At 34.1% G+C, this 72,089-nt stretch overlaps 1 pseudogene; it reads right to left on the reverse strand.

Annotated features, from left to right (window-relative positions):
- Positions 1-30,894: 30,894 nt before the first annotated feature.
- LOC130854889 (40S ribosomal protein S3a-like) lies at positions 30,895-31,240 on the reverse strand (annotated as a pseudogene).
- Between the last annotated feature and the right edge of the window lie 40,849 nt (positions 31,241-72,089).

Here is a 72,089-nt window from a genome sequence, read left to right on the forward strand (position 1 = left end):
AATGTTTTCTCCTAATTTGTGGCCTGAAGTTTCACTTTCTTTACAGTGGCTTTCAATGAGCAGAAATTTCTGATTTGGATGAAGTACAGTTCATCTTTTTTTTTTCCTTTTTTGCTTCATGATTTCTTTGTCCTATCTGAATATCATGGTCAATCATAACAATTATTTTCTACCAAATGCTTTCTGTGGTTGTCTATTTAACAAATTTTACAATTTTTGCTTTTATAAGCAGGTCTGTGATCCATATTGAGTTAAATTATTTTGTACCACATGAGGTAAGAGTCAAGATTCACTTTTTAAAATATATAAAGAAATATCCAGTTGCTTCTGTACCTGTCGCTGAAAAGACTATCTTTTCTTTTGTAACTGCCTTGCCATCTTTGCCAAAAATTGATTGGCACCAACATGCCTCAATTATTATAATAGTATAGGAAATTTTGAAACCAGCTAATTTACGATATATAACTCTGGCCTTTTTTTTTAATGATAGATTTTAACAATAAATTTTAAGACGTCATTGTTACATTTATTTTAGAATCAGCTTATCAATTTCTACAAAGAAAAAAAATCTGCTGAGATATTGACTTAGATTGTGTTGAATCTATAGATCAATTTGGATCAAATTTCCATGTTAGAAATATTGTCATCCAACACAGGAACATGGTAAAAATATCCATTTATTTAGTCCTTTAATTACTCTGAATAGTGTTTAAAGTTTCTGTTGTGAAATTATTAAACATTTTATTTAACATATCCAAAAATTCTTCATTTTTGAGGCATTTGATAATTTTATTGTTCATTTTTTTAAATTGTCTATTGCTAATACATATGTACAAATGATTTTTTTCAATCAACTCTGTTCTAGTCTTATAAAAGTCAGTTATTAGTTCTAGCATCTTTTATTATTCTTTAGAATTTCTAAATATACAATTATGTCTTCAGCAAATAAAGGCAGTTTAAATCTCTTTTCAAGCTGTATGCCTAGATTTCTTTTTCTTGATTTATTTCATTAGCAAAATGTTCATTTCAATATTGAATGGAAATAATGAGTGAAAATCTTTGCCTTTTCCTAATAATAGAGAAGAATTCAGTTAGTTCCTCCTTGGATATTCTACTTCTCTCTTTTTTTATATTTGTTTTCATTTAAATATTTGTACAAAAATATAACAGCTCTTCTAAAATTTTTGCTACTTCCATCATCTTTGACATTTTTGGGTCTATTTCTATCAATTTAAAAAAAAATGCCTGGTTTTGAGTCACATTTTCCTGCTTTTAATATATTTAGGATTTTTGATTGGGTGCTGAACTTTGTGAAAACTGCATTATTTAGTGTATTTTTTTTTAAATGTCTTTCTATAAAGAACATTAAGTGCTGTTTTGTCAGGCAGTTTAGTTTGATTTTTTTTCAGGTATACATTTTTTTTTCTTTTTTCTTCTGGTATTATTGATACAGAACTGACATGCAGCACTGTATTATGAGCATAATATTTGACTTACATACATCATGAAATGATTATTACAATAAATTTAGTGGGACTCCATCATCTCATATAGATACAAAATTAAATAAATACAAAAAATGTTTTTTCTTTGTGATGAGAACTCAGGATTTACTGTCTTAACAACTTTCATATATAATGTACATCTATGTTAATTATATTTATCATGCTGTAAATTCCATCCTTAGTACTTACTTCTTATAATTGGAAGTTTGTACCTTTTGAATGCCTTCATCCAATTCCCCCTCCCCCACCATCTGCCTCTGGTAATCACAAATCTAATCTCCTTTTATATGAGTTTGTTTGTTTTTGAAGTATAAATGACCTACGACACTATATTAGTTCCTGTTACACAGCATAGTGATTCAATATTTCTATACATTTCAAAATGATCACCAAGATAAGTTTGGTTAAGATATATCACCATACAAAGATATTACATAGCATACACAATGTACATAATAGCTATATATAGAGAGAGAGCGTAAGTTCAAACACATTCAGGTCTAATTTTTAAAGCACTTCTAGGGAGGGTCTGAAGTAGACCCCACCATGAGCTATTTTACTCTGCTAAAGTGTGACCCACTTGGAGCCCCTTCTAAATTCCAGGTTATCAATGAGGATTCTCTACTCTGGCTGACTGGAACTCAAACAGCTCCTCAACACTGTGAGCTCTGAGAATATTGAAGTCACAACCCTCTCGTAGATTTTTGCTAGCTTTCTACACTTGGACTTTATGTATGTGAGAACTCATTCAAGAAGTACTCAAGAAGGTGCCTCCTCTTGTTGCTTGGAGTATAACTTTCTTCATTCTGCATAACTTTCTTCATTCTGCCCTATAAATGCTGCTGCCTCGACTCCCCCAAACTTCAATCATCACCTCCTCATTTCAGTGAGACCACAGGATTCTGTTTGTGTTCCTTCTTCATGTACATAAGGTCCGAAAATTGCCTCCAGCAGAAAAGTGAGGGAATCATAGGCTTACCTCATCTGTTTTCCCTCTCTCGGGGATTACAGTCCTATACTGCCTATTTGTGAATGTCTGAAAATGGTTTTTCATATATTTTTTCCTAATTGTTTTCACTGTTACAATTGAGGTTATATCTAATCTTTATTAACCTGTCATAACTGGAAACAAAATTCAACAGTTTGCCTTTTTCAATAAACTTTTTAAAAATACATTTTAGAATAATTTTCGACTTGTAGAAGAGTAGCAAGACTATGACAGAGAACTTACACATATTCCACATTGAGTTTTCCCTACTATTATTATTATTGTACATTTATCACAACTAATGAACAGATCTTACTATATTCTTATTAATTCAAGGCCACACTTTATTAAGATTTCATTAGTTTTTCCTAACATCCTTTTTCTACCCCAGGACCCATCTGTAATACCACATTACATTTATTCGTCATGTCTTGTTAGGTTCCTAGATTGTAACAGTTTCTCAGCCTTTTCCTGCTTTTGATGACCTCAACAATATGCTTTTAATTTGTTTCCTGCTTTCCTTAAACTTTGTTAAAAACTTTTGTATATTAATCAAATAAACATTGTAATATGTCATCTTACCTACCAAAGTAATGAAGTAATTAAAAATTATAACATTTAATTTTGATAACTCCCATTATAATTGCTCTGTTCTTTAGAGTAGTTTATATTCGTTCTTACATGCTTCAAGCATACCTGAATTTCTTTATTGCATTATTTTTATTTTTACATCTTATTTCATAAGTATTTTCTGGGGAAAAAAGTATGGCTTGTTATTCAAATCTCAAAAAGAAGTGGCGGTTATCATGGATGGAGAAAACAGGCAAAGTGGTAGAATGTGCTGCACTCAGTTAATCGCAAGAGTGAAAATAATCAAGCTTCAAGGAATCTGATCAGGGGACTTCCCTGATGGTCCAGTGATTAAGATTCCGACTTCCACTGCAGGGGCACAGGGTTCGATCCCTGCTGGGTCTGGAATAAGATTCTGCATGCTGCGCAGTGAGGTCACAAAAAAAAAGAAAGAAAAAAGAAGAATCTGATCAGGAAGAGTTAAAAGTCCTATTGCCTGTCCCATTGCACAAGGTCCAGTCCAAACAGCCCAGAAGTAAACTCCATGTCTGAGAGCAATGGCACTTTAATAACAAAATCCCCAACTGTGATGGTTAATTTTATGTGTCTATTTGGCTAAGCTATGATGCCCAGTTGTTTGCTCAAACACTAGTCTAGATGTTGTTGTGAAGGTATTTTTTAAGATGTCATTAACATTTAGAATTGGTGGATGAGACTCATCCAATCATTTGAAGGTCGTACAAGCAAAGGCTGATGTCTTCCAAGAAAGAAATTCTGTTTCCACACTGTCTTCAGATTCAAAACTACTGCCCCAACTCTTGCTGGAATTCTCAACCAGCTGGCCTGTCCTGAAGATTTTGGATTTGCAAGGCCCCACAATCATGTGGGCCAATTCCTTAAAATAAATCTCTCCTCTATCTCTTGTGTGCATGCGCGCGCGCTCTCTCTCTCTCTCTCTCTCTATATATATATATATAAACATTAGCTAAACGATCCTTGAACAATACTGGCCTGAATTGCACAGATCCAGTTATAGGTGGATTTTTTTTTTTAATAGTAAATATGACAGTACTACACAATCCCTGGTTACTTGAATCCACAGATATGGAGAGACCATGGATATGGAAGGTCAACTATAAATTATACACAACTTTTTGACTGCATGGGAGGTCAGTGCCTTTAACCCCTATATTATTCAAGGGTGAAGTGCACCTAAAAAATTTCTGATTTTTTCTGTTTTCTGAAGAACGCTGACTATTACACAATCTAATGAATTACTATTGGGACTACTAAGGTACTCATAATTCTTTTGTGGATTAAACATTTGGAGAGCATAAAGAAAGAACAATTCCACTTTGTAAAACTAGGATAAGAATATAACCTTGATTAAAGAACCCACAAACTAGTGTATATTAAGAGAAAATAACTGCAAATACATTTTTCATATTAATATAAACCATAAGTCCTAGGTGTAAAATACTAAAATTAATATTGAGGTGCAGTTACAGAATAATACACAATGATTAGTACATAATTACCCCACAAATATTAGGCTGTCTCAATGAAATAAATCTATTAATAATCTTTTCAAACTAACAGGACAAAAACAAATAATACATAGAGTGGAAAACTTGAAAAATGATATAATAGATATAAAAAGCAATCAAATTTGAAATTCATACCTGATTTTTTTTTAAGCTCTTTATTGGAATATAATTGCTTTACACTTCTGTACCAGCTTTTGAGGTACACCAAAGTGAATCAGCACTATTTACACATGTATCCCCATAACCCCTCCCTCCCACAAGTCGCTCCCACCCTCCCTAACCTGGCCCTCTAAAGGCATCACCCATCAACGAGTTGATCTCCCTTTGTTATACAGCAACTTCCCATTAGCTATCTATTTTACAGTTGGTAGTGTATATGTCTATGCTACTCTCTCACTCCGTCCCATCTTCCTCTTCGCCCCCTGCCCCCCCAATCCTGTGTCCTCCAGTTCATTTTCTGTATCTGCATTCTTATTCTTGCCCTGTCACTGGGTTCATCAGTAACATTTTTTTTTTTTTAAGATTCCATATAGATGAGTTAGCATACAGTATTTGTTTTTCTCTTTCTGGCTTACTTCACTCTGTATGACAGAGTCTAGGTCTATCCACCTCATTATGTATAGCTCCATTTCATTCCTTTTTATGGCTGAGTAATAGTCCATTGTATATATGTGCCACATCTTCTTTATCCATTCATCTGTTGATGGGCATTTAGGTTGTTTCCACATCTAGTGCTGCAATGAACATTATGGTCCATGTTTCTTTTTGGATTATGGTTTTCTCTGGGTATATGCACAGTAGTGGGATTGCTGGATCATATGGTAGTTCTAGTTGTAGTTTCTTAAGGAACCTCCAAACTGTTTTCCATAGTGGCTGTACCAACTTATATTCCCACCAACAGTGCAGTGCAGGAGCATTCCCTTTTCTCCATACACTATCCAACATTTACTGTTTCTAGATGTTTTGATGATGGCCATTCTGACAAGTGTGAGGTAATACCTCATTGTGGCTTTGACTTGCATTTCTCTGATGATTAATGATGTTGAGCATCTTCTCATGTGTTTGTTGGCCATCTGTAGGTCTTCATTGGAGACATGTCTATTTAGGTCTTCCACCCATTTGTGGATTGGGTTATTTGTTTTTTGGTATTAAGCTGCAAGAGCTACTTGTATATTTTGGAGATTAATCCTTTGTCCATTGCTTCATTGGCAAGTATTTTCTCCCATTCTGAGGGTTGTCTTCTTGTCTTGTTTACGGTTTCTTTCTCTGTACAAAAGCTTTTAAGTTTCATGAGGTCCCATTTGTTTATTCTTGATTTTATTTCCATGATTCTAGGAGGTGGGTCAAAAAGGATCTTGCTTTGATAAATGTCATAGAGTGTTCTGCCTGTGCATTCCTCTAGGGGTTTTATAGTGTCTGGCCTTACATTTAGGTCTTTAATACACTTTGAGTTTATTTTTGTATATGGTGTTAGGAAGTGTTCTAATTTCATTCTTCTACATGTTGCTGTCCAATTTACCCAGCACCACTTATTGAAGAGGCCATCTTTTTTTCCACTGTATATTCTTGCCTCCTTTGTCAAAGATAAGGTGCCCATATTTGCTTGGGTTTACCTCTGGGTTCTCTATTCTGTTCTATTGATCTATATTTCTGTTTTTGTGCCAGTACCATACTGTTTTGATCACTGTAGCCTTGTAGTATAATTTGAAGTCAGGAAGCCTGATCCCACTAACTCCATCTTTCCTTCACAAGATTGCTTTGGCTATTTGGGGTCTTTTGTGTTTCTGTACAATTAGTAAGATTTCTTGTTCTAGTTCTGTGAAAAATGCTGCTGGTAATTTGAAAGGGATTGCTTTGAATCTGTAAAGTGTTTTGGGTATTAGTCATTTTCACAATGTTGATTCTTCCAGTCAAAGAACATGGTAAGTCCCTCCATCTGTTTGTATTGTCTTTGATTTCTTACATCAGTGTCTTATAGTTTTCTGCATACAGGTCTTTTGCCAACTTAAGCAGGTATTTTATTCTTTATGTTGCAATAGTAAATGGGAGAGTTTTCTTAATTTCTCTTTCTGCTTTTTCGTTGTTAGTATATAGGAATGAAAGAAATTTCTGCACATTAATTGGGTATCCTGCTACTTTACTAAATTCATCAATTAGTGTTAGCAGTTTTCTGGTAGAGTTTTTTGGGTTTTCTATGTATAATATCATGTCATCTGCAAAGAGTGACAATTTTACTTCTTTTCCAATTTGGATTCCTTTTATTTCATTTTCTTCTCTGATTGCTGTGGCTAAAACTTCCAAAACTATGTTGAATAATAATGGTGAGAGTGGGCACCCTTGGCTTGTTCCTGTTCTTAGGGGGGATACTTTCAGTTTTTCACCATTTAGAATGATGTTGGCTTTTGGTTTGTCATATATGGCTTTTATTATGCTGAGGTAATTTCCTTCTATGCGCATTTTCTGGAGAGCTTTTATCATAAATGGATGTTGAATTTTGTCAAAGGTGTTTTTTGTATCTATTGAGATTATCATATGGTTTTTATCCTTCAATTTGTTATATGATGTATCATATTGATTGATTTGCGTATATTGAAGAACCCTTGCATTCCAGGGATAAACCCCACTTGATCATGGTGTATGATCTTTTTTTTTTTTTTTTTTTTTTTTGAAATTTAACGTTATTTTTTTTTTTGGGGGGGTACACCAGGTTCAATCAACTGTTTTTATACACATATCCCCGTATTCCCTCCCTTCCTTGACGCACCCCCTTGAGTCCCCCCCACCCTCCCTGCCCCAGTCCTCTAAGGCATCTTCCATCCTCGAGTTGGACTCCCTTTGTTATACAACAACTTCCCACTGACTATTTTACAGTTGGTAGTATATATATGTCTGTGCTACTCTCTCGCTTCGTCTCAGTTTCCCCTTCACCCCCCGCCCCCTCCCATACCTCGAGTTCTCCAGTCCATTCCCTGTATCTGCTTCCCTGTTCTTGTCACTGAGTTCATCAGTACCATTTTTAGATTCCGTATATGTGAGTTAGCATGCAATATTTGTCTTTCTCTTTCTGACTTACTTCACTCTGTATGACAGATTGTAGTTCTATCCACCTCATTACATATAGCTCCATCTCATCCCTTTTTATAGCTGAGTAATATTCCATTGTATATATATGCCACATCTTCTGTATCCATTCATTTGTTGATGGGCATTTAGGTTGCTTCCATGTCCTGGCTATTGTAAAGAGTGCTGCAATAAACATTATGGTACAAGTTTCTTTTGGGATTATGGTTTTCTTTGGGTATATGCCCAGGAGTGGGATGACTGGATCATATGGTAGTTCTATTTGTAGTTTTTTAAGGAACCTCCAAATTGTTTTCCATAGTGGCTGTACCAACTTACAGTCCCACCAACAGTGCAGGAGAGTTCCCTTTTCTCCACACCCTCTCCAACATTTGTTGTTTCCAGACTTTGTGATGATGGCCATTCTGATGGGTGTGAGGTGATACCTCATTGTGGCTTTGACTTGCATTTCTCTGATGATGAGTGATGTTGAGCATCTTTTCATGTGTTTGTTGGCCATCTGTATGTCTTCTTTGGAGAAATGTCTGTTTAGGTCTTCTGCCCATTTGTGGATTGGGTTATTTGCTTTTTTGGTATTAAGCTTCATGAGCTGCTTGTATATTTTGGAGGTTAATCCTTTGTCCGTTGTTTCATAGGCAATTATTTTTTCCCATTCTGAGGGTTGCCTTTTAGGCTTGTTTATGGTGTCTTTTGCTGTGCAAAAGCTTTTAAGTTTCATGAGGTCCCATTCGTTTATTCTTGATTTTATTTCCATGATTCTAGGAGGTGGGTCAAAAAGGATGTTGCTTTGATGTATGTCAAAGAGTGTTCTGCCTATGTTTTCCTCTAGGAGTTTTATAGTGTCTGGCCTTACATGTAGGTCTTTAATCCATTTGGAGTTTATTTTTGTGTATGGTGTTAGGAAGTGTTCTAATTTCATTCTTTTACATGTTGCTGTCCAATTTTCCCAGCACCACTTATTGAAGAGGCTGTCTTTTTTCCATTGTATACTCATGCCTCCTTTGTCAAAGATAAGGTGCCCACATGTGTTTGGGCTTACTTCTGAGTTCTCTATTCTATTCCATTGATCATCCTTTCTATTTTTGTGCCAGTACCATACTGTCTTGATCACTATGGCCTTGTAGTATAGTTTGAAGTCAGGAAGCCTGATTCCACCAACTCCATTTTTCCTTCTCAAGATTGCTTTGGCTATTCGGGGTCTTTTGCGTTTCCATACAAATCATAAGATTTCTTGCTCTAGTTCTGTGAAAAATGCCATTGGTAATTTGATCGGGATTGCATTGAATCTGTAAATTGCTTTGGGTAGTACAGTCATTTTCACGATGTTGATTCTTCCAATCCAGGAACATGGTATGTCCCTCCATCTGTTTGTGTCGTCTTTGATTTCTTTCATCAATGTCTTAAAGTTTTCTGTATACAGATCTTTTGCCTCCTTAGGCAGGTTTATTCCTAGGTATTTTATTCTTTTGGTTGCAATGGTGAATGGGAGAGTTTCCTTAATTTCTCTTTCTGCTCTTCCATTGTTAGTGTATAGGAATGCAAGAGATTTCTGTGCATTAATTTTGTATCCTGCTACTTGACTAAACTCATCAATGAGTGTTAGCAGTTTTCTGGTAGAGTCTTTAGGGTTTTCTATATATAATATCATGTCATCTGCAAAAAGTGACAATTTTACTTCTTCTTTTCCAATTTGGATTCCTTTGATTTCTTTTTCTTCTCTGATTGCTGTGGCTAACACTTCCAAAACTATGTTGAATAACAGTGGTGAGAGTGGACACCCTTGTCTTATTCCTGTTCTTAGAGGGAATTCTTCCAGTTTTTCTCCATTGAGAATAATGTTGGCTTTTGGTTTTTCATATATGGCTTTTATTATGTTGAGGTGATTTCCTTCTATGCCCATTTTCTGGAGAGCTTTTATCATAAATGGATGTTGAACTTTGTCAAAAGCGTTTTCTGCATCTATTGAAATGATCATATGGTTTTTATCCTTCAATTTGTTGATATGATGTAGCACGTTGATTGACTTGCGTATATTGAAGAATCCTTGCATCCCAGGGATAAACCCCACTTGATCATGGTGTATGATTTTTTTAATGTGCTGTTGGATTCTGTTAGCTAGTATTTTGTTGAGGATTTTTGCATCTATATTCATCAGTGCTACTGGCCTGTAATTTTCCCTTTTTGTGACATCTTTGCCTGCTTTTGGAATCATGGTGAAGGTGGCCTCGGAGAATGAGTTTGGAAGTGTTCCTCCTTCTGCTATAATTTGGAAGAGTTTGAGAAGGATAGGTGATAGCTCTTCTCTAAATGTTTGATAGAATTCCCCTGTGAAGCCATCTGGCCCTGGACTTTTGTTTGTTGGGAGATTTTTAATCACAGTCTCAATTTCAGTGTTTGTGATTGGTCTGTTCATAGTTTCTATTTCTTCCTGGTTCAGTCTTAGAAGATTGTACTTTTCTAAGAATTTATCCATTTCTTCCAGGTTATCCAATTTATTGACATATAGTTCCTCGCAGTAGTCTCTCATGATCTTTTGTATTTTTGCAGTGTCAGTTGTTACTTCTCCTTTTTCATTTCTAATCCTGATGATTTGCATCTTCTCCTTTTTCGTTCCTGACGAGTCTGGCTAATGGTTTATCAATTTTGTTTATCTTCTCAAAGAACCAGCTTTTAGTTTCACTGATCTTTGCTATTGTTTCCTTCCTTTCTTTTTCATTTATTTCTGATCTGATCTTTATCATTTCTTTCCTTCTGCTCACTTTGGGGTTTCTTTCTTCTTCTTTCTCTAATTGTGTTAGGTGTAAGGTTAGGTTGTTTATTCGAGATTTTTCTTGCTCTTGAGGTAGGACTGTATTGCTATAAACTTCCCTCTTAGAACTGCTTTTGCTGTGTCCCATAGGTTTTGGGTTGTTGTGTTTTCATTGTCATTTGTTTCTAGATATTTTTTATTTCCTCTTTGATTTCCTAAGTGATTTCTTGGTTGTTTAATAGCGTATTGTTTAGCCCCCATTTGGTTGTATTTTTTACAGTTTTTTTCCTGTAATTGATATCTAGTCTCATGGTATTGTGGCCAGAGAAGAAGCTTGATATGATTTCAATTTTCTTGAATTTACTGAGGCTTGATTTATGCCCCAAGATGTGATCTATCCTGGAGAATGTTCCATGTGCGCTTGAGAAGAAAGTGTATTCTCTCGTTTTTGGATGGAATGTCCTATAAATATCAATTAGGTTGAGATGGTCTGATGTGTCATTTAAAGCTTGTTTGGCTTTACTGATTTTATGTTTGTATGGTCCATCCATTGATGTAAGTGGGGTTTGAAGTCTCCTACTATTATTGTGTTACTGTTGATTTCCCCTTTTATGGCTGTTAGCATTTGCCTTATGTATTGAGGTGCTCCTATGTTGGGGGCATAGATATTTACAATTGTTATATCTTCTTCTTGGATTGATCCCTTGATCATTATGTAGTGTCCTTCCTTGTGTCTTGTAATAGTCTTTACTTTGAAGTCTAATTTGTCTGATATGAGTATTGCTACTCCAGCTTTCTTTTGACTTCCATTTGCATGGAATATCTTTTTCCATCCCTTCACTTTCAGTCTATATGTGTCCCTTGGTCTGAAGTGGTTTCTTGTAGGCAGCATATAGAAGGGTCTTATTTTTGTATCCATTCAGCCAGTCTGTGTCTTTTGGTTGAAGCATTTAATCCATTTACATTTAAGGTGATTATTGACATGTGTGTTCCCATTACCATTTTAATGGTTTTGGGTTTGCTTTTGTAGGTCTTTCCCTTCTCTTGTGTTTCCTACTTAGAAAAGTTCCTTAAGCAGTTGTTGTAAGGCTGGTTTGGTGGTGCTGAATTCTCTTCACTTTTGCTTGTCTGGAAAGCTTTTGATTTCTCTGTCGAATCTGAATAAGATTCTTGCTGGGTAGAGTATTCTTGGCTGTAGGGTTTTCTCTTTCAGGACTTTCAGTATATCCTGCCATTCCCTTCTGGCCTGCAGAATTTCTGCTGAAAGATCAGCTGTTATCCTTATGGGTTTTGCCTTATATGTTATTTGTCGCTTTTCTCTTGCTGCTTTTAATATTTGTTCTTTGTGTTTAATTGTCATTAGTTTGATTAATATGTGCCTCCGTGTATTTCTCCTTGGGTTTATTCTGTATGGGATTCTCTGCACTCCTTGGACTTGATTAATTATTTCCTTCCCCATGTTGGGGACGTTTTCCACTATAACCTCTGCATATACTTTCTCAGACCCTTTCTCTTTTTCTTCTTCTTCTGCGATGCCTTTGATTCGAATGTTGGTGCACTTAATGTTGTCACCAAGGTCTCTGAGACTGTCTTCCATTCTTTTTATTCTTTTTTCTCTTTCCTGCTCTGTGGCAGTTATTTCCCCCATTCTATCTTCCAGCTCACTTATTTGTTCTTCTGCCTCAGTTATTCTGCTGTTTATATCATCTAGAGTATTTTTAATTTTGGTTATTTGGTTGTCCATTACTGTTTGTTTGCTCTTTAGCTCTTCTGAGTCCTTGTTAACTGTTTCTTGTATTTTCTCCATTTTTTTGTCAAGATCTTGGATCATCTTTACTATCATTACTCTGAATTCTTTTTCAGGCAATTGTCCTATTTCCTCTTCATTTACTTTGTCTTGTGGGGTTTTTTCCTGCTCCTTTCCTGCATGGTGTTTCTTTCTTTGCTCATTTTGTCTAATTTATAGGATTTGCTGTCTCCTTTCCCAATGCTGCCTAGTAGTCATTCCTCTTGTTTCTGCTCTCTGCCCCCTGTGGTGGGGTTTATCCAGTGTCTTGAGGAGGCTTCCTGGTGGGGGATCTGGTGTCTGCTTTCTGGTGTGTGGCCCTGTGTCTTTTCTCTCTGATGAGCAGGGCCATGTCAGGTTGTGTGTTTTAGGGTATCTGTGAGGTTAATATGGCTTTAGGTAGGCTGTGTGCTGATGGGTGGGTTTGTGTTGCTGTCTTGCTTGTAGTTTGGTGTGAGGTGTCCAGTAATGGCAGTTGCAGACAGTCGGACATAGCCGAGTCTTAGACTCTGATACAGGGCTCCGTGAGAGTTCTCTGCAGTTAATCTTTCCTGTGTCTGAGGACTCCCTAGTAGTCCAGCATCCTGGCTTCAATGCTCCCTCCCCATAGCCTCCTACTTGACTTCTGATGGAGTAGTCCAGACTTCAGAGGTTGCTTGTCCTGGCAATAAAGGGGTATAAAGAAGACTGTCCAGGCACCAGACTAATGGCAGAGGGTTGAGTCAAACAAATACCAGTTACGTCGGGATCTTTGCAGCCTTTTCTGGTGTCCGAGGTCATCTGCTGGTGTTCAGCTGGTTCTCTGTGGGAATTATTGCATTTTTTGCTGTATTCCTGATGCATCTGTGGAGAGGGATGCATTCCATGTCCTTCTACTTCGCCACTATTTCTTCTTCTCTTTTTTAAGAAATTTTATTGAGATACAGTTAACATGCAATAAACTGCATATATTTAAGTGTACAATTTGGTATCCCAATCTCCCAACTTACTCCCCCCCAACCCTCCCCACTTTCCCCACTTGGTGTCCATGTTTGTTCTCTACATCTGTGTCTCTATTTCTGCCTTGTAAACCAGTTGCTTTGTACCACTTTTCTATATTCTGCAATTATGCGTTAATATACGATATTTGTTTTTCTCTTTCTGACTCACTTTACTCTGTATGACAGTCTCTAGGTCCATCCATGTCTCTACAAATGTCCCAGTATCGTTGCTTTTTACAGCTGAGTAATATTCCATTGTATGTATGTAACACATCTTTTTTATCCATTCATCTGTTGATGGACATTAGGTTGATTCCATGTCCTGGCTATTGTAAATAGTGCTGCAGTGAACATTGGCATGCATGTGTCTTTTTGAATGATGGTGTTCTCTGGGTATATGCCCAGCACTGGGATTGCTGGGTCATATGGTAGTTCTATTTTTAGTTTTGCAAGGAACCTCCATACTGTTCCCCATAGTGGCTGTATAAATTTACATTCCCACCAACAGTACAAGAGCCTTTCCTTTTCTCCACACCCTCTCCCACATTTACTGTTTGTCGATTTTCTGATGATGCCCATTCTTACTGGTGTGAGGTCATACTTCATTGTAGTTTTGATTTCGATTTCTCTAATAATTAGTGATGTTGAGCAGCTTTTCATGTGCCTCTTGGCCATCCATCCATATGTCTTCTTTGGAGAAATGCCTATTTAGGTCTTCTGCCCATTTTTTGATTGGGTTGTTTGTTTTTTTTATTATTGAGCTGGATGAACTGTTTATATATTTTGGAGATTAATCCTTTGTCTGTTGATTCGTTTGAAAATATTTTCTCCCATTCTGAGGGTTGTCTTTTTGCCTTGCTTATAGTTTCCTTTGCTGTGCAGAAGCTCTGAAGTTTCATTAGGTCCCACTTAATTATTTTTGTTTTTATTTCCATTATTCTAGGGGTAGATCAAAAAAGATCTTCCTGTTATTCACGTTGAAGTGTGTTCTTCATATGTTTTCCTCTAGGAGTTTTATAGTGTCCGGCCTTACATTTAGGTCTTTAATCCAGTTTGAGTTTATTTTTGTGTATGGTGTTAGGAAGTGTTCTAATTTCATTCTTTTCCATGTAGCTGTCCAGTTTTCCCAGCACCACTTATTGAAGAGGCTGCCTTTTCTCCATTGTATATCCTTGCCTCCTTTGTCATAGCTTAGTTGACCATAGTTTATCTCTGGGCTTTCTATCCTGTTCCATTGATCTATATTTCTGTTTTTGTGCCAGTACCATATTGTCTTGACATTAAGAGAAAAATAACTGCAAATACATTTTTCATATTAATATAAACCAAAAGTCCTAAATGTAAAATAGTAAAATTAATATTGAGGTGCAGTTATAGAATAATACACCATGATTCGTTCATAATTACCCCACAAATATTAGTCTGGCTCTAAGAAATAAATCTATTAATAATCTTTTCAAACTAACAGGACAAACACAAATAATACATACAGTGGAAAACTTGAAAAATGATATAATAGGTATAAAAAGTAATCAAATTTGAAATTCATACCTGATTCTTAAAAATAAGACCTCTTATTAAGAAAAACACAGAAAAAAATTGTTTTAAATGGAAAAAAATTTCAATTTCAAACAAACATCTCATGTTTTGAAGTAAAAAGCAGAAGTGTCATGATATATCTATTATTTTGTATCTCTGTCCTAGACTTTTTAGCTCAGTTTCCTGTGATAAGAGAAACTAAATAAGAATTATAAGTATTTACACATAGGAACCAAACGTGTAACTACTTACAGATAAGATAATGGCTCCTACAAAAGGGCCACCCACCCCTTCTTCTTTGCACAAGATACCTATGTCCTTTGAAGAACCAGTTTTCCTCCCAAACACAAGGAATGGGATTTGATTCACCTAATCCTGTCCCAGTGATGGATTCTGACTTGGGCAGGTGATTTGCCTGGACAATATTCATAGTGTTTGTGTGTCTTCTCAGAGTGCTGCTAGTCCTTGGACTTCACATATAAGCAGTTCATTTTAGCTGAGATGCAGACCACTTGCACTTTCTTTGGCAGATTCAAAGAACCAGAATCCTTAACATGTTTTGAACTGAATGTTACCAGTCATAGGGATCTCACTGAATCATCTCTATAAATAACTCAAAAAAGCAAATCTTGAAGGATACACATTTTCCTCCACATAAAAGGGTTATCCTTCTTTACATTTGATTCTCTCTCTGTTCTCTCTCTTTCCAGTTCAAAGAATCTCTGTTTTCAGTGCCAGTCACTAATCTTCTGGGACACACAGCAAGTTAGCTGTGATGTCTTTCTCTCTCCTTTCCTGCCTTCCTTAGAGGGGAAAGGAATTGTTATATAATTTCCTACACACTCATTTGCCCCAGGTACAACCTTAAAATCATCAGAAAATACCTACATTAATTAACACTCATTTCTAAAACTATGATTGGCCTTCTCCATTACATATTTTATAGACCACTGAATTACATTATAAGCCGCTCTTTCTACATTACTATTACCTGCATAAAGAATGCTTCCAGGGGGAGTTGGCCACTTCATTCACAGATTTACAAATGGGAGAATTTATAAAACTTTTCTCTCTAGCTGGTTTCTCCACAGAATCCTTCATACTCTCCAAGTTATTGCCTAAAACACAAAGCCTGGACCCAGTCGAGCAATGAAGCTGATGCTCTCACCATTCAGCATCCAGAATTTCACTTAAACCCCACTATTTTCAATAGGTAGTCCTACAACATGATGGGGTGGGGAGGGTTGAAAGTGATGATATGTACAGTACAAGGTTCTCTTTATATAAAGAAAAATCAAAGAGGGCCTCTCCATTGTCAATCATTTTACTATTTTTTAACAGAAATAATACTTAACATGGAATACAGAAATTATAAAAGGATTTATTGTAATGATAAAATAATTACAGCAAATGAGGACTATATTTAATGATTAAGTCACTTTATCAATTATCCTTGAGGATGAATAGTTAAGTAGCCTCTTTGTTAATTACCAAAGTATGTAATTAAGATTCCTAAAACAAACTTCTGTTAAAACAGCTCGCTAAATGAGTCATCCATCTCAAAGAAGTTTAAAAACTGAAGAAATGCCAAAAATCATTGTTAATTTCACCAAACTACTAAATTCAGGCAAATACAAAGCCTTGCTAAGATTAGAGATTTTGTTACACTGACTAAATGTTAACCTAAAACCTTTGTTTCTTGAAGAGACTAAAGCTTCAATCCTATATGTAGTTAACAAATAATGATTCATTACAGTGAAATGAACAGTATGTTTTAAAGATTTTTAAAGTTATTTCAGCAGTAGTAACTAAATAAAAATTTGAATTTTTTCAACTCTTGCTTTTTTTTTGATAGGAATAACAGGTTCATTATTTGCCAGTAAATGGAATAATCTGCTAATTAGTAGCACTTGTTATGTGATGAATATTCAATTACCAGAAAAGAAAAGAGAAAAGATGCATCATACCTTAGTAAATTAATTCCTTTTTGTAGAGTGAATTTGCATCCACCTGGCAGAAAACATAAACAGTCTCTTAGTAAAAGCCTTGGGAGGTTTGCCAAAATGGAGAAATTAAGGGGTTGTTTTAACCTTTTCACTCTTTGTCAGAATAGGATTGTCCCTCACAGATGTCTTCTTTATAATTCTATTGAAATTAATCACATCTGCCTAAAATTAGTATATTTTGCAATGCTAAGAACACAAATTACGTGTATTTCCTATCATATTCAAAGATTCCTATATCTCATGTAAAGGAAAACTGTAAAGAAACTGTAAAAACTATACAATTGAACACATGCAAGACTGGGTGATATTTAACATGCAATCATAATGATTTGCTTTTAATTATTATGAAGCCTATTACTACCCAAGGCATTTAAAAATCAATTGTCAATTTTCTTTTTTCTTCCAACTGCAATTTCTGCTTTCCCTTCTCTTGGTACTTATTTTTTCCCCCACATTGAATAATCTCTCCAAGTTTTGGAGTCTGAACACTGAGATGTCTGTCTCCTAATGATTTGCCAAGACATCTGTGGAAAGTAAATTGTTTCACGGAGTTCTAAACCTTACAGTTGTTAGTAGGAGAAAAGATTAGTGGCCCAAGATAGAATGAAGACTATATCTAGGTTTTGTAGACATTACCATCTTTCCCAGTATTCTGTAGAAAGTAAAGCAATTATGCTTCTACATCAGCCATGTTAAAGCCCAACATCAAAGGAAGGGCATGCTTGGCTGTGTTGAAAACAGAATGGGTAACTTCTAAGTCAGCTAAATGCATTAATGTGAAAAGGGTTGAATGTGATACACTGCTAAAAGCACAAGCTGGGAGTCAGGAAATACGATTTTTCCTCAACTCAACCGCTAACTCTTTTATCTACAGTATTTAGGGACCTACTATTCATTTGCAAGATGTGGGCATTCCATTTAGAGATTCTAAGAATATGTGCAGATCTAATGTTCTCGAATTATGTGTCTCCTAAATAAGGAATACAAGTCTCAATTTACATCCATCACAGATCATAAAATGAAGTGGTACCATTTAGATTTATTCTGATTTTCCTAGGTTGTCTGATCTGTAATCATAAAACAATATTGCAGCTACTGAATTGTAGTGGCAACAGCTTAGAAAACCTTTTTTTTTACAATGAGCTCTCTCCATGGCAGTGAAATTTGAAAACAGGAATCTAACTATATCCAATCCTCATACTGAATTTCATCAGGAAATTTGATCTCATGATACAAGTGAAAATCAGGAGTATTTAATTAGTGCCTATTTTCATTAACTAATGATCCAATTTAGGATTGATTAAGGTAGAGTGCCACTATTAGATAAACTTAATACAACAACATTATTTAGAAATGATTGCTCATTCTTATTCTACTAAAATATAATTGATTATGGGTGGCTTTCCAATATGTTTAAAATTATGAACGTGTTTTTATTGCCTATCACTTATTTCCCTAATTACTGGTGTTTTAATGATGGACTTATTGGAGAGGAATAATGGGCGTGCATGTGAGGAAAGATATAGATAGAATGGACTTTAAATTTATGAACTCTGTGTGTGTGTGTGTGTGTGTGTGTGTGTGTGTGCACGCGCGTGCACACAAGCACCAAAGAAAGGCCTTGCAAGGACTTAATGAGAAAACAGGAAGAGGGCGTTCACCAGACACCGAATCTGTCATCACATTCATCTTGGACTTCTAGTCTCCATAACTGTGAGAAATAGAAGTCTCTTTTTAAGCTTCCAAGACTATAGCATTTTGTTTTAGCAGCCCAAGCTAAGATAGGGGTCTTGCATGTAAAGCTTCTTGCATTCAAGTTTCTCTACCTCTAACAGTAAATGTCAAATGACCAGAGCCGTGGAGCTGAGAGCAAAACTTGGAAACAATGATGGGAAATACGGCTTTTGGAGTTTTGTATTATGGGAAACAGGGTAGCTTGTATTGTCTCATGAAAAAGTAACAAATAAAATGGTGACATGGAAATATTCCAATGTCCCTTGCACCTTCTATTACTGCATGTTCTGCATTGTTTTGTAATTATCGAATTCTGCATATGTCTTCCCAACTAGACCACATACTCTTTGGAATCATGGGTACACATTTTTGCCACTTATTTGTTTGTTTGTTTGTTTGTTTTTATAATTGACATACAATAAACTGCATATATTTAAAGTGTACAGTTTGATGGGGTTTTTTTTCTTATTAGCAATGTATACATGGCAATCCCAATCTCCCAATTCATCCCACCCCAAACCCCTCTGCTTTCCCGCTTTGGTGTCCATATGTTTGTTCTCTATTTCTGTGTTGCAAATGGGTTGATCTGTACCATTTTTCTAGATTTCACATATATTCGTTAATATACGATATTTGTTTTTCTCTTTCTGACTTTCTTCACAGTACTTTTTTATTCATCGTTTTTTTATCTCCAGGAGAATTTACGGCACATAATAAATACTCCATACATATTTGATTAATGCATAGCTGAATTAAGGAAACCTAAAGGCCCTAGATCGCTTGCCTGTATCTCTCATAGAAATCTATAGATTAAAATGTCATTTTGATTTCATCACATTTTATAAATAATCATGCCTTCTGGAATAATTACTGCTTTTGAAAATTAAAATTCTATAGTTTAGACTAACCATAGAAAAACTTATCTAGAAAATCCAGGTTCTCTTTTTATTTCGGTAGAATGCACCATATCTTCAATTGCACACATGGCACATGTGGAATTTACAAGGAAATTATATGAGTCAGAGATATAATGCACTTGCATGCCAATCACTTTATCATATTTTATAAAACAATATATTGTTTAAGTTTATCTTACTACTGAAGGCCCAGAATCCTCCTCTTCATAGAAGCAGAATGAATATGTAAATGATAGTACTTATAAAGAACTGGGAAATCCTCAGAGAAAGATACTAAGTCAAAATTCTGCTATTCTCAGTTAAACATGCATAATATTTGAAATACAACATTTTTCAATTTGAGGAAAATAGATAATCTCTAACCCTATAATAATTGTTTTATCTAATTACTTCCTAATACTACAGTATCCTAAATAATTAATATTCATTATTCAATTCTCAAAAACCTTTTTCATGTTTTTAATCCTCACATCACACAGCAGAGAATGAAGTGGGATCATTCCCCTCCCAGATTCATTAGCATCGTAATTTCTTGCCAAAAGAAAGAATCAACCTGATGCACTTGAATCCAACTTCAAGTTAAAGTGTACAATAATCCAGTTAAAGCCTCTCTTCAAATCTAACATAAATTAATGAAGTTTCCAAATGTTTTGTCAAACATATATCAAATGACATAAGAGATCTAGATACATCCCTTTTCTCACAGCAGCACTGAGTGTCTGGTCACTAGCCTGGAGAAGATTTTATAAAATTAAATATAAACACACTATTATAAATTATTCACCATTGCTTCAAATTTATGAAATTACTATCTGATTACCGGATTGTTAATATTCACTTGATTTTCAATTACCAAGGAATATGATCCTTTTTGTAGTGCTGAAAAAAGAAACACAAAAGGTCAGTGAAGCGTCTATTTCTTTCAATCATATTGAGGAATAAGAAGCATTTATTAAACTGGGAAAAATAATTTTCTAACATCCTTATATAAATAAAAGGAGTATCAAGAACTGAACACTATACACATATCATAGCAATTACATGCCATGATAGGTGTGATACATTATTCTTGACAAAAACATTAAATGAACCACGATGCTTTTACATTAAGGACCTGGCAGGCAGTTGTGAATTTAGGTTTAAATTTTGGGGGTAAATGTGAAAATAGAACAGAACATTTCTATTCCTAATTGAGGCCTTCATAATGCCCTGCATCAGAAATGATCTAGATAAAATCAGAAGTACTTGCTTATAAGCAATCACCTGCAATGAGATGACACTGGTTTATGAAAGACATGTTAAAAATGCAAACCTATTACATTACTGAAAGGAAAGAATAGATGTATATCTCTGACTTGTACAGATTTATGTTTTCTATCATGGAAACTATTAGGTTTCCATTTGAAGAAATACTCAGAAGGAAATACTCTCCCTCTAACTGCATTAATACCTGGACATTCATCAAAATATTTTATCACTTGCCTAAAGAATATAAAAACATGGTGAAATGAAATTAAGGTTCATTTCAGGATTAAGCATATTTGAAAAAATTGAAACCATGGCAGACAAACACGTCATTAAAGTTTCTAACAATTAATGCTATCTACTTCAAGGTACCTGGATATCAAATGGGGAATCTGTAAAATCTACTTGTGTTAAGAAATGGCAAATTATAAGGTGGTCCCAAAGGGGGAAAAAAGCTGGAAAATCATATATCTTTGCTATTATATGCAACAGCTGAGTGAAATCATTGTGACAGAGACTATGGCCTGCAAAAACCTATATTAACTTCCTAACCCTTTACAGAGACAGCAGATTTAAGCACATATTTCACTATTTTCCTTTTTCCCAGATATTCAAAACATATGTTTACCATTTTTGTTTCTCCTTTCGCTCCTCCCCGCCCCCACGCATGGGCACTCTAAGTGGTCTGTCTTTTTCTCTGTCTCCTTGTCCCTCTCTATATCTGTCCCTCTTTTCACCAATTATTACTGTCATTTTCACCTTCTTGAATATTACTCACATTTACCTTTTCTTATAGTCTAACTGCCTCTTTCAGAACTTCATTTTTTTACAGAGTTAACCTTACATCACTGTCTTTTAGCCAAACTTCCAGGTGATTCCAGACTATTCCTGTACCTGTCTCTCTGTATATACTCCTAACTTTAATCTTTCATTCTATCTTCTTAACCCATCAAAGACTGAATCCTGTAATGGACTGCATACCATCTATAGTCTTCCACACTTAATCATCCCAGGCTTATTTCACAATATTTCTAACTAGCTCCCTCAGTCAGTCTGGTCTCCTAATTCCTAGTACATACATACTACATACTATTCTAACCTTTGGGTGTGGGCTCAGATGGTTTCTCTCTCCTTATTTGACTTTACTTTTTTTCTTATTATTTACAAACCAACCTCTGATCACTGCCTCCTTGGAATCTTTTCAGGACTCTTTTCTATGAGTCCTATAATCCCTTTGAGCAGACTGGAGGTTTTCAGGTTTGAACAGAACTATATCTGTTTCTTAGTGCTGCCATAAAAAGTTTCACAAATTTGGTGGCTTAAAACAGGAGAAATTTATTCCTTTACAAAATCAAGGTGTCATTAGGGCCTTCCTCCCTCCAATGGTTCTAAGGAAGAATCATCCTTGACTCTTCCTACCTTCTGATAATTGTTGGCAATCTTTGGCATTCCTTAGCTTGTAGATGCCTCACTCCAAATTCTGCCTCCATTTCCCCATTACTGACTGTGTATCTGTGTGTCTCCAAATCTCCTTCTCCTCATTAGAACACCAATCATTGGATTTAAGGCCCACACTAATCAAGTATGACTTCATCTTAAATTGATTACATCTTCAATGACCCTGTTTACAAATAGGGTCATATTCACAGATTAGGGGGATTAGGACTTCCACATATCTTTTGGGGGAACACAAATCAACCCACAACAGGGACACTTAAAAGTATCTCCACTAACCCATTCATTATTACAACATACAGAAACCCCAAGCAATGCTGCTTACATACTTCTGTTGACAGTAGAAACCCACACTGTATGAAATTACCAGTTTTATCTGTGGACAGCTCAGAATTACAGTAAACAAACAAAAAAATAACTTCATTGTAGTCTAAGTACATTAGCCCTATTTCCCTACTTCTATTCTTGAGCCCATACAGAATAAAGAGTATTGCCTTGTCAATATCACAAGCCATTAAATGATTAAAGATAGTTTATTCTCCCCTAAGACTTTCTCCAGGATACACATTCCTATTTTACTTGATTGCCTTTTTTAATATGTCATGAAGACAATGAAAACCATGACATGTTTCTCTCAAAAAACTGATTTAGCTCCAATTGTCCTATTTCAAAAGAATGTATTTTATTGCCTACTTTCATATAGAGTTCATCTTATCATAATGGCTTTGATGTCAGACAGATGTGGCTATGAATCCCAAACTTGCCATTAAGCAATTCTGTTAGCATTAAAATTAAATAATTTCTCTAAGCCTCAATGTCCTTCTTGATAAATTGGGATGTACCATTTGCCATAAAGAGTTAATTAAAGTAATAATTAGATAATAGATAATTAGCACAGTGCTTGGTAGACTTAATAACTGGTAGCTTGTAATAACAATTTTTATTGGTCTGGCTATATAGAAATCTAATTTAACACAACAGAACCTATATTATATTGAACATGGTCTACAGCCCTTAATGTTAATTCATTCCCTAACGGCAACATCACAGCTAATATGGATTTGTACATTGTTTTGCAGACCTAGTTATTCTTATCTTGCTGACTATCCGAGTGTAGGAATGGAATTGTTCTAATCACACTGAGCTTCCTTGGAGAGGTAGCTTAGAAATTTGATTTTTCACATTGGTAAATGGGTAAAAGGTAATGCAGCTCTTCCTCTCACCATTGATTACCACTCTCACCTCTCAAAGAGCAATTCTCTAAGGAACCTGGGAAGTTCTCTAGTTTTTCTAAAGAAATAACTTCTCTTACTTGACTCTTAGTCTGTTTGCAGGACCTTAGTTTTCCATTCTGCAGTATCTACCGTCGATCCTTGACAAATGATGCAGACTTCTAGTTGCTAAATGATATCCATTTTCCCATTTTTACTTAAAAACTAAAAATTTTATTTAGAAAAGTGACATAACCAACTGAAATACTACATTTTTCAGCTACAACAATCCATTTAATTAAATTCTGGTAATTAAGATGTAAGTAGAAGTATTTTTAGGATTTCCAAGAAGGTTGTTTAATGAGACCTGACTACCTGGGAAACAGTCTGAGAATACAGCCATGATTTTTAGAGTTCTAGCAGATCTCTTAGAATATGAAATGGCCTTGATAATGGATGTCCAGAAGGTTTTATACAATAGTAGGATGAAGCTGGGTCCCTAATATCCATGAAGACTCCAGCCTAGATGTGGCTTCCTTCCCTTGGGAGAAAACTGTACTTTTAGCTTTTTGAAACCACTGCTATTTTATGATTTCTGCTATATGCAAATCAACCTTATTCATTTCCTGTCCTAAATCTAATTGGGAATGGACTTCAAATAGACATCTGAATCACTGAAAAAGAGGAATTCTTGGCCTCTGGGTCATTTGTTCAACTGTCTTGTGTTATGAGTTGAATTATAATCCTCCAAGATTCACATTTTGAAGTCTTGGCCCTCAGCACCTCAGAATGTTACCTTGTTTGAGGATATAGTCATTAATTGGGTAAACAATTTAAAATGAGGTGTTAGGGTAGGTGCTAACCCAATATGACTGGTGTCATAAAAATGGAAAATTTGGAGCTAGATATACATAGAGAGAATATGAAAAAACACGAAGAAGAGACCAGTCATCTACAAGCCAATGAAAAAGGCCTGGAATAAATCCTTCCTCATAACCCTGAGAAGGAACTAATCCTGTTGACACCTTGATTTCAGACTTGTAGCCTCCGGAAGTGTGAAGCAATAAACCTCCATTGTTTATGTCACCCAATCTGTGATATTTTGTGAAGGCAGCCCTAGCATATTAACATCTTGGAATTCCAGGAAGATCTGTGGTTTGCACTTCATCTCACAATTGTCATCAGTTTATTTATTTCTTTTAATACCATCTACCTTACCACATTATGACCTTGGCCCAAAACTCTCTTTTCCTAGCTTTCGCCCTCTTCTCTGGGCCAAGAATAGTGTGCAGTATGTAGGCCCACTAGCTTATCAGACCCAATATACTATTACCTTGATGAGTAATTGTTTTATTTAGCTAAATACTGAGAACACAGTAGTTTTCAATACATGTTTTTTGATAGGTTGACATTTTAAAAGAATATTTCAGAAATCAATCAAATGGTTTAGAAGTCACATTTTATTATCACAAAGATCATGCTTTATTATTTTTATACTAAGAGCAATAACATTGCTTAATATATGAAGATATCTTTTAAATGTTATATAATATATATGCTCATATTAAAAAGTTTGTTATTAAATACTAGTATAATTTACAGCATATTATTATACCTAATCATAGATTAGTGTTTCTCCTTAAGTTACTGGTCTCAAGATGTTGACTATGACATACCGAATGCTATAAAAGCATCTTCAGAAAAAATAAACAGGAACAATAATTTCCATAACTTTGCACACATTTTCAATGAATTTATAGATAACTTGAGGACCATGAATGAATACACTTGCTCATATAACAACATAAATTATCTGACATTTAAATATAGAGTCTTTGCTTTACAAATATTTTATCCCATTCACTTTATTGAGGACTTAATATTCAAGCAGTGAACGAAGAGATAGCTTGCATCATTCTGATTCATTGGTACTGATTATGCCTTACTGGTAGTTAAATATTTTTATATCACCCCTTTACTTTCATATAGATGATTTTAGATGTATTTACTGCTTACCAAGTATTAGCATTAATTAAAGTAAACCCTGTGTACTAGTTTTCTAGGGCTGTCATAACAAAGTACCAAAGAGTGGGTGACTTAAACAACAGAAACATTTTCTCACAATTCTGAAGGCTAGAAATCTGAGATCAAACTGTTGGCAAGGTTTATTCCTTCTGAGGCCTCTCTCTTTTGTTTCTAGATGGCCATCTCCTTCCTATAACTTCACATAACCTTCCTTCTGTGTGTGTCTGTGTCCTAATTTCCTCTTCTTTTAAGGACATCAGTCACATCAGATTAAAGCCCACATTAATGACTTCGTTTTAACTTAATTATCCCTTCAAAGACCCAATCTCCATATATAGTCACATTCTGAATACTGAGGCTTAGGAACTCAACATATGAACATTCAAGGAACAAAATTCAGCCCATAAAAGCTTGCATTCCTGTTAAATTCATCATTTAATTGTGTTGCTTTTCTAATAGTAATACTAGATCAATACTCAGCCATCCATAATGTTGTTAGCGGTAACAGACTATCAGTTCTATTGTAAATAATTAAATCACTATCCAAAATATTTTAAGTAACTATTTTCAGCATGGGTCTCAGAGAAGGAAAACAAACTTAGTGAGCCCTACAATCACCCTGCCTTTCTGCCTGGAGACACTTTCCAGACAGCAGTGCAAGAAGCAATAACTGAAGCAGAGCACCACAGTGTTACTGAGTTGAGATGAAGATCAGGTTTCAGGAGGGTTGGGATGGCTTTAAATTTGAGGTAGAGTACAAGATAAGAGGAAGCTACATAGATGAAAAGTTCCATAAATTTGCACAGTATTCCTTTGAATCTTTGTTGGATACTAAACTGCACATGGATAGAGTGAGGCTATGAACTGATCAAAAAATAATTACTAGATAGAAACCAACTACAAAAAGCACTAACAATGAACTGAACAGGGCTGGCTGTTAGATGTTAAATTAAATATCCAGAGCATTCAATGGTGACCCCAGAAATCCCACACTTTAACATTAAACCATTTCTTACAGTTAATCCAGATGTGCTCTAACTAATCTTGTAATTAAACTACTCTTAGTAAAATTAAACTATATAACTAATCTAGATGTGCTCTAACAAAGCTTAAACTAACTGCTCACTAAACCAAATACTTATACGCTTCAAAGGAAGACAACAAAACCCAGACTTTCATCAGTATAACTCTCACAATACCAATTAAAATCACCGTACTTACACAGAGGCAAGAAAATGTGATTCATGACCAGGAGAAACCTTAATCCATATAAACAGAAGCAGAAATGACAGAGATGATGCAATTAGCAGTCAAAAACTTTAAAAGAGCTATTGTAAATATGTTCAAGTGTTTAAAGAAAAGCATAAATTCAATGAGGAAAGAGATTAAAACTATAAAAAAGAATCCAATAAAAACTGCAGCACTGAAAAAACTGCTCTAAACCAATTATAATTCCCAGGATACTTTGTGGTTAAGGAATTAGAGGTATGAAGCACAGACAGCATTCTATGCCTGTGGGGGAATTTTTCTTCGTGTGATGGTAGCTGGGCTTCATGTGGTTAAACAACTGGTCCAGTTACAACACTCGAAGTGTCTCAGACTTTGAGGATTCCTTTAAGAACATTTGACCTAGACCTCTTGTCCTAGCAAAAATTCAGAAGTTCATGACATATCAAGGGGTCTGCTGCCAAAATCAGAAAAAAATCAGATAAATTAAAAATAAAACCTCATAAATTAATATCATGAACTATTTAGATAATCTGAATTTCAGTGAGAGAAGAACCCTTCCAAGATGAATTTTGTGGAAATAAACAAAGGTAAACCAAATGAGAACAGAGGTTATTTATTCAGAGCTTGCTATAGGAAGCAAGTCACAGCTACCACCATAGCAGCTGGCAAAGCCTCAAAGCCAAGCAGGGGAGTGGAAAAGGTTTATGGTGGAGAAAAAAGAAAGGTTTATGTTTGCTTTCATTGGAGGCCATAAGTATGAGGAAGCTGGAGGTAGGCTAACTAGAAGTCGGGCATTTTACATGACTGTTTTGGGGAGCATATTTGGCTTTCTCCAGTTGGTTTTGAGTTGTAAGTGAGGTCAAAAATAAGGAAAGCCAGTAGTCACTGTCCAAGTTCTGACTATTCTGGGATGATTGCTGCAGAGACTTTAATTTGACTTTCTGGAATTTTTGCTGCAGAGTTTGTGGGTCAGATGTCTGCTCTCATGTATGGTCTTGCCATTGTTCATTTGTATGTTCATCACTCAGGTCAAACTCTCACCAAATATTTCACTCCTGGGGGCACTTGCAAGTCCTGGACACTAGGTGAAGACTGGGGTAACCTGAAGGGGTAACCTGAAGGTCTTCAACCACTTCATGCTTCCTCATGAGATAACTGTGTGATAGGTTATCTGGCTATTCGGCTATCTGGCTATTCTATGGACAGTGTGAGGGCTGATGAGTTAATTTGAAAATTTCTAAGACAGAATAAAATCTCCCGCGGTATTGCCTGGTTTAGGAAACAAAGACCTGTTGGAGAAACAGACAGCCTTAAGTACATTAGTACTGTTTTCTGCCTTAGGAATCTGCCTGTTTATGATACTATATGGGGCAGGTAGATGAAGAGCTGGGCAAGAAATCTCTAAACTCTTGCAAATGTTCAGAGCTGAAGAGACAGAACACTATGAGGCTCACAATTCAATAATTCAGAAAATTTAGAAAGCCACATCCGCAAGTAAAAGTGAAACAAAAGACAACTAAGTCCTCCCAAAGCTGCAGTTCAGCCCTGACCAAGATAAATTTCTGAATTGATTGAGACAATAAATAATTCCCTTACTTTACTTGCCTGACAGTGTAAAAAAGAGAAAGATATGTATAGTGAGAGATAATACATATATGTGAAATTCTATTTTTTGACAAAATGCCTAGTATATACCACAAAGATTTATAAACTTTCAAATTTAAAAAGTAATTATATATAACTAATAATCAAGAGAACAGAGACAATAGCAGCAAACCCAGAAATTATCCAGATATTCATTTATATCTATATATAATTTATATATAGTTGAGTTAAGTATCAAATATTTTAAAATGTGTTTTAAGACACTTGGATTTCTAAAGAAATTTGATACATTAAAAATTATACGTAAGAATATACAAATAACTAAGTAAACCTAAAGCTGGAAAGTAAAAGTGTTGATTAACCTATCACACAGTAAGGCAGAGTGCACACTCATGGAAATAAAAATAACTGTTTTCCTATAAAAGAAAAATAGGCTATTGGAGTTAAATAGAGATGCTACAGATGGACTCACATATAGCAGAGATTTAAAATAGGATAAATCTGGCAGCATAAATGAATGGTGAGATGAAATACTGTCCATAGATACTGAGGTAAGTGGCTCTCCATATGGAGAAAAGTAAAAAATCATTCTTTAACTAAGCCTATAGACAAAGGGGTTCCAAAGAGATTAAAGGAAACATGCCAAGATAAAATTTGAAAAGTTATAGAAGTAAATGAAGGCGCCTGTATTTGTGACAAAGGAGTAAGGGTAATAGCTAAGAAATATCACACAAATTTTCAAAAGACAAACTATAAAACAAAACAAAAACAATTAGTGTGATACATCAAAATAAACAACTTCTTATCAATGAAGGACACCAAAATCAAAATTAACATATGCAGAAGATTGGGAAGACATTTTTGTTAGGTCTAAATCAGGAAGGGAATATTTAGGATATAAAAGGAACTTCTGCAAATCACCAACAAAAATTCTGCAACCCAGATAGAAAAATGAGAAAGGATATCAATCTGCAGCGAAGGAAGAAAATACTAGAGAAAATTTTTAAATATGAATGAAACATAAACTAGAGATACAATAGGTAGGATCAATGAACTCAAAAGTTGTTCTTTGAAGAGAAAACTGATAATATTGACAAACCTCTGAAAAATTTAGAAAATGTAACAGAAGGCACAGTAATAATATTAGAATTTTAAAAACAATAATTACTAATACTATAGATATTTAAAATAATTAGAGGCTATGAACACTGTTGCCAAATTATTTAACACTGAGATTAAATGAATTTTATGAAATACAGAATTTCTAAAAGTCGATCCTAGAAGGAAAAAACCCTGAGTAGTCCTATAAGAACATACAAAAATAAATAAATGTTTTAAAATCTTCTGATACAGATCAACAGCAATCTTAGATGGTTCTACAAGAAAATTTTATTAAACCCTAAAGGAACAAATAATTCTATTATTCTTAATTTTTTTCATTGTTTGGAAATGAAATGGAATAATTTTTTCCAGACAATGAAAAAAATGCAACAGTCATCAGCTAATTTTGTACGGTCAGTATAACGTTAGTACTAAAAGCTGCTAGGTTGATATGAGAAAAAAAAATACTGCCCCCATCTTACTCATAAACAAGAATACAATATCGTAAACAAATATTTACTAACCAAACCCCCAAAATATATAAAAAATATAATTTACCATCATCCAGGGGAGTTAACCCCAGGAATGCAAGATTAACTAATTAGAAATATATATTAGAAACAGTTAATATAATTCACCTTATTGAAGGAAAATATATAGTCATTTCAATAGAGACAAAAAAATCAGTATTCCAAAAAGTACAACATAAGCTCATGGAAAAAATTCTTAGCTAACTATGAACAGAAAGACATTTTCTTAAAACATTAAAAGATATTTCCCAACAAATCACATCAGATATTGTACAATGATAAAAATCTTATAATGATTTCCTTCAAGATGAAGAACAAAGTAGCTCACTATCACCACTATTGATTAAGTTTATGGAGCATATAAATGTCTACCTAGAAAACTCCAAAGAAACTACAACTAACATAAAATTCAGCAAGTTTATTAAGATTGCAGGTATCATACTCTATAAAAATCAATTACATTTTTACAAACAGCAATAACATAAAATATAATTTCACAGTATGTACCATTAATAGGATTTAAACTATAAAATGATCAGGAATAAATCCAACAAAAGTTGTTACAGAACTTTAAGTAAAAAGTTCATTAGCATTATACTGAAAGATTTTAAAATAACTAAATAAATGTAGAGATGGATCATAAAGATGTAAATATGGCTATGAAATAAATATAATTCTAATTCAAATTTCAGAAGATATTTTATGGAAATTGACAAGCTGATTCTAAATTGTATGGAAAGAGCACAACCTAAAGAACAGCATAGCCTTATTGACAATTAGAACATAATAGGATCCCCCAAAATATGTATGCATACACACAGACACACATGGACACACAAAGACACACACACACACACATTTGCAACTACAAGAAAACAAATTTAATTTACTTTCTCACCATATATACAAAATTAGCAAAAGTTTAAAAATGTAAAAAGGAAAGCTATAGAATCTCTCAGGGTCAATACAGGAGAGTCTCACTAGGTAGGGAGGAATTTCTTAACCAATATAGAGAAATTACTAAACATAAAGGAAAATATTAATAGACACAAGTACATTAAAATAAAGTATTTTTGTTTATCACGTTTCACTAGAGAAATTGGAAAGGTACATCATAACTTGACATTTGTATAAATCTGGATTTTACAGTCATTTGTAAATGGCAATTCTGAATTAGCCTGAATTTTCTAGATGCAGCTTCATCATTCTGAAGCTCAGCAAGGTTCACTTCAAAAACACTACCCTTGAGATCATCAGATGCAATTTTGGTTCCTTGAGTCCTTGAGACTAATGTTTTCCCAACATTACTCACATTGAACACAATTAATTAGTGCTTTTACATCATACCAACATGTCGTAGAAAATGGATCAACTACTTTCTTCTTGGCTCCTTTTTGGCTGCCCTTTGTAACATGTTTGTTCTTGCCAATGACCATGGTGCTGCTCTGAGAGACAAAGTTCTAAACTACTATCTTATTTTCCAATTTATATAAGCAATGCAGAGTTCATCAACCTCAATCCATAACCTCTGAAAAAGGAAACTACCTAGATGTTTTAGAGCCCTTGTACACAATGAGTAAAGAACCATCGTTCCATTATTTCCTTGTAATTTCCAAAAAAAATCTCCTTAATGGAAAGCAATATAGGACAGAAAGGATACTTGTTTTGAGAAAATGATAAAGATTATGGTAACATGTTGCTGTCATCAATGTTTGTGTCCCCCTCGAAATGTATGTGTTAAACTCTTATTACACAATGTGATGATACTAGGAGGTAGGTCCTTTGAGAATTGCTGAGGTCACAAAGGTATAGCCCTCGTGAATAGGATTAGTGCTCTTATAAAAAAGAGCCCACAGAGCTAGCTCACCCCTTCTGACCTGGAAGAAGGTCTTCGGCCAACTATGCTGGCCCCCTAGTCTCAGACTTCCAGCCTCTAAAACTGTGAGAAATAATGTATATGGTATTTTGTTATAGCAGCCTGAAATAAGACACATGGCTTACTGATTTTAAGATTTAATGTCATTTGAAAGGTTCTGAGATGATTTTTCAATATAGATTTGTGGGTAAATATTTATTTTCACCCTCCTAATATCAAATAAAAGCCAATTTGGTTCTTTAAACTTAAATCATAATTGTTACATTTTTCTCGTTTCATTAGCTTATTATGTACTTTAGAGTCACTCTTCAATGTGCCTTCTCCAATTATTAGTACAAGGATTTTTTAAGCATATAAATATCCTATGAAGTGTAAGAATAATTTAAATAGTCAAATGTTATCATTTATTTTAGAGTTATCATTGCCAATCATTCTAATACAATAATTAGGTCTAATAAATTGGTCACAACCTTGGAAACCATCCTGCAAGAATCAATATAATCTGCCAGCTTCTTGGTTGTCATAGAAACTGATTATAACAAGCATGTTTAATGCACCACACACTTTATGCATAAATGATTAAACTGCTAAAGTTTAAAAATGAGCCTAATCAAAACCATATTTACCACAACTTTCATTATCACTCTATATTTTATCTAATGCATCATTTCTTTTTAAACTTGGACCAAAAAATATATACAATATTGAAAGAAATAGATACAGGATATATTTTAGAGCTAATAACTTTTAACAACTAAGCAGAGTTTTCTGTGGAAATATCCATGATCCAGTCAAGGAAATATTTTGTCATTCAAAGGTTTCATCCATAAACCATTAGAACAAAATTATATGTCATAATTTTATACAAAATGCATTTTATAAATTCCTTCTTTTCATGTGTTTGAATAAATAGTACAGAAACATAAAAATATTATAACAAAGATAAAAGCATCTTTGTCTCAATCTAGAATATTACTAAGTCTACTGTAAATCTAAGATATTTTACATGAAAGAAAATCATTTATCATTCAGGAGAAAGCTAAAAGAAGTATGAGTACATCAAGAATATCCATGAAAGACATATAATTATATATAATTATATACACATACATGAATATACATACAATATATGTGTATATATGTATACATATATATTTATACAAATAGAGAGAGAGAGAATAATACTGTAATCCTGTACCCATCATCCAACTTCAATGAATAAAAATTTATGACCAATTTTATTTTATCTTTATCTCCACTAGTTAACCCCACCTCACACTGTTTAAGGAGCTAAACCAAGACATTATTTCATTCTTCCTTATATATTTTATATGTACCTCTAAAAATAAGCAATCTTTCAAAAACTTGATCATAATATCAACTATCATAAAAAGTTAGTTCCTTATCATCAACTATCCAATGAGTTTTCTGATTTCTCCAGTTGTCTCGTAAAATTTCTTTCTTAATAGCCAGGGTAACAAATTACTTAAAAAGAAATGGAAAATGATTAACCCAATTTGAACAACAAATTTGATTTAAGTATAGCTAATTCAACTAGTTGCAACAAATTTTAATGCTGTGTTTATTTCTGTTGTCACATTAGAGTATTCTGAAGATAATTACTGTAACTTATAAAGGAATAAGCATACATCAGATTAGAATATAACCTTTGCTGCTTTTAATCAAGAAGGTTGGCTATGTGATTTCTGGGGTCATTAAAATATGTTTAAAAAAAAGTACACAGAAATAATAATATATTTGGAATTATTTTTATAGGTTAAAATGCATAATTTAAATAGTATAAATAAAAATAAATTTTGAGATTTATAAACCCTTTCTTTAAGAGATTAATCTTTAGGAATGCTGTGTGCAGAACAGTGAGAATGTATAAGTTAACAAAATGACAGTGTAATTATTCTGCCCAGGTGATATACATGTGATGTAACTATATCAATTTTTTCCTTCAACTGATTGCAAGATGTATTTCCCAGTGCATTGTATCTGTCAAATCATTCTCTCAGCCCATTTACTAAGAAGTGCAGGGAGATGACTACTGAGACACCATGAGATAATCAGCACAGAATACATGTTTGTATTCCACATTGCACTTATTAACTGCTTAAGAAAAACTTGTAGGTTTTATAAGCAATATACTAACAAAATAAGAAGAAATGAAGTGACTGGTCAACTATTACATTCCACATTGCACTTATTAACTGCTTAAGAAAAACTTGTAGGTTTTATATGCAATATACTAACAAAATAAGAAGAAATGAAGTGACTGGTAAACTATTACATTCCACATTGCACTTATTAACTGCTTAAGAAAAACTTGTAGGTTTTATATGCAATATACTAACAAAATAAGAAGAAATGAAGTGACTGGTAAACTATTACATTTTTGATTCAAAATTAAAGGTTTAATTTCTTAATGCTGTCTTCATGAAGAATCCTAAAATAAGAGAATTCATGCCCAAGTTATCTAACATAAGTGGAAAAAACCTTAAATACTGAAAACACTAAAAATATTTAAAGCACAGTGTGCCTACAGGCATCATGCTAATTGCTGATTATAAACAGAATAATGATATATTTTCTCTTCTAAAGCAGTATAGTTTGAGAGTGAAAGTGGGCACTAGTAATAATTATGCTGAAATAATATGTATAAAATAAGTCTGTCAAAAGCAACAAGGACATGCTGGTTACACTGAAACAATCACAACAAATTGGCGCCTACCTTCTTAGAACTCATTAAAGTATGACAGCTATTTTACACATAAACAATAAAAAATAAATTTTCAAATTATTTGAGTTGAATAGTTACAATCAGAATGGAACCAAGTATGATAAGAACAAGACTGTTTTATCAAGGTTGCTACCAATGTCAGCAGTATTATGTGGCAATCTATTTACAATTAAAACCTTTGTCTTATTACATATCTTTTAACCTTGCTCTGCTATTACAATTTTTTTCCACCAGATGGTAGCCAATAAAAGCAGGAAGCAGAGAGATTAACAGAGTTAAAAGAAAGAAAATTAAATTGAAACAAAACTCAAATAAAAAAATTAATTATAGCTAGAGATACAATTATGCTTGTAAAAATTCTATATATCAAATAAGTACAAACAACCGTTTTTAAACTTTTTTGAAAAAATATTGTTTCAATATTGATTTTGTGCAAATTCTTTAGGGTTAATTTGGATTTCTAGGCTTCTGTGACTGTTAAATAATACAGACAGGAAAATGCTAAACTGGAGCACTGGAATCAATGTTCATTTTTGCATAGCTCATTCACAAACATATGAATACAGTCTTATCTTAAATATTCCTCAAGTCATTGCTTATTTAAAAGAAGCATTGTGATATTCTAAAATATAATTTTTAGAATATGCATTTTGTGACAGTTCTTTTAAAAACATCCATCCACCCTTCTTATCTTGCAAAAATCAGATACATAGAATTATTTCTTCTGTGTGGAGTGCTCTCCTCCAGCCTTGTTAGTCTTGGTTTGTACATGAAGTATTCATTATGTGCAAAAACCAATTATCATCCCTGTCTGGATACATTAAGATTTTTTCTACAAGTCTTTTCCTCTCTCTCACATTTTAAGCAACAGTTTATATGAATTATTCACAGTTCCCATATTGTAGGGAAGTTTTTTTATTAAATTTGATCATAATAGTAGTTATTACCCCAGTCATGGCAGTTTTATGAGTCTTTTTCAATGCCATTACCTGGAAAGATTTCAATTAAGAAATATAAAAGATGCAAATCAATTTCTATAATAAAATTAAACTGTACCATCTACTCCTTCATTCCAGCAATAGAGCTGATTGACAGCCTCTTCCTGATAGCTTGAGCAGATAATTCATATATACAAGCAGAGAATGGCACGTTATTTGCTCTTAAGAATTTCAGTGGCTTTTTCTTCATTGTTGCTATTTGGTGCTTGCTAATCTCACTGAAACATAATACTTAACTCAGAATCTGTAGACAAATTTATTTTCAAGCATAGTATTTTCTTGCCTAAAAGTAGTTGATTTTTCTCTAGTAGTTGCACTTACAACGGAATAAACAAGTGCTATGATATTGTTTTCCACCTAATGACAGTGTAACCTCATTTTGTATAACAAAAATGCTATGTTATTGGGAGGAAAAAATTATTAGTTTGCTGCTAGGTGTCAATTTTTAATAAAAAAAATCAGACTTTTATGGTAATAATTTTCTTCTAAGAAATATGTATCAGATTCTGTTCTCACACGATGAGGGGAGGTGTTCAGTTAAGTTGGACTGTAAGATTGCAGAGTTAGACTGAGAAATTTTCACAGTGAGAGGTTATGATGTCTGAGAGCAGAAGCATTGCTGTGAACATGTGCTGTATGTCCTCCAGTATAGAAGAGAGTTGTCTGTTGACCTGTGACCACACAGTTCTTCCTCTAACCCCTGAGTGACTGGGCAGGTGACTGGAGTAGAAACCATCTAATTCCATTCCTCCCTAAAGGCATCACAGGGTTTGAACAGAAGAAGACAGAGCAACAATGATCTTTTACAAGAATTACTCTTAAGGCAAAGGCACCAGAGATCTTACAACTTGATTCTTTATTGTTCTCTTCAATACATATCCACAGTTAACAACACTGGCTTAACATTTAAAATGTCTTCAGCTAAATACCTTTACTTTTTTCCTAACTTGTACTTTCACAAATACTTCTGTGTTTCGGGGTTGTATTAAAAGATAACTAGGAAGAAATTATTTTTAGTGAAGCAAGATAGAAAATTTAAAGTTCACTTGGCAGAAGTAATAGTCACCAGGTTTCATCATGCTAGCCCTACTTTTCTTTTATGCGTTAACTCAGACTCTACTTCTTTGGGCCTTTAATGACTCTCAAATCTGGTATAGCAGCCTCTTCTCTCTGTCTATATCTTAGTACTTATCACCATGAACAGTTCCTATTTAATTGTTTATGTCTAGATGATACTATAAATACCTTCTAACCAGAAATATTGGATATATATCCCATGCCTAGCACAATGACCAGTCAATGCTTGCTTATTGATTTGAACAGATGGATTGATGGATATACAGTTGCAGAGGTAATAAGCAGCATTCATAATTGATATGTGTATTCCAGAAAATCTCTTCTAATCAATATGCAGTTGTTCCTGTCCTGCTGCATAATAGGCTATAATATTCATTTCTATAACTTATAGTGTATTCATTTCTATGCTGTTCCTTCTCTAGTTTACTTAACATCAGTAAGAGTTAGTAACATTCATGAAGCCATAAAATTAATTTGAATTTAATTATTAAATCATGTTTATAAGAGTACATTTATAAAAGTACATTTTCAAAAACCAAAGGCATACACAACATATGTGCAAATTTTATATACTAAATTATTTTAATATAAAATTTCTATACACTTAGAAGTAGCTAAAAGTAATCTTAATAGCAAAATTAAATAACTAAATATCCTGCAAAGTTGTTGAATGTGGGTCACAAAATTAGACTTGATATGCCTAAAGAATAAAGGAAAAAAGGAGTCAAAATAAATTATGCCACTTTATTACTCATAAAGTAGAGCCATCAGACAGGTGAATGAGTTGAGAGATGATTGTCTGAGCTATAGCACTTTTCTCCCATGAAAAATATCCTTACTGAAATCAGAAGAAGAAGAAGGGGGAGGGGGAGGGGGAGAGGGAGAGGAAGAAGGAGAAGGAGGAGAAGAGGAGGAGGAGGAGGGAAGAAGGGGAAGAAAAGAAGAACAATACATGTTACTACAAAGCTACAGTAATTATGGGAGTGTGGTACCGATTTAAGAGTAGACATATAGATCAATGAAAAAAAGTCTAGAAAAGAAAAAACCTTACATTATGGTCAATTAAACTTTGACGAAGGTGCCAGGATAATTCAATGGGGAAAAATAATATTTTCAACAAATGATGCTCAGACAACACAATATCCACATGCAAAGACCTCACATCTTATACCTCATACCATACACAAAAATTAGCTTAATAAGCATCACAGATCTAAATGTAAGAGCTAAAACTAGAAAATTCTCAGAAGAAAACAAAAGAGTAAATCCCAATGGCCCTGGATTAGACGACAGCTAATCTTATATATGAAACCAAAATCATAAGTGACAAAAAAGGAAAAAAAAAGAGATAAATTGGACTGCATCAAATTGTAAAACTTTTGTAAACAAAATAAAGTGAAAAGACACCCCAAAAGTTGAAAGAAGATATTTTCCAATGATATATATAATAAGGGACGTGCTTCTAGCACAAAGAACTCTTACAAATTCAATAATAATCAGAAAAATAAACTAATTAAAAATAAGCAATAGATTTGGATAAACATTTCTCAAAAGAAGATACAAAAACAGCCAATAAGCACAAGATGTTCAGTATCATTAGACATTACAGAAGTGTAAAGCTAAAATCACAATGAGATACTGTTTCACACTCACTAGAATGATTATAATAAAAAAAAGAGCAATATCAAGTGTTGGTGAAGATGTGGAGAAATTGGAGTTCACATACATCGCTGGCCGGTATGTAAAATGGTGAAGCTCCTTTGGAAAACAGCTTGGGATTTCCTCAAAGTTAAACATAGAGTTCCAAGAGAATAGAAAACACATCCCCATATAAAAATACGTAAATATTCACAATAACATTCTGCATAATACCATAAATATGGAAACAATCCAAATATCCATCAACTGATGAATAGATAAATAAAATATATCCATACCATTGAATACTATTCAGTAATAATAAGGAATGAAGTGCATATGCATGCTACAGTATGGATGAACTGGATATCATTACATTAATTGAAAGCAGCCAGTCAGAAATGACCACATATTGTATGATTCTACTTATAGGAAAAGTCCAGAAAAAAAAACAATGAGGAGCAAATGGAACAACGAAATCTAGCAAGCAACATGATTTTAATCCAACCATATAAATAACCACTTTAAATGTGAATGATACAAAGATATCAATGAAAAGATTAGGATTGTGAGACCAAACTATAAGCTCTCTAAAAGAAATACACTTTAAATATAAAGACATAAATAGGTTAATAGTATTTTTTAATTATAAGAATTTTAAAATTTAAACTATCATTTTAGAAACATATACTAAAATATGTAGAAAATGATATAATTGTAACGTCTTAATGGAGTCAATAAAATAAAATACACAGACTGGGTCACATTTCTTTCATTTTTCAACTTTTTATATTTTAGCCAAACCACAGGGGATAATAGGAAATAGCACTATGGAAAGCCTAATTTGAGATTGTACTTTTTAATAACTCTTTATGTCAATTTGTTGTTGTTGGGTTCTTTTCCTTTATTTATTTTGCTTTCTTCTTTCCTCAATATCGGTGGAATCCAACTGCTTCAGTTTCTGCATTTCAAAGCCTCCTCTCTCTTGTAGCAACAAGGATAGAGTACTCAAAATACACTGTGAGAATTTTTAAATTTATATCCTGAATGTCATTATCAGCAGTTTATTCTAAAACAAAGCAAGTGGCTTTTGTATAAAAAAAAAATCATTAACAGGCAACACTATTACTACACGCAGTAGACAGAAAGTTTACTTTCCTCATTAATGTTCACTTTAATATTTGTTTTATACCTTAGGGAAAATATTAATAAAATAATTACATTTTTGAAAAATGCAAACTGAATTGTTTTATGCTTGTTCTTAGAACTAATTTTTGTTTTGTTTTTAAATAAAATTTACCATATTGAGTGAAGTAAGTCAGACAAAGACAAATATCATATGATATCGCTTGTATGCGGAATCTAAAAAAATGGTACAAATTAACTTATTCGCAAAACAAAAATAGAGTCTCAGATGTACATAACAAACTTTTGGTTACCAAGGGGGGCTGAAGGGGATGGATAAATTGGGAGATTGGGACTGACATAGAGACACTATTATATGTAAAAAAGATAACTAATAAGAACCTACTGTATAGCACAGGGAACTCTACTCAATACTCTGTAATGGCCTATATGGGAAAAGAATCTAAAAAAGTGGGTATATGTATATGTATAACTGATTTGCTTTGCTGTACAGCAGAAACTAATGCAACATGGTAAATCAACTACTCTAATAAAATTAATTTAAAAAAATAAAATAAAATACAATCTGGCATTGATAAAATCTGACAGCACAGTAAAAATAAGTCCCTGCATCTTCCCTTTACCTGACTTCCAAGTGGAGGTGTTTCTAGATGAAAAATAAAATGGACTACAAATAAACAGCAGCTATTTTCTCAGCCAATTCAGTTTTGAAATTCTCTGATGGGTGATGTGTCCTTTGTGTTTGTTCACCTTGAAAATTTATCTTAGTTTATGCTATATATTTCACTTTCTCAGATATAAAAAGAACCTCCAATGGTCCATGTAATTCCGGCTACTCAACTGAGTGATTAGCCAGCACTAGAGGAACATCTTGTTTCTGGCTGTTTTGCTAAAAATGCTTTTTCTTTTCATATGGAAAAAAAATCAGTTAAAACAAGTCAATCTTACCCAAACATATTATTAATCAAGAATCTTTGCAGTTGACTTCATTTATTTTTAATACTTATACACTAACAGATGACAATATAACCAACAAATACATTTGTAGTGCAGTTCTGCAAAGACTTACTCAACTGAAAGAAAACAAGGTTCTAAAGAATTCCTAAGTCTTTTGTGAATTCTATTAAGTGTGAAATAATGTTATTATTTATTTATTGAAGTCTGACTATAGAAAGATGAGAATCTGCTGACAAAATGAAAAGTAAATATGTAAAAATTTACCTAGGAAGCTTTGGAAAACATAAATATTTTCCCAGCCCAATGTCTATAAAGTACTAAGCAGTTTCAGCACAGTCACAACCAAATGAAGTCCCTCAGATACCTAGGTTACTTCTGACCTGGGTCTATCAGTAAAGAAACTCTACATACTCTTCAGATTTACCAGAATAGGTTGGCTGGACAACTGGCTTGAAAGTTTTGTTTTTTTGCCTATTTTGTTTGCTTGTTTATTCTTCCATATATACTGACATAGCAGTGCAAGTGAAATTCATTTGCACAAGGAATAAATTTTTTCTTTTAAAAAACTTCCCTCACATGGGAAAGAAAATAGTAAACCAAGTTCAAGAAGTGCAGACAGTCCTATACAGAATAAACCCAAGGAGAAATACACCGAGGCACATATTAATCAAACTAACGAAAATTAAACACAAAGAAAAAATGTTAAAAGCAGCAAGAGCAAAGCAACAAACAAAATATACGGGAAAACCCATAAGGATAACAGGTGATCTCTCTGCAGAAACTCTGCATGCCGCGACCAGCTCCGCGACGCGAGGTGAGTGACAGGTGCCGCAAGCTTAAAGAAAACACAGGCACAGATTGAAGAGAAAGATGGGACCAGGGGACTCAAGACCTCTAGGATCAAGAGCCTTGCTGATTGATCCCACATTGCTTTTACTGAGTTCTTGGCATAGCCTAAGGGTCTAACACCCCCATGTTAATCCCATAAACAATCAAAGGCCTCACATGACTGGGGCAATGATCTTGGTTTGCCTCCTGGGTCTGATTTGAGCAGGGTGTGGATCTGAGCTGGGCATGGATTTGAGCTGGGCGTGGATTTGAGCTGGGCGTGGAGAGCAAAGCAGCCCTGGGGGCAGGAGACCTCTCTCAGAAGGATTAAGGGTCTGTGCCCCACCCCTGTTGGCCCCTCTGCGACTGTGCCTGTCTTAGGTTGTTCCTCCCCTGAGGAATCTTACCGGTCTCTGGCTAACCAGCCATCCTCCAGGGCCAAACAGGGTGATATGAAGTGTGCAAGTGAGAAAGGGGCTGCGCCCCCAGAGAGGGTCAATATTCTGTTTCCACGGTAGCCTATGCCCCATGGTCTCCACGCCCAGCACCCTTAGCTCCTCCACTGCTCAAGCAGGACATTCTGCATCCAGTCACTCGGCCCACATACTTTAATTACTTTTAGTAACATTTACAAGGTCTCAGAAAGACTTCTGAATGTCTTCCCACATCTGCAGGCCAGGAGGGAGTGGCAGAGGATAATTAAAGTCTTGAAAGAGAAAAACCTACAGCCAAGAATACTCTACCCAGCAAGAATCTCATTCAGATTAGACAAAGAAATCAAAAGCTTTACAGACAAGCAAAAGTTAAGAGAATTCAGCACCACCAAACCAACATTACAACAACTGCTAAAAGAACTCCTCTAGGCAGTAACACAAGACAAGAAAAAGACCTACAAAAACACAGCCAAACAAATTAAGAAAATGGTAATAGGAACATACATGTCAATAATCACCTTAAATGTGAATGGATTAAATGCTCCAACCAAAAGACACAGACTGGCTGAATGGATACAAAAATAAGACCCTTCTATATGCTGTCTACAAGAAAGCCACTTCAGACCTAGGGACACATACAGACTGAAAGTAGGGGATGGAAAAAGATATTCCATGCAAGTGGAAGTCAAAAGAAAGCTGGAGTAGCAATACTCATATCAGACAAATTAGACCTTAAAGTAAAGACTACTACAAAAGACAAGGAAGGACACTACATAATGATCAAGGGATCAATCCAAGAAGAAGATATAACAATTGTAAATACCTATGCACCCAACATAGGAGCACCTCAATACATAAGGCAAATGCTAACAGTGATAAAAGGGGAAATTGATAGTAACACAATAATAGGAGGAGACTTTAACACCCCACGCTCACCAATGGACAGATCATACAAACAGAAAATAAATAAAGAAACGTAAGCTGTAATTGAGACATTCGACCATCCTGACTTAACTGATATTTACAGGACATTCCATGCAAAAACAACAGAATACACTTTCTTCTCAAGTGCACATGGAACATTCTCCAGGATAGATCACATCTTGGGTCACAAATCAAGCCTCAGTAAATTCAAGAAAATTGAAATCATATCAAGCATCTTCTCTGACCACAATGCCATGAGACTAGATATCAATTACAGGAAAAAAAACTGTAAAAAATACAAACACATGGAGGCTAAACAATATGCTATTAAACAACCAAAAAAATCAGTGAAGAAATCAAAGAGGAAATAAAAAATATCTAGAAACAAATGACAATGAAAACACAACAACCCAAAACCTATGGGATGCCACAAAAGCAGTTCTAAGAGGGAAGTTTATAGCAACACACTCCTACCTCAAGAAACAAGAAAATTATCGAATAAACAACCTAACCTTGCACCTAAAACAATTAGAGAAAGAAGAAAAAAAAACCCCAAGTGAGCAGAAGGAAAGAAATCATAAAGATCAGTTCAGAAATAAATGAAAAAGAAATGAAGGAAACAATAGCAGAGATCAATAAAATTAAAGCTGGTTCTGTGAGAAGATAAACAAAATTGATAAACCATTAGCCAGACTCGTCAGGAAAAAAAGGGAGAAGATGCAAATCAACAGAATTAGAAATGAAAAAGGAGAAGTAACAACTGGCACTGCAGAAATACAAAAGATCATGAGAGACCACTAGGAGCAACTATATGCAAATAAATTGGTTAACCTGGAAGAAATGGATAATTCTTAGAAAAGTACAATCTTCTAAGACTGAACTAGGAAGAAATAGAAACTATGAACAGGCCAATCACAAACACCGAAATTGAGACTGTGATTAAAAACCTCCCAACAAACAAAAGTCCAGGGCCGGATGACTTCACAGGCAAATTCGATCAAACATTTTGAGAAGAGCTAACACCTATACTTCTCAAACTCTTCCAAAATATAGCAGAAAGAGGAACACTCCCAAACTCATCCTACGAGGCCATCATCACCCTGATACCAAAACCAGGCAAAGATGTCACAAAAAAAGGAAATTACAGGCCAATATCATGGATGAATATATAAGCAAAAATCCTCAACAAAATACTAGCTAACAGAATCCAACAGCACATTAAAAAGATCATACTCCATGATCAAGTGGGGTTTATCCCTGGAATGCAAGGATTCTTCAATATGCACAAATAGATCAATGTGATACATCATATTAACAAACTGAAGGAAAAAAAACATGTGATAATCTCCAAAGATGCAGAAAAAGCTTTTGACAAAGTTCAACATCCATTTATGATAAAAACTCTCCAGAAAGTGGGCATAGAAGGAAGTTACCTCAACATGATAAAAGCCATATATGACAAACCAACAGCCAACATCATTCTCAATGGTGAAAAACTGAATGAGTTCCCTCTAGAGACAGGAATAAGCCAAGGGTGCCCACTCTCACCATTATTATTCAACATAGTTTTGGAAGTTGTAGTCACAGTAATCAGAGAAGAAAATGAAATAAAAAGAATCCAAATTGGAAAAGAAGAAGTAAAGTTGTCACTCTTTGCAGATGACATGATATTATACATAGAAAACCCTAAAGACTCTACCAGAAAACTGCTAGCACTAATTGATGAATTTAGTAAAGTAGCAGGATCAAAATTAATGCACAGAAATCTCTTGCATTCCTATACACTAACTACGAAAGATCAGACAGAAAAATTAAAGAAACACTTCCATTCACCATGGCAATGAAAAGAATAAAATACCTAGGCATAAACCTGCCTAAGGAGGCAAAAGATCTGTATGCAGAAAACTTTAAGACGTTGATGAAAGAAATAAAAGACGATACAAACAGATGGAGGGACATACCATGTTCTTGGATTGGAATAATCAACATCGTGGAAATGACTATACTACCCAAAGCAATTTACAGATTCAACGCAATCCCTATCAAATTACCAATGGCATTTTTCACAGAACTAGAACAAGAAATTTTATGATTTGTATGGAAACGCAAAAGACCCCAAATAGCCAAAGCAATCTTGAGAAGGAAAAATGAGTTGGAGGAGTCAGGCTCCCTGACTTCAAACAATAATATAAGGCTACTGTGATCAAGACAGTATGGTACTGGCACAAAAACAGAAACATAGATCAATGGAACAGAATAGAGAGCCCAGAGATAAACCCATGCACATATGCGCACCTTATCTTTGACAAAGGAGGCAAGAATATACAATGGAAAAAAGACAGCCTCTTCAATAAGTGGTGCTGGGAAAATTGGACAGCAACATGTAAAAGAATGAAATTAGAACACTTCCTAACACCATACACAAAAATAAACTCTAAATGGATTAAAGACCTAAATGTAAGGCCAGACACTATGAAATTCTTAGAGGAAAACACAGGCAGAACACTCTATGACATACATCAAAGCAGGATTCTTTTTGACCCACCTCCTAGAATCATGGAAATCAAATCAAGAATAAACAAATGGGACCTCATGAACCTTAAAAGCTTTTGCACAGCAAAAGAAACCATAAACAAGACTAGAAGACAACCCTCAGAATAGGAGAAAATACTTGCCAATGAAGCAACAGACAAGGGATTAATCTCCAAAATATATAAGCAGTTCATGCAGCTTAATACCAAAAAAGCAAATAACCCAATTCACAAATGGGCAGAAGACCTAAATAGATATTTCTCCAAAGAAGACACGCAGATGGCTAACAAACACATAAAAAGATGCTCAACATCATTAATCATTAGAGAAATGCAAGTCAAAGTCACAATGAGGTATCACCTCACACCAATCAGAATGGCCATCATCAAAAAAACTAAAAACAATAAATGCTGGAGAGGGTGTGGAGAAAAGGGAACTCTCCTGCACTGTTGGTGGAAATGTTAGTTAGTACAACCACTATGGAAAACAGTTTGGAGGTTCCTTAAAAAATTAAAAATGGATCTACCATATGACCCAGCAATCCCAATACTGGGCATATACCGAAGCAAAACCATAATCCAAAAAGAAACATGTAGCATAATGTTCACTGCAACACTGTTTACAATAGCCAGGACCTGGAAGCAACCTAAATGTCCATCAACAGATGAACAGATAAAGAAGATGTTGCACATATATACAATGGAATATTACTTAGCCATAAAATAGAATGAAATTGAGTTATTTGTAATGAGGTGGATAGACCTAGAGTCAGTCATACAGAGCGAAGTAAGTCAGAAAGAGAAAAACAAATACCATATGCTAACTCATATATATGGAATCTAAAAAAAAAAAAATGGTACTGATGAACCCAGTGACAGGGCAAGAATAAATATTCAGATGTAGAGAACGTACTTGAGGACACGGAGGAGTGGGGGAGCAATGGGGAAGCTGGGATGAAGTGAGAGAGTAGCTTTGACATATATACACCACCAAATGTAAAACAGATAGCTCGTGGGATGTTCCTGCATAACATGAGGAGACAAACTCGATGACAGGTGATGACTTAGAGGGCCAGGATAGGGAGGGTGGGAGGGAGTCACGCGAGGGTGGGGATATGTGTATAAACACAGCTGATTCATTTTGGTGTACCTTAAAAATTGGCACAGCATCGTAAAGCAAGGATATTCCAAAAGAGCTTAAAAAAAAAAAACAAGGAATGACTATGTGCTAATTAACATTAAATAAAAGTATTACTGAATTGTATGCTATTTTTATTTTGAAGGCAAATGTTGTAAAGGTGTGGTGTTTATGTGTGCATGTATGTGTATGGGTGTGTATGTGCATGTTAACACGGCATCCATTAGTTCTGGCAAGTAGTTAAGCTTGTAGAAATATAAAATCTCTCTTTATGATCACTAAGAGCATTCATATTAAGGATTGCTATTTACTCTCCCTGGTCAATCATAAACTTAATCCATTGTTATTATGAAACTACGGACAAAACCAACCCTGTTTATTATTTCATGTAATTAAGGGACATACATAGGAAACCAATAGAAAATATAAATTTTAATCTAATCTAATTTTAATTTAAAAAATATTAAAAGTTTTCTGACAGTTGCTGATATTGTTTAGCTAAAATTTACTGAGCTATGTTCTTTAGCAAATACAGGAATGAGAATATCCAAATTAATTGGAAAGGACTATGGAAAGTCAGTGGAATTGACCAATGATTCTTAATGACTATACATACAACAAAATAAAATAAATATAAACATAACTTTGTGTTGGAATGGAGAACCTGTATGAAGAAGGTAAACAGTGCCTCTCTAAACTTTCTTTTGAGAGAAAAGTGGTCTGCTAAAGAGAAGGGGAGTATCTTAGTATTTTGGCATTCATCAAGGAAAGCAATTTCCAATATGGGAATTCTAGAAGTCATCTCTGGCTCATCTAGTCAGAAAAATAGTCAGAAATGAGATATTGGATTTTTGACCTTTATTTATATGTAATAACCCAGATGTGAATAACATGTAGTTAATTAGCAGCACTTAGCTTAAATTATCATTGTATTTCCATGAAAATCCCCAACAGGTATAAGGAAAGTATTTTTATATTATAGCAGCACAATATTTTTGTGGAAATTACTCATTTCAATTACCATACATATTTATTATGCACTAAGAGTCTTAGAGCCTTGATCAGCACTTGCTCTTAAATGTGATATCAAAATAAGCCACCATAATGCAAAAATAAATAAACCCCATATTTTTGCACAGTTTGAGGCTATAGGTCTAATATTCTTGTTTGTGCAGTTTCTTTTTACCATAAGTAAACACAGAAAATGGCATTTACTAATTTTTGGAGTCAGAGCATGGGTATATTTTGGAGATAAATTTTTAGAAATGCAATATAGGTAGAGGCTGAAATAGATGGAAGTGGGCTTTATATATGTGGATATGATATCACTGGTAAAAACGAGCAATGGCAGGAAGAACCGTGATACTCTCAGTGGACTGGGATTGTAGTTATGCATGCCCTCTCCTGATTGTAAAACAAAACTACTTCAGTGTCAATCAACACGTCTCCTCATACATAGATTTCAAAATGCTAGCAGAACAGGCCAATATGGGATAATAACATGTGCTAAGTTTTACTCTGGCCAAAGCAGACTTAAAAAAACAGATTTAAGAAATTATATCAAGGTAAAGGGTTTAATATTAACATAATACATGAAAAATTGCCAACTGTTGTCTCGGGTTTGAATCACACAGACAGTATTACCAAGTCTTATGTTTCAAGACAAAATCTGCAAATTCTAATATTCTAAAACAGGGTTTTTTTTTTAACCCCAGGAAGAGATGGGTGGGATGGGGGGAGGGGGGAGGGAGGTCCAAGAGGGAGGATATATAGACATACATATAGCTGATTCACTTCATCAAGCAGAAATTAATACAACATTGTAAAGCAATTATACTCCAATTAAAAGAAAAAGTGCTAAGAGGAAGAATAAAGTAGAAAGGAAAACATGAAAAAATTAAAGAAAAAGTATGAAGCTAATTTTTAAAAATGAATTAAACATATATTTGTATTTAAAAAACTCTATGTATAAATAAAATAACATTTTGTTACCAATGTATTTATTTGCATATTTTACAATATTTTATAATATTTAAAATATTTGAATATGAAAAGTTATGGTTTGGCATTAAATGTTATGATTTTATCAGATTTTGGAAGAATTATGTTACATGAATTTTTAATCAATCTTTCAATATTTGAGGTAATTCATTTATAAAAAGTTGTTGAAGTTGTTAAAGTTCCAGGTATGTGAGTAGTATTACATTTTAGAAAAAAGTTTCAATAGAATGATATCTAGGGAATTCCCTGGCAGTCTAGTGGTTGGGACTCCATGCTTTCACTGCTGAGGGCCTGGGTTCAATCCCTGATTGGGGAACTAAGATCTCACAAGCCTCAAGGTGCAGCCAAAAAAAAAAAAAAAAAAAAAAGAATGATATCCCATAAGTTGAGGGTTAAACAAATTACCAATAAAAATGTGTTGAGGGGCTTCCCTGGTGGTGCAGTGGTTAAGAATCCACCTGCCAATTCAGGGGATGGGTTCAATCCCTGGGCCGGGAAGATCCCACATGCTGCAGAGCAGCTAAGCCCATATGCCACAACTACTGATCCTGCACTCTAGAGCCCACAAGCCACAATTACCGAGCCCACACACTGCAACTACTGAAGCCTGTGCACCTAGAGCCCGTGCTCCTCAACAAGGGAAGCCACTGCAATAAGAAGCCTGAGCAACAAAGAGTAGCCCCCGCTCATCACAACTAGAGAAAGCCTGCACGCAGCAGCAAAGACCGAACTCAGCCAACAAATTAAATAAATAAATACATAAATAAATATTAAAAAAAAAAAACACCAAAAAAAATGTGTTGAATATTCCTTTCCACGTGAATAAAAGTTCCCTGGAGTAATCTAAAATATCAAGATTAATATGTAACATTGAAGAAATGAAAACACATATCAGGACTGAGTAAACATCTTATTATTCAAGGATAAGTAAATATTTTTAAAATAATGAGAACATGGCCTTGATGATGATAGGAACAATGTGGTTTCAGAAAAAGTACTACAGACATATTTAGGAAGTATTTGCTCTAATTCGCAATAGATTTCAAGAAAGCATGAAATCTATAAAACCAATGCTGAAAGACAAAACACAATAATAAAGCCATTCAAATAGAGATAAAAAGAGAGCTGATGAGAAGCAGCAGGCAAAAATAAAGATGTTTCACGACTCAAGCAATGAAAATAAAGAAAAACAATGAGATATTTCAAGTCATATAAGATTTAAAAATATACAATCATCATTTTAAAAAATACCATTATTATGTAAAAGGCCAAAATCAGGAAGGCCTTCAAATTACAAAAACAAGGTCAAAAACAAGATAAAATAGAAGAAACTTATTCAAACATAGGAGCGGTAATATAAATTCAAATTATGAATTATTGGTATTTCTGAAGAATAAAATAAATTCATAGAGATAATAATAATAGTAATATAATCATTTTCCTCATTACATAAATTCCTAATCTTGCATATTTATAAGCTTCAATTCAGGGAAGATCCATGCTTACACACAAATCTGTTGACCTTAGATTTCTTTATAATAATAAAGGCCAGGGACAAAAGAGGGAAAAGTATATATCTCTGAGAGAGAGTTTCAGAAGTTTAAGAATTTATGCTATTTTTAATTTATGACAAGGCAATAAAATATATGATACACAAGAGTCAGAATCCTTGAAAAGAGATTATTAAAAACAAATGACATAAACAAAAAACTCTGATTTTAAAAAGTCAGAATTGAGGAAGTTGTAACTTGCATATGATGCAGTTTAATAAAATAATACTTTCAGGCAAAAAAAGTAAAAGGCCTCAAAAGTCTGATTATCCTCAAACATCTGTCAAGCTCGAAAATAAGTATAAAAGAGTATACATAAAATGAATAAAATACCTATATTACAAAGTAAACTAGGGCATATTAATAGTCAACCATATTAATCCAAGAAGTAATTTTGAATATCTGTTAGAAAATGCCCAGAGGGCACCAGATTAATGGCAAAACCCAATATATTCATTTTTTAGGTATAACTAAGTAGCACATACTGGGTGTCTTAAAACAAGAGAAATTTATTGTCTCACGGTTCTAGAGGCTAGAAGTCCAAAAGCAAGGTGTTGGCAGGATCATAGTTCCCCTAAAACTGTAGGGGAGAGGAATGCTGCCTCGCCTTTTCCTAGTTTCTGGTGGTCTGCCCACTATCTTTAGCATCCCTTGGCATGCAACTGCACAACTCCAATCTCCACCTTCACTGTCATATGGCATTACCCCTTTGTGTCTCTGGGTCTTCAGATGTTCATCTTCTTATAAGGATACCAGTACATCCAGTTAGCAGCCCACCCTATACCAGTATGATCTCATCTTAAGTAATTGTATGTTCAATGACCCTATTTCTAGATAAGATCACATTCTGATGTAGTAGGAGTTAGGACTTCAACATATCTTTTTGGGAAGTGGAAACAATTCAACCCAGAACACTTTGGGTTGGCCAAAAACAGATTTCTTCACACAGAAAAAAAAGGAAGAAGTGGAAACAAAGTTCATAGACCATGTTTTGATTTCCTACTCTTTACCTCATTGGTGAAGGAGGTTTTCCCACCCTACAGTCATGGAGATGGCCAAACATATGACACCCAACACTGGACAGATGAGATCAACAATTTTTTAGTCAAGGGGTGGAACACACCACACAATGCAGGGCCACATAAGGATTGTACTTGGGAACAGAGTGAAGAAAGAGAAATTATGAGAAGCAGGCTTTGTAGTAACAAGAGGATGAGGTGACCCCTGGTTCCTGCAGAAAGACATGTTGGCTTGTTTGAATAATTCCATGGACTGGCAAGAAACTGAAGCCTGCCACTCAGAGGTAAGCAGGCACTATGTCCAGTCCCCATAATAAGAAAAGTTATTTAGCTAGAAGATCTTACACATGGGAGCAAAGTAGGTAGAGTGACCTGCAGTTAGACCATCTGACTTTATCAGCTAACAAGATAGCACTTAATACTGAAACTTAATTTCAGGCCTCATAGCAAACAGACATGTTGATGTCTTGACATCAATTTAAATCTTAGTAATAACTGAGACTTTTAGGGAGCAGGAGAAGTGCCTTCCTATGAAGTGAAGTAGGCACTTAACCAGAAGGAAGGAGGAAACATGGTGAGGTGGTCATAAAAAAACATGAACTTTAGAGATGTGGCTCTTTATAGACAAAGAAGGCAATTGAGGGAACTATAAGATATTGGGGTAGGGAACGCAAGTCACCAGAGGGCATGAATTATATTAATAAATGCCTGTGGCAATAGTGCACCAGCAGAGGGGTCAATTTGCTATTTTGTAACTTAAGAGTTCTTTGAGGAGCCTATTTAATTGCTTCTCAATTAAACCAGCTGCCTGAGACTGGAGACACAAACTTTCCATTGAATGTTTTCTGCAAGATCCCAGCATTTTGTTTTCTGAGAAATGAATTACTATCAGTAATGTCTGCAAATCCTTCAAAGGGTAGGAGAAGTGTCATGGTGAGGCCTTGTATTGTGTCCTTGGTTTATGTAGAAACATCTGCTACCTTGATTTATATTGTAGGTATTTTCAAGGAAAAAGATTCACAGAGTTCTTTTGCCCAAATGTGCAAATCTTAGTTAATGGCAAAGAGTTGGTTAAAATGTGCAACCAATAATATCCATTTATTGGCAAATTGGTCCACTGCTAAGATCGCTGACTTAAGTTTGAGCAATTGTGTTGACTGTGGATTTGTCTTTTATCAGGACATCTAGTTTAGGGGTGGAAAGCAGCAACATTCTACTAAGCTCCATCATGTATGATGGTGTCAATGCCATTGGTAAAGTCCACAAACTAAACTCCTTTTGTTATTCACTCAATTCATCTCAAGAGGCTCTCCAAGTAGCCACAGGACATAGGAGAGAGTTGACCTCCTCCAGGACTAAAATATCTGGCAAGGGACTAAGCACAGGGGAAGCCATCTCCTTCTGCAGGTGAGATATGCCAGAGGATCCAGATTTGACTCATTCTATAGCAAGGAGGCCTCAGTAGCTGTGCTGAGCTTGTGGGGTGCTGCTTCCATGACCTAAAGCATAATTGGCAGCTGAATGCAGAAGACCACAGACTTAAAACCTGTGAAAGCTTCTATTTCCAAGAGATTACAGTACATGTTTAACAATCATGGCTCTAATGGCATACAGTACAGGGCTGAGGAACGCAGTTTCTTGTATCAGAAACCTAAGAACATTGTATACGGCCATCATGGGTGGTCTAGAGATTTCACAAAGCATGAGAGGAGATTGGTAAAGCCTCTACAATGAAGGAGTCTCAGGAGCACTAATGGGAGTGCCTTTTATATGGCAATTTAAGAAGATTCTGGAGTCTTAGGTGGACGATGATCCATTCAAGATGGGCTGATTAGCAAGTAAGAACATTTATGTGCTTAAGTAAAATTTGTAAACAAGGAATATGTTACCTCGGAACCCGAAAAGGCCTAAAAGAAGTTGAGAGCAAGTCAATAACTGTTTCTTGACAATGTCAGAGATGGAAGGACCTTTTGTTCGCCAAATAATATTCAGTAATTTATCCAAGGTGGTAAGATCACGTACTATTTGTGGGGTAACAGCCCATCCCAGACCACTTTTTGTAAGGTCTTTCGTAAGTATCCATATGCCCTTAATAAGTATGTGAAATGAATATCTTTGGATGAAGATACCAATATAATGTCATATTTGTGCTCCTGGAGAGAGCTAAATGCAATTAGGTTGTTGTTTGCCAAGATTATGTGTGATGAAAGAAGTGTTGAGTTACTCCAACAAGCCAGGTAAAGGTGTATTGTGCCTCTAAAGGTAAAGACAAACTTAGGCTGAGAGGCTGCTGAAACAGGCATTGAACAGAAAATACTAAGCAAATCTATGACAGGAAATATTTACTGAATGCTAATTGGATAGTCAGTAATTCAAAGGTTTTGAATATGATATGGTCATAATGGGTGGAACCACAGCATCAAGGTTGCAGTAATTGACTGTTCATTCTTTCCAGGCTTACGAGCTGAACATACTGGGCTGTTAAGAAGTAAAGCAGTGAAGTAGTGGGAATATTAGCCCCTTCACTAATCAGGTTTTATATAATATCTTTCAATCCTCAAAGGCCCTATTTTAATTTATATTGGACTGTATTAACTATTTCAACAGAGGCAGAAGGCCAGGGGTGGTGAGGCACTTAAAAGAGTCCCATTTCATCCAGACAATTGGTAGGTGCCAAAAGACTTAATTTTACTTTGTTAGTCAATGTGTCAGAGCACACATGCGCACTTTGAGAATGCCCAAAAATTAGGGCAATGGGTTTTATGACCATGGGCAGGGCAATACTCCTGATGGTTAAGGTAAGGCATATATATTTGTCTTCTGTTTTATATTCAGTAACCCCTGCCCTAAGATTATTGTGGGTACCTTGTTTGAACTTAGTGAAATCCCCAGATATAACTGTAATTTGAGTTCTAGTATTGATTAAGGCCATGGAGGTTAGACAATACATTTCAGTAGATGTTAAAGTTAATTCAGAACCTATATTGTAGAGGACCAAAAGCCAATCAATGCCTTTTTTTCTTTGTGTAGAAATTATTTTAGCAAATTTTGGCTTTCCAATTGCTTAAAATTGTGGAGGCTTTTTTCAGTTTGTTTTCTCTTCTTGAATACAGTTCTCTTTCTTACTGTCATTCTTTTTTCTTCTTTTTCATTTTGCTCACTGAATATACTTGGGTGAGGAAGGGTTGTATTGTTCTAATATTTATAAAGTTGTTGCACCAGACAGCCTCAAATATGTATCCTCGGAGGAAAGTACCTCCCCTATGGCAATAATTGCTTTACTGTGTTTGAAGACCCCAAACTTAAGTCAGGTTTGAATTAACCTGTGCCAATAGTGGTGTCATGATTTTTCATTTGTTTGTGTCCTATAACCCTGAGGATTAGGTTCTTTATTTCAACAGAGTCAAAGACAGGAGAACAGCCCACTTGAAGAACTCTGGGTCCAGAATCCTGAGACTGGCAAAGTGTTGATGGAAGAGTTTTGAAGCATCCAACTGTAACAGTGGTTTTGGTTCATCAGGTTTGATTCATGTATTTTGTTAGGTATATAGACATTTAGGATTATTGTATCATCAAAAAAAATCAACCCCAGCATCGTTAGGTAATACCCCTCTTTATCCATGGCTCTAGTCCTTGTTCTAAACTCAACTTGGTATGATGTGAATATAGCCACACTAGATTTAATTGGTGATTATTTGTACGCATTTCTTTTTCCATCCTTTTGCCTTTAACCTTTCTGTATCTTTATATTTTGAGAGGGTTTTCTGTTGTCTGAATACACCTAAGTATGAATTTCATATTATATTTGGCATTCTTTGTCTTTTAACTGGTCCCTTAAACCGTTTACATGTAAAATAATCTTATATGGCTAGATTAAAATCTACTATCTTGCTAGTTGTTTTCTAATTTTTTCCCATAATTTCCTTTTTTCTTGTTTTACTCCTACATTTGTACTCATTGTATATTTTTCATGATGTCACATTCTTCCATAACTAGACTATTATTCATACCTATTTAAAAAATTTTAGTGACTCTCCTCATATTTACAATTTACAGTTTTCATTAATCAATTTATTGTCCAGTAATAGTACCTTACTTTTTGCATATAGCACAAGCATTAAAAATCAAATTGTTAGAATTTTCAAAATAAAATAATAAAAATATAGTTAGAAACTCATGCTATGTGATTTGGAATCATGGATTACAGCTACAGTAATCAAGAGAGTATAACATTGACAAGAAGGTGTACAATGAAACAGTAGAATCTAAAGACTACAAACACATTGATATGTGATGTCTCCAAATACAAGTGTGGATTTGTCTGTATGTCTATTAATAAAAATGGAATAAAACAGGAATAATAATGAAACTATTAAACAAATTGAAATAGAAGTTGAAAATATATTTATACAAATTTTAGTCCTGTAGGTTTCATAGGCAATTACTGACAAGTACTCAAAGAAGACAAAATGACAACAAATATTTTCAAACTATGGAAATACAGAAATACTTCATAAACATGTCTGTATACAGGATAACCAAAATACCATCCCAGTATAAGAAGTATAAGAATCTCACTTACAAAAATAAATGTTGAAAAAAACAGCAACACGTAATGATATAATCATTCAGTATAGATCCCACAAGAATCTGGCTGTAGTAGAAAGTGAAAAGTAGTCAAAATCTGCCCTTGTGTAGCATAAAACATGACTCAAAGGCATTGTACTGACCCACATATGTGTTTCAAAACAAAATTGTTGTTAAAAATAAAAATCCAGACATTTTTATTGCAATATCTACTATCTCCAGCATCAAATAAAAATTACTAGTCATACAAATAAGCAGTAAATTCAACCCATAATCAAAGAAAAAACATATTCAACAGAAAAAGTTACTGAATATTAGAAATAATGGAACTATTACACAAGAATGTTAAAATGGCTACTATAACTGCATATACTTATTTAAAAGGAAACATAAAGAAGAGAGTAGAAAAAATAAAAAGAACTAAATGGAATTTTATATCAATAATATAATATCTGAAATTATTAATCATTGTAGAAGAAAATATCTATAAAACATGAAAGAGAATAAAGCCTGAAAAAAGTGGTGTAACATATGAATAATTACTGTCCCAGGAAGAAATGAGGGAAAAAGGAGACAGAAGAAATATTTTTTTTAAATAGTGGACAAACTTTTTTCAAATTCGAAGAAAATATACATCAAAAGACTCAAGAAACTGAATAAGTTCCAAACAAGATAAACACCCACACAGGAATAAGACCCACCCCTACCACCCACACACACACACACACACACACACACACACACACACGCGCGCGCGCGCGCGTGCGTGCGCACTCACACAGAGGTATATCATGGTTAAATTGGTGAAAACATGCGATAAGAAAAATATCAAAAAAGAGCTAAAGAAGAAAAGAATATTACATATAGAGGGACATAGATAAAAATTATTGCACACTTCCCATCAGAAATGTTACAAGCAAAAAAATGCAATGGAATGGCATCTTTAAAGAAAATATCACTCAAAAATGAAGATAAAGAAAAAATTTATTTTCCAGCAAACAAAAACTGTGATAATTCATTGGTAACATCTTTACACTAAAAGAGCTATTAAAAGTTCTTCAGCAGAAGGAAAAGATAACAGATGGAAACTTGTATCTACACTAAAAAGAGTAAAGAAGGTCAAAATGGTGAATATGTGAGTAAATATAGACAATTTTGTTTTCTCACTTATAATTTCTACAGGAGATAATTTATTTTCAAGCAAAAATAACATTGTATTTTGATGTTCAAAAGCATACAGAAGATAAATGTATGACAGCAGTATCATGAAGGATAGTAGGAAGGAAACGAAACTATACTACTATAGTCTCGTTACCAGTGAAGAGCTATATAATAATTTGAAGATAAACTTTGATACAGTACATAATATAAACCTCAGAACGAATGATAAATAAAACAAAGAAGCTAATAGTGGAAATAAAAATGGAACATTAAAAAAAAAAAAGGATTTTAAAATAAAATGAAAAAAAAAATGGAACATTAACAAATTTTCAATTAATACAAAATATAGCATAAAAAAAGGAAAGAATAAAGAACACAGTGGACAACTGCAATATTTAAAGCAATATGATGTATTTAAATTCAACCGATTAAAAGATAGAGACTATCAGAATTGATAGATTGTCATACTGGCCTAAAACACCCAACTATATACTGGTTACAAGAAATGCACCTTAAATACAAATACACCAATTAGCTAAAATTAAAGTAACTGAAAAAAATATATGAACTCTAAGAATTCTGAAGTGTCTCTATTAACAACAGACATAACAGATTTCAGAACAAGTAACATCACTAGTGATAAGGAACAATATCTCCTATGAAAGGGGCCAATTCATCAAAAAGTCTTAATGATCCTAAATGTATATGCATTTAACAGAACTTCATACGTATGCGGCAAAAACTAACAGAACATAAGGGAAGAATGCATAAATCTCAATTACAGCAAAAGATTTTAACACTCTAATGGAAGTAACTGATAGAACAAGTGGATAGAAAGATCAGTTAAAGAAGACTTTGAAAACAACTGCATTATTAGACCTAATTGGCATTTATAGAATGCTCCAGCCAACAACAGCAACACCCAGATTATTTTCAAATACCTGTGGAATACTAACCAACTCAGCCCATGTTCTATCTAAAACAATAAATTGGAAAGGATGAAATAATACAAAGTATGAGTTCTGAAAATAATAGAGCTGTTTTCAGAAATCCAAAACAGAATGATATCTGGAATATTCATAAACAAATCTCTAATTAACCTTTGGGACAAGTAATAAATCACTAGGCAAATTACAAAATATTTTGAATTGAATAAAAACATGACATATCAAAATTGATGAAATGCTGCCAAAGAGTTATTCAAAAGGAATTTGTAGCTTTGAGTGGTATAAATTACATTAGAGATGATCTAAAATTAATGATCTAAGCTTCACCACAAAATAAGAAAATCAAAATAGAAAATTAAGACCAAAGTAAAAGGACAAAAATAATAAAAGAATAAAAGGATAAACTGACAAAAAGAAAATAAATAGATAAATCAATGAAAACAAAGTTTTTCTTTTAAAAAAATTCCATAAAATTGATCACACACAAAGCAGAAGATAAATCAACAACATCAGGAATTAAAGAAGAGTTATAATTACAGATCCTATAGACAATTAAATATTAACAAGAAAATATCATGAAAATTTTTATGACAATATGTTTGACAACTTCGCTGAAATGAACAAGAAATAAACTTATAATTTTATTAAATTTAATAAAACAGTTTATTAAATGTATAAATCCACTAAAATAAATAAATTCCCAAAAGAGAATGCAGAAATAAATAATCTGAATGGCCCCATTTCTATTAAATAACCTGACATCATAACTGAAAATCCTCCCATAGCACAGTCTTCCAGGGCTGGATGACTTCACTGGAGAATTTTATCAAACATTCAAAAAAAGAAATAATACTGTCACATAAAAAGAGTAATCATATTCCATTGCACATTAAAATTATATAACATTAAATTTTCAGTATCTGTCATTTAACTGAAAGTCAGCCACATTTTTTGTTTATTTATGTGTTATATACATGACTGCTTTCACACCACAATAGGAGAGTTGAGTAGCTGCAAAGAGAACATATGTGGTGAGGTCATTGCTTATCACTGCTGTTTGGTACACACCACAAATCAAGAATGACACAGTTATCACACAACTCTTTTCAGAAAAGTTAACTGTGCCCTTTTTTATAAGAAAAATTGAAAATTCACTCTCTCACATAATGCACAAAAATAAGTTCTATTGAACTGTATATCTAAATTTGAAAATATACACACAAGCACACACACACAGAAAATATTGATAATTTTTACTAAATAAAATTTGAGAAATTCTATTCATCAAAACCCAATTTGCAATATGTAGAATTTACAACTTGCATCTAGTAAATATACGAAGAACTCTTCAAAATAAATAAGAAAAGACATATCATCCCAAAGAAATATCTATCATACATGAAATCTCAATATGCAGTTCACAAAAGATATTAAGCAAATGGCCAACAAATTATGAAAAGCTACTCAACTTCATTAGAAATCATTAAAATAAAATTAAAACCGGCGCTTCCTTGGTGGCACAGTGGTTAAGAATCCGCCTGCCAAAGCAGGGGACACCAGTTCAATCCCTGGTCCAGGAAGATCCCACATGCCGTGGAGCAACTAAGCCTGTGCACCACAACTACTGAGCCTGCACTTTAGAGCCTGCACTTTAGAGCCTGCAAGCCACAACTACTGAGCCGCGTGCTACAACTACTGAAGCCCATGCACCTAGAGCCTGAGCTCCACAACAAGAGAAGCTACCACAATGAGAAGCCCGTGCACTGCAACGAAGAGTAGCCCCTGCTCGCCACAACTAGAGGGAGCTCATGTGCAGCAAGGAAGACCCAAAGCAGCCATAAATAAATAAATAAACAAACAAATAAAATCTTTAAAAATAAAAACTAAATTAAATTAAAACCATAATAAACTACTAACACCTTCTTACTAAAATGTCTAATATTAAATAGACTGACAATGCAAATGGTGGTTAGAATGTGCTCTCATATTTCTCTGGTCATAATGTGTTTGGTTAAATCACTTTCAAAAAGAATTTTTTACTCAAATTTTCTACTACTCAAATTTCTACTAACTTTGAGCATTTGAACAAGCATTCCACTCCTGAGTTATATCCAACAGAAATGTGTATACATGTGCACTGAAAGACATGTACATGCATACTCATAGCAACATTATGAATAATACCTCTACACTGAAAGAAACCCAAGATGTCTAGTAGCAAAAATTAATGAGCTGTGGTATATTTACACTATGGAACACTGTATAACAATGAAAATAAATGAACAATTGTAGCAGGCAATAGCATGGAAGAGTCTCACAAAACAATGGTTAAGAAATGAGATTTTGAAGAGTTAAAACATTAAAAGAACACTCTTTAGAACCTCAATAAATAAATGGTTGCTGGGGAAAAAAAGATATGGTATCTCTATTTTTAGTTTTTTAAGAAACCTCCATACTACTGTACAGCACAGGGAACTCTACTCAATGCTCTGTGGTGACCTAAATGGGAAGGAAATCTTCAAAACAGTGGATATATGTATATGTATAACTGAATCACTTTGCTGTACAGCCGTACAGCAGAAACTAACACAACATTGTAAAGCAACTATACTCCAATGAAAAAAAGAGAGAGAAAAAAATGCATCCAGGCATAAAAAAATACCTCTGTATGATTCTAGTAATAGAAAGCTAAACAACAGGCCAATATTTTGTTAGAAGTTAGAATAATTGGAAATTGGACATGGAAGATTAGTAATTAGGAAGCAACATGAAATGAGCTTCTCAAGTGTTCATAATATGTTTGTGCCCTATGTGGAAGCTGCAAAAGTTCTTTCACATTACAACCCATTAACATAGATGTGTGCATAGTTGTGCACTTTTCTGTCTCTGTGCTATATTTCTAATATATTCTAATTGTAAAATAGTGTAGTGATTTGAAATAATAAAACTTTTAGGGGTAGAGTAGCTGTGGCTTGCAGCATAATGATATTAACTGAATCACTATTTATACAATTTTACTTCTACCTTTATGTTTGTAAGTTAGGTTTACACATATCAAATGGTTTCCTCAAAGCATAATACATCCAATCATTTTTGAAATACTGATAGGGAAAACTCTTATTGAACCATATTATAATGGCATAATTTACATTCAATAGGACAACTTTTTAAGATCAGTAAGCTTTGTCTGTAATTTCCTTTCTCTAGAAAGAGTAGTTTCCCTCTTCTACCCTCTCAAAAAGAAAATCCGCATAGCTAATTCATCTATAAATTTTTTGCTTGTTATACTGGTCATGAGTAGTTCCTTTCACATCAGCGCACATCTATGATCCACATATGTGAGCACAGAGCCTGCATAGCTATTATAGACTAGTCATCTGGAAATCTTTTTCACGATTCTTACACAATCCAGAAATACGGATCTACTTTGTTTCATAGTAGTATGCAGTAGTATGCAAACGTACAGATTATAGAAAGCTAAACATACAAGAATACTTTCAGTTGCACCCTTTCAAAAACCAGAAAATTCATACACGTAATATTAATATCAACTTCTACTTCTGCCATATAATTATATAATTTTCTTAAACTGCCACATTCAACATTTCCTCAATAAAGCTTACTTATTGTTTTAAAACAATCACTGCACTAATTCTCCTTAGTTGAGATATGAAAAGTTTTTATTTTGTAAATAAAATATATAAAATAATTAGCTTTTATTTTGCTGTTAAGCTTCTATTTTGCTGCTTTTACAAAGAAAAAAGAATAATAATATATACTTTATATGTCATCCAATAAAGAAACATATCCTAAGTATATTGAAGATCATATGTGAGCTTTCTTATGAAATGGATCACTGAAGAAAGGCAAATTAGTACAAAGTTGTTATCATAAAGTAATTCTGAAATAACCCTTTTCCCATCAATATCTTTACCATTTATTGCCCCTAAATCTAAACACAGTATAATAAGCTCCCTAGAATAACTGAAAATTTTAATTTAGTCACAGTAAACCTATAGAGTATATCTATATAATCAGTGAAAACAAAAATCTCTATACTCAAAGTCTGTTTCTACTAATAACTCGATCATAATTATTTTGTACAAATAGAAAACATATAAATATGGAAAATATCATTAAAAAACTCTGTGACGCACCTCTCTCAGAGAGCTGAATGAGATTTCCTCACAGGTAAAGCTGTACCATGAAAACCAGCGAGAACACTTGTGAAGACGTGTATTAGGGGGCTCTCAACAAAGTTACTATAAATATTAAATAAATAAACAAAGAAAAACTAAGGAACAGCTTTACAGTTTGTATAATATGGTATTCTTTGAGATAAAACATTGCTTCTCAGCGAAACAGTCAAATTGATTTTGAGCAAAATGGATGTTTTTTAAACACCCAGTTTCTTTGATTTTTATACATGTTAATGGTAAAAATAAAAATGTTTCAAATTCCATTTTTATTTATTTCTCAAAAGGATTGCTCTTAGGTAGTCTTGATCTATCCTGTATTTTCAATTGTCCCTCCCTTATTTGGTCATTCACACCAGTATACTGACATGCTCTGTTTTTGAAAGAATAAAACAGAAAAATAAATTAAACATACCAAAAAAATTTTCACCCTCTTCACTCCTATACCTCCCTCTAGGTACGCTATTAAATCTCTCAAAAATGTGGTCAATATATGCATTTTCCACTTCCTCTTTACTTTTCTAGTCCACTTTTGGAAAGGAATAATAATGTATGTCTTCACTTTTCTTTCTATCTCTCCACACATTTTCACTTCCAAATTTCTTTCATTACTTTATATTTACGTTGTGAGATTAATAATGTTTACCTTTTGTGATCATAGCAATTCTTCTGTACATTTAGATAGATTCAATCTAAATGTTGAAAATAAAATATATTCACATTATTATTACTATGGAAATGTTGATTACAGAGCTAACCCATTTCCTTTGCTAATTTTCAAATGATGCACCATCTACTCTATTAAAGAAAATGTTCTAGCTTCTTATAGTCTGCCAAATGCTCAAAATTTTTTAATTTGCACCTTGGCTTTTTTCAAGTTCCTGTATCAAACTCCAATGATTCCCTATATTCTCTTTTAATTTTGAAAAAAATATTATATACCTCTTTTCCTATATCACCAATAATTTCTAGTACTTGCTTTATTTTCTTTATGGATTGAAATGCATAGTGATTTTCTTAAATACAACATTTTGGAATCCACTGATTTTGCGTTCCAAGTTGTACCTCTTGTTTTCTATATCAACTGCATAGAGTTCACCTTGAAATTCCTTTCCAATAAACTTTTCTTGATTTTCCACTTTGTTCTTTTCCCATACTTCCTAAATAAATTTCCTAAAATAATGTCCAAAATTTTGAGCCTCTAGATGTCTGAGGAAAACTAATTGAAAGCCTGACTGCTTACAGAATTTTAGCTTAAAAAATCACTTTCCCTTGGAACACCTAAGGATGTATTGCAACGTCCACTGTATTATAGTATTTAATATTGTTTATGAGTAACTGGATTCCAGCTGAATTCTTGTACCTTTTTTAGGTTACCCACATTTTCCCCTGGAAACATTTCACTGTTCTTGCTTTTACTCTTTCTCTGAAAATGCTATTCTTCCTTTAGCCAAATCTGAAGTACATTATTATTCTGTTATTTAATCTCTCAGAAGTGTTTGCCAGAACTTAGCATTCCATCCTTCTTGAAACATTCTGATCTTCTGTCTTTTAAGGTGACATATTCCATTCAGATAATGAAACTATGAAGGCCACAAACCCTTAGGCATTTATGCCTCCTCATTTTAGTGGAGCCTCACAAAACAATCAACATTTAGTAGTGAGATAGTATTACTTATTGCCAAGTCTTGGGAAAAGAGCCAGAACTCATATGCATAAAAATGCTTAAAAGACTTTCCCAAATTTCCCAAAGGCTACCAACATCAAATCAAGGCTTGACAGGTACCTAGACTGTACTTTAAAAAAAAATGTTTACCACCTTGGCTTGGCCAGTAACCCTGGCAGTAGATGGGTTGCTTGATTCTTTTTATTTATTTTATTGAAATATAGTTGATTTATTACAATATTATATTAGTTTTAGGTGCACAATGGGTTGCTTGATTGTTGGGGGGAGTATCCTCACTGTCTCTGTGTTTTGTTTGTTTACACATTTCAGTTTTTAGAGCAGTTTTAGGTTCACAGCAAAACTGAGTAAAAAGTAAGCCTCTCTTTCCAAATGAACTATATTTCAACAACAACAACAAAAAGTAAGCCTCTTCTTTTATCAACATCACGCACAAGAAAGGTAGGATTTGCTAAAATTGATGAACCTACACTGACATATCATAATCACCAGAATCAACCGGGTAACTTATGATTCACTCTTGCTGTTGTACACTGTACGGACAAATGTATGACATGTTTCCAACATTATATTATCAGACAAAGTAGTTTCACGGTCCTAAAAATCTTCTGTTTTCCCCCTTTTCATTCCTCCCCAACCCCACTCCTAGCAACCTCTGATCTTTCTACTGTCTTCATAGTTTTGTCTTTTTCAAAATGTCATTTAGTTGGACTCCTTACAATGGCTTCTACCACTTAGTAACGTGCACCTAAGTTTCCCCTGTGTCCTTTCATGGGTTGATACCTCATTTCTTTTTAGTTGTAATATTTCATTGCCTGGATATATCACAGTTTATTTACCCATTCACCTACTAAAGATGTAACATCTGGGTTGCTTCCAAGTTTCAGCAATTGTGAATGAAGCTACTATAAACACTGTGCAAGTTTTTTGTGGACATAGTTTTCAGCTCCTTTTGTTAATATCAAGGAGCCTGATTGCTGGATTATATGGTAAGAGTATGTTTAGTTTTGTAAGGAAGTACCAAACTATCTTCCATAGTGGCTGTACCATTTTGTGTTCCTACCAGCAATGATGAGAATTCCTGTTGCTCCACATTTGTTGTTTTGAGTGCCCTGGATTTTGGCCAGTCTGATAGGTGTGTAGTGGTATTTCAGAGTTTTAATTTGCATTTCACTGAAAACATGTGACGTGCAGCATCTTTTCATATGCTTATTTGCTATCTATACATCTTCCTTGGTGAGGTATCCTTTAAGATCCTTGACTCATTTTTTAATCAGGTTGTTGGTTTTCCTACTACACAGTTTTAAGAATTCTTTGCATATTTGGGGTAATAGTCTAGATAGATAGATAGATAGATAGATAGATAGATAGATAGATAGATAGATAATAGATAGATAGATAGATAGATAGATAGATAGATAGATAGATAGATGATAGATAGATAGATAGATAATCTTTTGCAAATACTCTCTCCCAGTATGTGGTATGTCATCTTCTTGACATTGTCTTTTGCAGAGCAGAAGTTAATTTTAATGAAGTCCAGAATATCCATTATTTTTTACATGGATCATGCTTTGGTGTTGTATCTAAAAAGTCATTGCCATACCCAACGTCATCTAGGTTTTGCCCTGCTGTCTTCTAGGAGACTATCTTTGCTCCATAATATTGCCCTTGATTTTTTGTCAAATATCAGTTGAGTATATTTATTGGGGTCAATTTATGAGCTCTCTGTTCTGTTCCACTGATCTATCTGTTCTTGTGCTAACATAACATTGTCTTGATTACTGTAACTTTATAGTAAGTCTCGAAGTCAGATGGCATCAGACCTCCAATTCCATTCTTCTCCTTCAGTATTATGTTGGCTATTCTGGGTCTTTTTCCTAGTTTGTCAATATCCACAAATATATTTCTAGAATTTTTATTGGGATTGCATTGAATCTATAGATCAAGTTGGGAAAAAGTGACAACTTCACAACGTTGAGCCCTCCTATCCATGAACATGAAACATCTCTCCATTTCTTTAGTTCTTCTTTGATCTCATTCATTAAAGTTTTGTAGTTTTCTTCCTATGAATCTTATAGATATTTTGTTAGATTTATATCTAAGTATTTCATTTTTAAGTGCTAAAGTAAATGGTATTGTGTTTTAAATTTCAAGTTCCACTTAATTATTGATAGTTTATAGGACAGCAATCGACTTTTGCATATTAACCTTGTATCCTGCAATTGTGCTATAATTACTGAGTTCAAGGAGGATTTTTTTGGTTAATTCTTTCAGCTTTTCTATATAGACAACCACATCACCTCTCTTTCCAATCTACAGGTCTTTTATTTTCTTTACTTGTCTTATTACATTAGCTAGAACTTCCAGTATGATGTTGAAAAGGAATAGTGGCAGGAATCATCCTTGACTTGTACCTGATCTTAGTGGGCAAGCTTGAATTTCTCCTCCTTAAGTACGGTATTAGCTGTAGGGTTTTTGTAGGTATTCTTTATTAAGTTGAGGAAGTTCCCTTTTATTGTTAGTTTATTTTACTAAGAGCTTTTATCATGAATGGATGTTGAATTCTGTCAAATGCTTTTTTCCGTATCTATTGATATGATCATGTGGTTATTCTTTAACCTGTTTAAGTGATTGATTACATTGACTGATTTTCAAAATCCCACTTGGTTGTAGTGTAAAATCTTTTTATACATTGTTGGATTTCACCTGTTAATATTTTGTTGAGATTTTTCATCCATGTTCATGAGAGATATTGGTCTGCAGTTTTCTTAGTGTCTTTGTCTGGTTTACTTTTTAAGCTAATTCTGGCCTCATAGAATGGGTTAAGAAGTACTCCTCTGCTTCTAGCCTCTGAAAGAGATTGTAGAGGACTGGTATAATTTCTTTTGTAAATGTTTGGTAGAATTCACCAGTGAACCCATCTGGGAATGATGCTTTCTATTTGGGAAGGTCAATTATTGATTCAATTTCTTTAATAGATATAGACCTATTCAATTTGTTTATTTCTTGAGTGAATTTTGGCAAACTGTGTTTCAAGGAAATGGTGCATTTCATCTAGGCTATCAAATTTATGGGCATAGAGTTGTTTGTAGCATTCCTTTATCATTCTTTTAATATTCACAGAGTCATTAATGATGTTATTTCAAGTCTTATCCCTTTTTGTTTTGACTAGCCTGGCTAGAGGTTTATAAATTATATTGATCTTTTCAATTATATTGATCTAGCTTTTGGTTTCACTGATTTTCTTTTACTGATTTCCTATTTTAAATTTTGTCAATTTCTGTTCTAATTCTCATTATTTGTTTTATTCTGCTTACTTTGTGTTTAATGTGCTTTTCCCCCTTGTTTCCTAAGGTAGAAACTTAGATTACTGATTTTACATCTTTCTTCTTTTCTAAATATAATATGTGTTCAATGCTAAGAATTGCCCTCTAAGTACTACTTTCACTGCATCCCACAAATTTTGAAACGTTGTGGTTCCACATTCATTAGGTTTAAAATAGTTTTTAATTTATCTTAAGATTTCTTCTTTGACTCATGTGTTAGCTAGAAGGGTGTTGTTTAATCTCTGCATACTGTGTGATTTTTGCAGTTATCTTTCCATTATTGATTTCCAATTTAGTTCCACTGTGGTCTGAGGGCAAACATTGTATGATTTCTATTGTTTTAAATTTTAGGATGTGTTTTATGACCCAAAATTTGGTCTACTGGTAAATGCTCCAGGTGAACCTGAAAAGAATATATATTCTGCTATTGTTGGATGAAACAGACTATAGATGTCTATTATATCCAGTTGATTGATGGTGCTATTTACTTCAACTATGTCATTAGTGATTTTCTGCCTGTTAGATCTGCCCATTTCCAATAGAAAGGTGTTGAAGTCTCCAACTATAAAAATGGCTTCATCTATTCTTCTTTGCAATTCTATTAGTTTTGCCTCACATAGTTTGACACTCTGTTAGGCATATACACATTATGAATTGTTATGTCTTCTTGGAGAACTGACACCTTTATCATTATGTAATGTCCTTGTTTATCCTGATAGCTTTCTTTGCATTGAATTCTGCTGTCTGAAATCAGTCTAGCCATTTCAGCTTTTTTTGGATTAGTGTTATCATAATACATTTTTCTCCATTCATTTACTTTTAAACTATATGTGTCACTATATGTAAAGTGGGTTTCTGTAGATTGTCTTGGTGACTTTAGTAGCCTACACAGATGGGAAACACAGAAAGTTCCATACTCAGAATTTCTTATAACATTTAAAAAACTGATAGGTCTTAATATTTTCCAATTATAGCTGTGATTTTGACCAGAAAAAAAAATTTCTGTCAAAGTACTGCATCTTAGGTTGGGTTTTCCCAGAATCAGATCCTGAGAAAATGATTGATTTATTTGGGTCCTGATCCCAAGAAACACTGTCCAGAAAGTGGGAAGTGAGATAGGGAAAAAGGAAGATAATCACCAGGGTGTGTCAAAAATTATCAGCACTCTAGTTATATTAAAACTTCTGTTGGCCGCACTGTCTTATCAGAGCTTTCCATTCAAGGCTACTGTCTCCCCAGTAACTGCTATGCACGTGTGAACATGCTACATCAGTTCATTTGTAACTGTGGTATGAGAAAAAATGGATGCCCCATTTGTGATTTGCATGAAAGAAGAGCAGCGTGCAGTGATTCATTTTTTTGTGGCCTGAGAGTGTGCACGTCCACACACTTCTGCCCACACTGTCAACATTCTGCAAAAACTTCATTTTCAGGTGTTAAAGTATTCTCCCTATAGTCCTGATCTTCCTCCATAAGACTTTCACCTGTTTGGTTCCCTGAAAGCAGAGGATGAAGATTCACTTCTGAGGAAGTGTAGACTGGTGCATTTGTGGCTCACAGATCAGCCTAAAACATTTTTTAATGAGGGAATATGAAAACTTGTTGACAGATGAATAACAAGTATTGAAAAGCAAGGAGGCTATGTCAAAAAAAGATTTATTTTTTGACATAACCTTTTTTAAAAGTTTTTTAAACTTTTCTAAAAGTTAAAGTAAATTCTATAGTCAGAGTTTGGATAATTTTTGACTCACCCTCATAAATGTGTTATCAAGCAAGTTACCACTGAGAGTAATTGGAACCTAACTAGAACTGGAGAACTCTGAGAGACAATGAAGAATGTGGAGTTCAGCAGTAATTCAAATGCTTCTATATTCACATACTAACTCCACTCTGTCCTTGGGTGGGGCAGCTCTCATGAAGGATTTCTTCCTTAGCACTTTTGGCATTTTGTGAGCTTGGGCCAAGTGGTTTTCGGGCATTCACATATGCTTTGCCCATAGGAAAAAAGATAATAGATGCTGACATTTAGAAATCCAATCATTTTGCACAGAAATGTTAAGGATATGGCAGGGGAACCAGCAACATTTACTACATACTGATACAGACAGACCCACAGGAGTAATAATAGCTAAATGGAAAGAACAGGGAAGGTCTTGACCCTTTTAACCATCCCTGCCTCTTAAATACCTCATATTCCTTGACTTGTGATGAGAGTTCCACTTGTCCTGCTTCCTCTTTGGTTTTTGTGCATTTGATGATGTTCCTTGTAGTCATCCTTTAAATGTTGGGGTTTTTTTTCACCTCATTACCTTGTCTCAGATTCTCTTTTATTCTCATCCTATACACTACACTTAGAAAAGATTATTAATTTCTATTGTTTTAGTATTTACTTGGTGTTGCAACAGATATATCACAAAAAGAATTTTTTCTCCTGACATCCAGACTTAACTGTCCAAAATACCTACTCTGAATTCTTACTTTCATCTTATTGGTATCTTCATCAACTTTTCCCATATTAAATCCATTATATTAAACCAAATATTCACCCTCTTAAACATTAATAGTTCATAGATACAGGGTTCCCAGATAAAATATAAAACCCTCAGCTAAAGTTGAATATCAGAAAAAAAGGTGAATAATTTTGCATAAGTATGCCTTAACTAGTCCATAAGGCCTACTTGTACTAAAAAAATTATTCACTGTTTTACTGAAATTCAAATTTAACTGGATACCCTAATAATCAGTCATTCCTACCTTATTATCCCTCCTTTTTGTCCTTATCTCTCCCTCTCTGTACACATCTGGTCAACCACCAAGTATGTTTCATTTATCCCTAAATTATTCCCCAGTCTGCTTTCTAAACAGTTTAGCTGCCACCACCTTTGTCACAACCATTCTAATCTCTTGGTTTCTTTTTTTTCTTTTCTTTCCTCTTTTTTTTTTTTGCAAGATAGACCAATGGACTTTAATGTAATGGAGTACAAAAAGTTCACTGATATAGTTTCAGATTCTGCCTGAAGATTACCTTTAAAAAACTACTGATTTTCAAGTTGTGATGGAGTTTCAATCTGTACTTATCCAAAAAGGGTATTCAAATACTCTTCCATTTTCCAACCATATATTAGTGTGAGGCTGCATTTTTCTTCATATACTTCAACAAAACATGTTGCAACAGGTTAAATGTAGGAACACATATGAGAACTCAGATGTATTTTATTTTGACACACATTAAAGAGGTTGCCAAAAACACCACTCTTCTACTAAATATTTTTTGTTTTGAATAATTATTTTCCATAAAAATGTTACTTTTGTGTAGTAGGTTTGTTATTGTTATTTTGAAATAAAATAACAAGTATTTTTTAAGTTCCCAATTTAATTATTAAAATGGTAAAATTTGATAGTTTTTATTTGTATAAGCAAGACCTCTTTTGAGACATCAATAATTTTTATGAATATAAGGAGGTACAGGGACCAAAAATTTGAGACATGCTGCTATAGGTCTTAAAAGGAGGACTTTGTCTTTTCATTGGAATGCCCCCAAATGTTATTACTTGTAGGTGCATATATCTGAAATTGTTTATTTTCTTCTAGAGAGGAGTCCCTCATTTCTTTGACTTTGGGCTACACAGTAGCCTTTTGGGAGTGGATCAGAGGAAAGGGGTTGCAGATACCTTAGTTCATGAGTGCACTTTGACTTCATCCCCTAGTTTTCATCCTATGCCACAATTCTCTCTTCCATTCTATTTGATGGCCATAAGTTCAAGGCCTTTTTGACTTTATTTCTCCAGAGAATAATCTCTGCTTTCCTGTCAGGTTGGGAGAAAGACACTGGATAGATGCAGTGGCTCACTATTTGTTACTATTCTTTTTTCCATACTATTTTCCACAGTGACTGCACCAATTTACATTCCCACCAACAGTGTGCAAGTGTTCCCTTTTCTCTGCATCACACCATCATTTGTTATTTGTGGTTATTTGCATTCTTTTTGATGATCGCCATTCTGACAGGTGTAAGGTGATATCTCACTCCCATTAACAACTGCAAAATAAAGAATAAAATACCTAAGAATAAAGCTACCTAAGGAGGCAAAATACCTGTATGTAAAAAACTATAAGACATTGATGACAGAATCAAAGATGATACAAACAGATGGAGAGATATTATCATGTTCTTGGATTGGAAGAATCAACATTGTGAAAATGACTATACTACACAAAGCAATTTACAGATTCAATGCAATCCCTATCATATTACCAATGTCATTCTTCACAGAATTAGAACAAGATATCTTATGATTTGTATGAAAATGCAAAAGACCCCAAATAGCCAAAGCAATTCTGAGAAGGAAGGACGGAGCTGGAGGAATCAGGCTCCCTAACCTCAGACGATACTACAAGGCTATGGTGATCAAGACAGTATGGTACTGGCACAAAAACAGAAATATAGATCAACAGAACAGAACAGAGAGCCCAGAGAAAAAACCACGCACATATGGGCACCTTCTCTTTGACAAAGAAGGCTAGAATGTACAATGGAAAAAAGACAGCCTCTTCAATAAGTGGTGCTGGGAAAATTGGACAGCAACATGGAAAAGAATGAAATTAGAATACTTCCTAACATCATACAAAAAACAAACTCGAGTGGATTAAAGACCTAAATGTAAGGCCAGGCACTAAAACTCTGAGAGGAAAACACAGGCAGAACACTCTATGACATACATCAAAGCAAGATCCTTTTTGACCCACCTCCTAAAATAATGGAAATAAAAACAAAAATAAACAAATGGAACCTAAAGAAACTTAAAAACTTTTGCACAGCAAAAGAAACCATAAACAAGATGACACACCTTAGAAAGGGAGAAAATAGTCACCAACGAAGCAACTGACAAAGGATTAATCTCCAAAATATATAAGCAGCTCATGCAGCTCAATATCAAAAAAAGAAACAACCCAAATCAAAAATGGACGGAAGACATAAACAGACATTTCTCCAAAGAAGACACGCAGATGGCTAACATGAAAAGATGGTCAACATCACTAATCATTAGAGAAATGCAAATCAAAGCCACAATGAGGTATTACCTCACACTGGTCAGGATGGCCATCATCAAAAAATCTAGAAACAATAAATACTGGAGAGGGTGCAGAGAGGAGGGACCTCCTGCACTGTTGGTGAGAATGTAAACTGGTACAGCCACTATGGAAAACAGTATGGAGGTTACTTAATAAACTAAAAGTAGAACTACCATATGACCCAGCAATCCCACTCCTGGGCATATACCCAGAGAAAACCATAATTCAAAAAGAAACATGTACCACGATGTTCATTTCAGCACTATTTACAGTAGCCAGGACATGGAAGCTACCTAAATGCCCATCAACAGCTGAATGGATAAAGAAGATGTGGCACATATATACAATGGAATATTAATCAGCCATAAAAAGGATTGAAATTGAGTTACCTGTAGTGAGGTGGATGGACCTAGTGTCTATCATACAGAGTGAAGTAAGCCAGAAA

The sequence above is a fragment of the Hippopotamus amphibius genome, chromosome 6 (assembly GCF_030028045.1).
Source record: "Hippopotamus amphibius kiboko isolate mHipAmp2 chromosome 6, mHipAmp2.hap2, whole genome shotgun sequence".
In the NCBI taxonomy this organism is placed as follows: Eukaryota; Metazoa; Chordata; class Mammalia; order Artiodactyla; family Hippopotamidae; genus Hippopotamus; species Hippopotamus amphibius.